At 36.0% G+C, this 72089-nt stretch overlaps 1 protein-coding gene across 2 annotated transcripts; it reads left to right on the forward strand.

Annotated features, from left to right (window-relative positions):
• Positions 1 to 1018: 1018 nt before the first annotated feature.
• LOC149802434 (uncharacterized) lies at positions 1019 to 37805 on the forward strand. 2 transcript variants are annotated; one of them, XM_089951653.1, is made up of 10 exons: positions 1019 to 1769; positions 10379 to 11028; positions 13058 to 13884; positions 16176 to 16388; positions 17184 to 17240; positions 19016 to 19207; positions 22716 to 23582; positions 27124 to 27244; positions 28628 to 28743; positions 31110 to 37805. In XM_089951653.1, exons 2-10 carry the CDS (start codon positions 10434 to 10436, stop codon positions 31272 to 31274), a joined length of 3153 nt encoding a protein of 1050 aa, XP_089807779.1. In that variant the 5' UTR covers positions 1019 to 1769; positions 10379 to 10433; the 3' UTR covers positions 31275 to 37805. The 2 variants fall into 2 exon arrangements, with proteins under 2 accessions (XP_089807779.1, XP_089807780.1); XM_089951654.1 differs by having other exon boundaries at positions 1021 to 1769; positions 22755 to 23582.
• The last annotated feature ends 34284 nt before the right edge of the window (positions 37806 to 72089 follow it).

Raw genomic sequence — 72089 nt, forward strand, 5'->3', positions numbered from 1 at the left:
CCAATAGTGTCATTATGGCATCATTTTTGTCATATGTCCGCATACCTTTATTTCTGCTAAGATTTTTTTTTTTTAGGCAAGTAAATGATGTCAGCAACACTGCTTGGCAAGGCGGCAACTGTCGACAATGTAGTACCAAAATCTTGTATCGCAAGCACACGTGTGAAGATAGAATGGTGGTAACTGGTGGCTCGCGCGATTTTAAAGGGGCTACTTGGGGAAAACAGCTAACAAAATGTATCGATCACATCGTTCTTTGTACACAGCTGACTTTTTGATGGTCGCAGGTGAATGTTAAAATATATTGTGTATACACAATTGACCCCAGCATGCCTGTCATCTGTTTCCGCTTTTCATACCTACATACTCTTTATGTATATATATATATATATATATATATATATATATATATATATATATATATATATATATATATATATATATATATATATATATATATATATATATATATATATATTAGTTTAGTTGCGCACATTAACACAAACGGGGGTGGTGAGCCGAACTACATTGGCGAATCATGGTTGTTCATTCTGGATACAAATAGTTCAATGGGGCAATAATGATAGTAAATATGTATCCATAAGATATGACCTTGGTTCAACCAAATTTGCATATTCTTGCATGAAACAACTGTAGGCTTTACACTTTCTGAAACTAGTCCGTACATAATCGTGGGTATATCCATGATTTGGATAGTCTGTTATGGGGCTGGGTTTATGTATTCCACCTCCTACTGATCATCCTTATTAGCCCATTCTTCCTATGGTAGCGCAAATGTGGACTTAATGTCTCTTACGTAGTCACTCAATCTACAGAAAGGACAGTTTGATTTTATCACTATCCCCTTTAAATCCCTTCACATGACCTATTTTATCAGAGGGCTCTGGTGATTTCAGCTGACTGGTTGCGGGCCCCCACAAAGGCATAAAGTTACCATTCATGGCGGATCCAAATGGTTGATATATCTAGCAGACTAGAGAGACGACAATAGCCTCGGTTGTCGATGGAGTCATTCAGAAGATCTAAGTAATTCTAAATGCAAGTGCGACCACCCCTTGATGACCATCGGATTGTACGTATTAAGCTAAGTGTGTGGCTCCATGTACACATAATAGTGTCTCAGGACAGGTCTAGACGACACACCTCATTATATATTAAGCGTAACACAGTAAATTGTAAGGTCAGGACGAGTGTCATCGCAAAACGTGTGTACAAAAATGATTTGACAGTTTTATTAAGTGTTCTGTGTGTATAGTCCTATCTAGTCGCTATCGTGTAGTATTATTCCGTCAGGAATACCCAACTGTACTTCCATTCGGCTTTTAAAAACATCCTAAGTATGCTTCACTATGTTGTCTTTGGTCACAATATATATTGATTCATGATTGCTTGTGTAAGTCCCCGGTGCGTCTAACATAGAACACCGAGCGAATATCTGGGTGTTCGGCCCCTATAAACATAGTATTTATAGTACACATTTCCCGCCTCTAACTTAGACTGGTGGAGTCACCTGGTACGAGGCCCTTTAAGGGAGCAATATGCAAATATTAAGCTATGGGGGCTTCTCTTTATATCCCACGCCTGACAAGGATTTGATCCCCAAATGAAGATGATTGGAAGACGGTGGCGCTGATTTGCATAAATTTTTGGCGCATGCGCAGTGATCTACAAGAGGCAGCCATGTTGTGGATAGCTCAGAGTGGATGATACGGTAACAACAGTGACTTGTACGAGAAGCACCGGACAGAGTGAGTATCTTTCATTTGATTAAAGCAGTTAATTTAAATATCAGTAAAGCCGAACGTGTATTTAAAGTTTTGTTTTTGTATGATTTTTAGTTACCGAAACCGAAAGCTAACACATTTGAAAATTTGGTGTTCGTTGGTTAGCATTGCATAACGACCGTCGCCGTATCTACCGTCGTTTCGTTAACGTGAACGGAATGTTACGCGACGTCAATTAAAGTGGATATTTATAACTATTGATAATGACTTTAATTATTTGCAATAAAATCAATGAAAAGAATTAGGCTTAACATAATTTAGGATTTATTGTATATTATCGTGATTTTATTGTTCCAACTTTTTAGTCTTTTTTTTCTTGTACCTGAGTGTTATTTACTGTTTGAGTCGACCCCTTCATTAGGTCACGTGACTACCAGTGGTACTCGGAGGCTCATGGGGGTTTTTAAGATTTATTCCTCGTCAAAAATGTTGTACAGATGAAACCAAATGTCAAATTATAATAGATTCAGTTGTTTTTGTTTTTTTGTTGGTGATATTAAACAAGTCGCGTGACATTTGCTACTGAATCAATGAGGTTATTGCATCTTATTTTTTTAAACGTTTTAATAATTAGTACTTATGCTATGTTTGGTAGTTATTTGACTGGCCCTAAATTGATCATAAAATTGTTTATTATTATTATTATTTGTTTTGTTTATTTTATTAAAATAGTATTTTGTTAAGATTCATGTATGTGAATTCCGCAATAATGGCCATGGATGAAAATTTGACTTCAAACAATTTCGTTGATAGTACATTTACGTTGTCTCGGCTTTACTAAAATTATATGGAATACGCACAGTATGTGAGTTGATAGTTATTAAATTGTGAGAGGAATTTTGTTTTTTTTCAGATTTATTGTCTGTACTGTCACTATGAAACCCGCGTAGCACACAAGGGTTTTTGTAGATAAAGTTTAAAAATAGAATACATCCAGGGGTGGTCTCCAAAGGTAATTAGCGAAACGATGGAGTAGAGGATTGGTAATTAATGTACCCAAAATAATAGACCTATAATTTGGCTAGTCCAGCTCAGCGGCAGCCTTAGAATAGCGATTATATTTTGGCGTATGTCCGCCAGTCCAAGCCCATAATATAGTCGTTTTTTCTTTCTTTCTTTCTTTCATTTTCAAGGATTAACCTGTTTGCTTTGGGGTGGGGGTTGGTGAGAGCATCAGTGTCAATTACAGAAAAAATATTTCTGTGCAGCAGTATTATTCAGAATTGAAGTAATACATTTTAATGCATGCTGTTTCTTTTAAGAACACAGGAGTATCTAGGTTTTTTTATGTTGACTGAATTGCATTGAGTTGATGTATCCAGTCTAACTTGAGTCCTACAAAAGTTGTGAATATAAATTTGTATGATGTGGTGTGACTGTTTTAAATATTGCTTACCACTTGTGTGTTCATTAGTACTTTCAAGACTGGACTATTGTAACTCAATTATGTGTGGTTCATCTCAATATCTACTCCAGAAACTTCAATAAGTTCAAAACACAGCTGCTCGGATCATGCTTTGCTCTGTACCATACACTGGCTATCCATTCGATCCAGAATCAAACACAAAATTTGTTCTCTGTGCTACATTTCACTGTCAGACTCTAGTCCAACATACCTATCCGATCTCACCCATGTGTACACACCAGCAAGATACTTAAGCTCCTCTTCTGACAATCGTATACTCATTATTCCCACTATGAAAACAAAGTCATATGGACAGCATTCTTTTGCATACCAAGGCCCAGCAACGTGGAATGAATTGCCCACTGAACTTAGACACAAAGACACAGTGATCACATTCAAGAGGGCTCTCAAAACTCACTTACTTCGACTGCAAGAACAAACTTAAAGACCTAATAATGTTTCCTACCTGAAATATTCTCAGCATAGTTTTTATTTTTTAATGTTTTTTCTAATTTCATGGTGTTTGTTTTTGTAATATTATTATCAAATGTTTTTTATCTTATAGGTGTTGTCTAATGTTGTAAAGCACTTAGAGCTTCTAAAGATTAGGCGCTATACAGTCTTCATTATTATTATTATTATTATTATTGAATGACTATGTATTCATTTGCTTCAGACATTTTTTTAATCGTAGTATTTGGTGCGTAAATTATTCTTTGGTGTGTTTAGATTTGTTGTCTAGTGGCAGAGAAATACACGTAGGGTATTTAATGTCAAGTCTGATGGAACGAAGTGCCTTTCCCAAGAATGAAACATTCTCGTCAAGCTGGACTCCTCAAATTGCAGGATTCAAACCTGCACCCTTATGGTCATAATGGCCAGTATTCTAATTGCTGTGACTTATAAGAAAGGCAGTGGGATATTTCACAATCTCTGGCAAATTAGATCACTAAGCAGTGCTTAAAGTGGTTATGCAAAAGATAACTGAAAAATATGATTGGCAAAAAATACAGGAGATACACCTGAAAGTACTGACAAATTTAATATTACATGGGACAAGTACTTGTGTAAATAATACAAATGCATACCACGTTTCATAAAAAATATATCTGATGCTGGAGATAACTGAACAAGTGGACACAACAGTCTGATTAAAATCAGATCTCCGCTGTCCTACATGAAATCTGATGATGACTGCTTAAAGGTCATGTTCTGGTGACCTTTGATTTAGCCAATGGAAATGCAGCTTTCAAAAATCCAAAAGTGAATCAAATCATTTGGTACACATTCACGCTTTTCATCCTCACTGCCCACTCTCTAAACACAAAGATACAAATCTTCATGTGACTGGTGATGAAATTAGCGATTATGATAATAACATAGGTTACCAGAGAATGACCCCTAAGTGGTCTCTATCAGATCTTCATGTAGGACAGCGGTGATCTGATTTTAATCAGTTTGGTGGACACAATATATAATAAAAAGGGAACGACTTAAAATGTTGAACAAACACAATTTTTAAAGAGAATAATGTCAAGATATACTAAGTGATATTAAGTGAACATAAGTGGGTTGGATGAATAGACAAGTTGACTCCATTATACACAGTCAGTAACATGTGTTGGTAAACTCATCAGTACACAGCAAGAAATTGTACCATAAACAAAATCTTGCAAGACTTGAAATGGCATTATTATACTTGCTGTCATTATCATATGTACTTGCATACATGTTGATTATAACTGCAAACTGCACCTACCCAGATATGCCATCGCATAATGTTCTGCAGATCTGGGTCGGGGCAGTTTGTTAGGAGTATTCACTTGAACAATCAACATAGACCATGATCTGCAGGCATATTGGGATCTTTGTTGCTTTCAGTTTGACTCAACTTGTAGTCAGTGTATGTGGTGTATAACCCACACTTGTGGCCAGTGAAAGCAGTGATCAACAGGTGGCTATACATTTTTACACCTTAAAAAATTGGTATTCTTTTGAGAGTTCAAACATTGTTTCTTAATTATCTTAGAGAACTGGTCTAGTACAAAAATAAAGGGAACATATCAAAATAAAGATCTATGTAGCTAAGGATTCTTGCCAACCTAACCATAAAGACTTGAACTTGTACAGTTATTGTCTCATTTTTCTCATGCATTCCGTTATTCCTTGTCATAACATGTGATTACTGATAACTAAGAAACCAATGTGTATTGCAGGCAGATACTCCTCCATTCCACCAGTTGACAACGTTTTAAGATGGCCCATGTATCATGCAACTTCAGTTTGTACAGCAACATTCACCTCATAAATTAAACTGTATTAAAATTTAAATAAAACAGAGAAACGACTTTGTTGTTATTGGTGAATGTGTGAGAGATACAGATGAATGAAACGAAAATATTGTGTGTGTAAACCATGTGTATAAAAGGTGCATTACTGTGTAGCTCTTAATTGTGTGTTGTGTTGGCAATGTGATTAAGAATGTTGAAGTTATGTGCCACTTTTTTTTTAGACGTGAGTAGTCCTCAAGTTCCACATCGTTCAGTTTTGTGCATTTTATGTAAAATTACACTAACTCAAATTTATTACTTGTTGAAATTTTGCCATGTGGCAACGAAATGACATAATAAAAATTATTGAAAAGCATAAAATTAGTTTTTTTCCATATTTGGAAATTTGGTACATTTAGATAGTATTTTAGCCCTGGCCAAGAAGTATTAGTTTCTCTGACCTGTCTTTTATAGACAACATTACAGGGATACCCATTTTGTATCGAAAACCTGACTGGGATACCCATTTTGGGAGGACCACCTGTCATTGGAATTCAGATTCCAAATGGGGATCATTTGCATTATGTAGACGTGATGACTTTGATTAAGAGACCACCCATCTTTGGGAGATTAATAGTAAGTTAACATGTTATCATGTCCCTCTTCAGTCACTAAGATAATTGAGGTTCATCAGTAAGTAGTACATTTCTGATAAATTATACTACCATCCTCATCTTGTAGATGATGGATGCAAAACAAGTCACACAAGCTGTTGGAGATGGTTCGAGTCTAGGATTTGGCCAATGTGGGTATGTGAGAAAGCTTGCCAGTAGCTTCTCATGGGTCGGTGGTTCTTCCCGGGGTTTTCCCGTGTTTTTCCTCCACCATTAATACTGGCACCATGCATAGCCTATCGTGTGCTAAAAATGGCGTTAAACCTCACAACAACAACAACAAGTGTTGGAGGTGAATGTTTTTGTGCCTTGATGAATACAATATACCTAACTATGTGATGTAATACCAAATGTACATTCATCAAGATTCACATTATTTTGTTGGAAATGAGTTAACTCTGTTTTAGAATTATCAGAAAACAACCCTTGCATGTTTTGTTTGGCATGACTATATTAGAGGAAAGAGTATATGAACACTGAAAGTGGTAAGCATCCAACATAAGCAAAGGGAGCTAACTCTTAATCCTTGAATAAGCTTGATATGCATGTTGTTTGTAACATCTTTGTGCTTACTATTGTAACATCATGGGTATTGCATCAAATACGGTACCTGTTTCCATTCCAAATAGTTAACCTGAGGTTGGTGATTTCAAAGTTTATGTCGATGAATTTATAGTGAACAATGAATTTTGTTTTTCATAGTTGCTCATAGACAACTTGCAGCAGATATTCATTATTGTCATCATTTTACTTGGCCCATTGCACTTCACTACACTACTTGTGCTGTTACTTGTTATTGGTTTATCTATATTGTGCATTTAACTTTTGTCCATGATTGTAGATTTAAAATAATTGTCATTTGTAAATAATATGTTTACCTGATGAACTTTGATTGTAAATTGTAAATATTTTGTCTTAACTTTTTTACTTCAGAACATTTTACAGACTTGTTTATATAACGAGTTCGTGGTCAGTCTTGTTTACAATAGCTTTTTACTCTGGAAAGTCTTCATATTATAGCTCAAGTGAAAATCTGTAAAGTCACTTGACAGTTGATTCCAGTATTATGTGCATCTGTGGGAATTCATGATCAGAATTTGCAGTTGTGTTCAGATATAATTCGAGAGCTAGTCAATTTTGGATTTAGACATTATTTTGGAATTATTGATAACTCGTTCAAAGATATTCTTGACTTATCATTGTGATAGGGCAGGGCAGTCAAGACAACTGGAATTCATTATGAACATTCTGTACTTTTGGACTTGTAATTGGGCATTTAGGATTACGTGGGATTTAATTTACAGCATTGTAAGTGTCTCATAAATTTTTGCTTGGCAATGTAGAGAAAGAAGTAAATTGTTGATTTTACTTAAAATTTGTGTTAAGTCCACAGATGCATGAGCTTGTTACTTGTACGGGTCAAAATTATGATAATGTTATATATGAGGTGAAGGCAGTGGGTTTGAAACCATTTAGATACATGGCCCTTACCAATATTTATATATGTAAAGATGAGATGTTTGTAACTTGAGATATTCTGTTGTGATGGCTTAAATTTTTCAGTAATATAGGTGTGGTTGAACTTCGATATTTGTTAAAGGTAGAATATACCTGCAGATTTTTCTCAATTTAAAAATCTGCATCTTCTCTACCCTGGTAATCGTCATCAACTAGGTGAATGAGTATTAGGTTGTAGGTTCAGTACCTGCCCAGGCCAGCCCTGATTGACCACTTCATCATGTCCAAAGACCCACTGCAGGATACAACAGATAATTTGTTTGAAGTGCTATTAAAAATTGACCAAAAAAAACCAACAAACTCCATTCGACCATTGGACTTACTTGGCAAAGCCACTTTTTATGGAGTGGTGATGAGGGGACCATTGATTTTCTTGACCGCTGCAAATGTCAATAAAAGATCTATTGTGATTGAGATGTAATATGTTGAGTGCATGACTTGAGAAGAGGTGGCAATCAACAGTTACATCTTTTATTTGCATTTTTTTAACCAAAAAAGTTTATAATTTTTGGTCTGAAATACAGAGCTTTCCTACTGTTTGACAACACTGCAGATATTTTATATTTTTGTACATGGTGGTTATTTTAATAGTGTGCATGGATTTGCAGCATATTTGGCAGTTTTGTCAATTTTTGTAGTGCTCAAAACAATGGGCTCGGTTGGAATCTGTGAATGATTTCCTTTGATTATTTTTGGAATAACTATATGAGCCTTAGAATTGGTAATTTTCATTAATTTCAAGTTTGGAAAACGTCATTTTGATCACATGTTTATATTTCTTGTGAAAGCAATTTCACAGTCCGTCCGTACTTATTGATTAGGAATACTTTTTTCATTCTTTTATAAAAGTTTTCTGTTCTTTCATATCGTCTCTTAATCATTCTGTAATTAATTAAACAAAAGCGAATAATTTTGAAAGCTAAATTTTATGATTAATATTCATAACTATATGCAGGGAGTTGTTTCTGTGATATTTTCCCAGAGTTAAATGGCTGATTAAAATTGTCATTATCTGGAGAATTACAAATATACTGTTTGATATGGCCAGGTTCATTCAAGTTATTTAAACTTGATGGTAAAGCCGGTATTTTTAATAAAAGTATAGAACTTTCACTAGACATGCTATTGCTTCATGGCTTGGATGATCGATATCTAAATATTATATATCCTGCAACCACTTGTTCACATAGAACCTCTCTATGAATCTTGGTTTGGTATTTTGTAGCACTGTCCTGCTACCACTTGCTCACATAGAACCTCATAGAATCTTGGTTTGGTATTTTACAGCACTGTCCTGCTACCACTTGCTTATGGATCTCAGTTTGGTGCTGTACATCACTGTCCTGCTACCACTTGCTTACGGATCTTAGTTTGGTGCTGTACATCACTGTCCTGCTACCACTTGCTTACGGATCTTAGTTTGGTGCTGTACCTCACTGTCCTGCTTCTACTTTTATACCTTGAACCTCTCACAGATTTTTGGTTTGGTATTGTACAGCACATCAACAATTTATTTACTGTCAAATGAAATACTTGTCATGGTAAACACCATGGTAACTGACTTGGGCTGTTCCTGTCCTGTGGTAGGATTCAAAGCTGTGCCTATCTGGTTGCAAGTTTGCATTGCTATTTGTCTGACCATTTATGGGTAGGGTACATTTTCTATCCAACCAGATACCATTTTTGCTTTCATATCTCCAATACAAAAAAAGCAGTTCACATGTTATGAAAATGTTTTGGTTTTCTTCCTGTCGTTCTAGAAAAAAGAGGACGAGGTTTTTTGTTGCTGAAGTTATTTCCCTGTAAAATCCGCCACCTTCCCTCCCCCATCCAGAATTATTAAATGGTTGGCCCAAAACATCAGAGGTACTGCAACTATTTACCTCTGACAAAAGAATCTCTGAAAGTAAGTAGTATGAAAATAGAGTGACTGGCATAGTTATTAATATTGTCATTAATTTTGCAACGTTAATTATTTGTGTCATGAGTCTTAAGTATTTTTTATACAGCCCAATTCACTATATTTGTACATTCTATTTAGTGTTTGATCCTTTTCTGTCTTACGGACCAAAACCATTTGCCTAATGCAACAATTTTTCACCAAATCAGTATTTTCTTCTCTGAGTGTGAATTTGGCAATCAACTTTTATCAAATCTAATGACAGATGAACTGGAAATGTAAAAATGCAATGACCTATAACAGCTAATTTCTCTGTTGTCAGCATTCTACTGAAGGAGAGTTTTGGACCCCCCCAGTATTGGAAAATGGGGAGAAAGCTTTGGAAAATGGGCATTTGACTTTTAAGTAACTGAAAGTCATGTTTTGGTGGTACTTTCCTCACACAGGAACTTGAATTTAGACATTGTGACCTTTCTTTATCTTCAAGGGATTTCAATCCATTGAAACTCTTTTTCTTACTTTTTACTCTTCTGTTACTAAAAACAATTTTTGTTTTTAATAATAGACTTTTTATGATATTTTTTGGTTTCTTTGTAGCCTCTTATATAGCAGATAAAGAGGCTACAATCCAGAAAAAAATTGCATAGCTTCATTGTTTTTAAAAACATGAATTTATCAGATCTTTTTTTGGTAGGCCATCTTGTGCATTAGTTTCATTTTCTTGATTTTATGTTCTCTACATTGACATTTAAGAAGAATTGTTTGTCATTTATTCATGCTACAATTCTATTTTGATGGCATTTCAGGTGGCTCAGTTTTATGTAGTCATCCCTTTGATGAACAGGACTTGGGACAAAAGCTATGACAAATGCTGCCCCTTCCGTTTCTGTTGTAATCCTTGAAAAGAACATGGAATGTGAGGCTGATGAGGGATTTGGCTCCAGTGAGAGCACAGAGGACATAAAAGAATTTAACTTTAATGTGAAAGAGGTCATCAACAACTTGAAATGTTTGAATGGTCAGTCAGCGTTGAAAATTAATGGTTCCTCTGGCAAAATTGAAAAGATGGATACAGGTGGTGATACTGAATCTGAGAAGGTGTCTTCACCTGCCAAAGAGACTGATGTTGTTAAAGACGACTGTACAAAGAAGCATCCCCTTCTTATTGGGGCCAAAGTGCGGAACTCCCTGAAAGAGCTTGTTTCAAGGATGCAGAACAGTGAGAAAAAGCCTGCATCTGGAGACAAGGGATCAAATGAAGATAAAATCATTAATGCAGCAATATCTAAAGAGGCTTCCAATATTACACCCAGGAGATCCATTGACTCTGGTAACTTATTTGAGAACTTTAAAATTAATGACATAAAAATGGTTAATGTACAAAAAGAAGCCATACAGAATAAAGAAGCCTTTACTGACAATGAACAAACAGCACACGATCCCGTGAAACCAATTGGTAAGTATATAATATTCTTACCTCTCTTGTAGTGTGGCAAGGCATACACTCATGTGTTTGTATTTAATGTATGCTTGACCATGGTCCTTTTTAGAGGTTTTTGTCATTCTTTTCTGATAAATCGTTTATCTTTTTCTTTTTTTTTTATAGCACTAGGACTAGTCTGTTTCATCCCATTTATTGATTTATCAACCAACACCATTAGGACTTGCAGCACAATGGGGAGGGGGGCATTATCATTAAATTAGTTTCCAAGAACAGTTCTTGACCAGTCAGTTCATGATTGTGGATATAGTGGACTAAATACAAGTATTAAAAAAAAACAAGGATTCGAAGATGTGACATTCCAAGACAAAATCAACAATTATTCTTCATATTTTTTAAGTATATACAGTTTAACTTTGTTTTGCTGAATCATTTAAATAATTTGTTGTGCCAAATTCAGCAAGAATATGAAACAGAATAAAAACTCGTTTACGTTTGTAATTATGGTCTGTTACTTCTGAAATTGCCAACTCCAGCTAAATAATTACAAGCAGCCAAGCAAGCTGTCTCATTGCCATACATACATTAGCAAAAATGTACCACATGAATAATAATAGACAGAACAATAAACTTGAAGAAATCGGTGAATGAAACTGTTTCCAACACATTTATGAACTAAAATCTTTACATTGAATTTTTGGAGTAGGAATTTTAATAATAATACTATTTGGTGCATGGCATTTGTGCAAGGGCCATGTTTAAAATGTGAACATGTGTTGAGAGATGACTTGCACATAAAGACCAGTTTTACTTTTTCCCATGGGATGGGTGCATAAAATAAAACTTGTTTACACATGATAACATCTACGTTGTGGCAAAAGTGTTTTCAGCAATAATGTTATGGGCCATGTAAAAGAAAGTGAATTTTAAATTTTCAGGAAAGTTTGGGGAAAATTGGGGATTTTAAATGGTATGTTGGGAAAAGCTGAAACTAGTCAAAAGTCAGGAAAGTTCTAATATGGACCAGCAATCAAGGAAATGTGTTGTGTAATGCCCATGGCTAATGCTCATATTCATGATTTCAGATTTTCTTAACTGAATTGTATTAAAACAGTCATTAAGCATGCTGCAAGATATATCTACTATCCCCATTATAAATAACATTTTAAATTTATTTCCTGTTGCTTCAGGGAAGCCATATGCAGCTGCAATATGCAAATAACCGATCTGCTTCCTGTACAGTCAATATAAGAAATATACTATATGAAATGTTGATATAGGGAATACTTGAAAATGATTTATAAATAAAACATTTGTTAACAGCATGTTTGAATGATGACTAAATCTTGGATAAGAAAAATAGCGGGGTATTCATGACCCTGAACACGTCACAAGTGCACTTTATATTTACAAGCAAAAGTACAATATGGCACAGATTTGAATTTGCTGGGTTTCTTCAGTACACATGAGAAACATACTTCCATCAAGATATTTAGGAAAAATGATGATTTTGTAAGATGCAAATTATTTGGACAGAGAATAGTAATATTTCTTTTTGTTTTCAGATGGTTTGATAGTTAACAATATTATAGATGTAAATGCCTCCCACTGATCACAAGTTACCTTGCCAGACATGAATAAATATATATATATAATTTTATCATTAATCAACATTTGCTTCTTACCACTCTGGAGGCCATTTTTTAAAATTAAATTTTGATCAAATTTGAAATATAGATTTATGTTATCAGGGGTTGAAAATGGTGGTCTGAGGTCAGGGACCATGTGATTTCCAGTGCAAACTTGCCAGTAGCTGGTCTATAGTCCATCAGATCTGCCAGTCTGTGACAATTCCTAGCACGAATACATCCAGTGCATCCCAGATCCAAGTGGTTATAGTTTAGATTTTCAGAGTTTCAGTGTGTACATTATGGCATGTTGCACAGTGAACTAGTTTCCTCATATTGGGAAACACTTGATCAAATCCTTCCATTGAGTTTTGCACAACCTTTTATCGCAGACTGATATTATCTTCTTCTTACAGTTGTCGAAGAGTTGTGTGAGAAGACTGAAAATGTGAAAGAGGAGAGTGTAAGTATGGAAGTGGTTGAGATAGATGACAAGGACCAAGAAACTGCTTCTCTTAATCCTGACTGTGATAAAAATGTGCAATCAAGTGACAATATAGACAAGGTCCAAAATGGCCATTTAGAACAGTTGGCTAGTGATATTAGTTTATCAAAGGAAATAGTAACGAAAGAAGAGGAAGAGTTGGATGATTCACTTTTACTGGACAATGATCATAACCAACCATCTCCTTTGGGAGAGGATGAGGATGATGCTCTTCTGTTGGACACTAATGATGAAAAGACTAAAGTGTCCACAGATACTGGAAAAAGTGAGGAGATACAATTTGAAGATAAAAGAAATGGGGAACAGCTGAATATGATGGACAGAAATGGCAAGGAAGATGTCAAAGATACTAAATTAGAAGGTGATCTCCAAGAGGAGGCTTGCTCTTCTGTTCAGGAAGAAGAGAATTCAAGTGAGTCCCAGACTTCCACAATTGATCGGAAAAGGCCAGCTGAGGATCATGACAGTTCAACCTCTCCCTCAAGCATCAAGCGTTCCAGGTTGGATGAAATGATTGGGAAACTTGGTAATGCTATTGGAATTTCTCCTGAAGCTGTTGCAGATAATGAAGTGTATGAGGAGGATGAAGAAGATTCCATTGCTACAACAGAGTCTGCTATCACAAAGGATGATGACACCACAACGGCCACAGAGGAGGAAGAAGAAGAGGAAACAAAAGGAGATGAAGGAGATGCAAATGAAAAGAAAGAAAAAAATTACATCAGAATGACAGAACAGGTAAGAATTTTGCTTACCGCTTCTGATGACAAAATTTGTGTTTGTACACAAATTGAATGAAGCTTTGACAGATAAAGAGCTCCAATACTTATGTATAAACTTGGGGCATTTATAACCTGACTCTGCATCATTTAACACTGTAAACTTTAATGCAAATTGTTGTCATGCTTAAATCATTTGTTGTTAGGTAGGGCTTGTTTATTCAGCTAGGGCCATATGACCAAACACTATTGTTTCAAGGTGTAAGATTATAGTGCAAGGTACAGGGCTTCCAATAATTTGCATCCCTGACACAATACAATTTAAAACCACAGCCTAAGAGTCACATATGATGCAATAAAAATTGCTGACTAAGTCAATTTCCAGCTTATAGAAAAGGTCGAGGTTTCTCAAAACGCAGGTCTCAAGGATTTTCTGTGCCATCTGTTGAGGTCATGCTCATTAATTATGCATTGTGTTCATTTGCAAGTGTAGCCAAAAAATATAGTGCATGTGATCTCGAAAGGATGATGCACTAAGGATTCAAATTAATTTAGAAGATAAACCCTGTGATAATCAATATTACTACCATTTGTTGCATTCACATCGAGACTTGGACAAATGCCATTTGCCTTTTTAGTATCATCTCTTTAATTCCACTCGTATAAATTTTAGAATCTGCTTTTAAAAACATCTAACAGAAAATGTTAGAGCAGATGGATCTTTCAAACTTCAAAACATGTCAGATCAGATAAAAGGACAAATCAATACCGTTTTACAAACTTTAAAAGTAGAATATGAGAGTAATGTAATACAGTTTACAGGATTGAGCACATGAATGCTCATTACAAAATTTGAAATTAAATTCATGATCATCCAGTTCTGTAATTAAGATGATGCCTCACCCAATATTTTTGTTTTGGAGGACGCGACATATTACTGTCTAAAATACAGCCTTGGGTAGCTTGTTCATAAGTTGACTGATGAGATATCAACTTTAATACATGAATATTTAAAGAATTACAAATAAGTAAAACTGACAATGTTTTGTGCCTGTTTATTCCTGGCATTATAATGGACATTTATCTACTTCATGTATGCCCAGCATGCTTTTGAGAGGGGACTGCAGCTTGTGCTAGTGGAACTTTTCACCAAAAAGATTCTAGAGAGACCTCTCACACACACACAGACATAAAATTTACTGTAGAAACTATAAATTGGGACCCTTTAACATCTTGTAAGGACCCTATAGAATTCAGATGTGGAAGTCCTTGGACTCCATAAAATATCATTTTAGCAGAAGCCCCGAAGGTAACTTTAAATCATATAGCTTGTTGAAAGGAAATTGTGTTTTGTATATTGCATGGATTAACATGACCTAGTTGTGCATTCATGCTGAAGAACAATGAGGTTCTTATTGGTGACAATTTACATGATTCTACATCATCTGAATAAAGATAGCCATTTGATGTTGTGTAATATACAAGATCTATCACTGAATTTTCTTTCTTTCTTTTTGTTCTTTCTTTCCCATTATTTATAAGTTAAACTGCAACCATGATGTTGAATACATGATATATAAACCTCTTTTGAAGTGTGAATATTACCAGGTATGATAAATTTCCAGATACAAATGGGATTCAGAGGATTTGGTTCATACATTAAGGTGACCAGAGGAAATACTGTAAGAGTCATTTCGCTTTCCATTATGTATAGCAATAATATGCTCATAATATTATCACCCAAATCTCTAGACCAATGGTTCCCAACCAGTTTAGGCTGCGGCCCTAAAAATAGTTTTTTCTAAGACTCGAAGACCCCATTTCCACATTTTTCTTTGTTTTGCCACTCTTAAAGATTTTTAGTGACCTTCTAGAATGGGGGTTGGGAAACACCGCTCAGCATCAGAGAGTGAACATGAGAGAGTTTTTGTCTCATTTTGCATTCAAGGACGCTACCAATCTAACTTGGAAAAGGTTTCCAGATTATTTATTTTGGAATATTCTTAGTCCCGCTTTACATAAAGACTGATTAGTTTAAAGTGGTTTCAAGGTATAAAGATGGTATGGTCCTTGACATGATTATTTAATGGGAATATTCACATTGAAGTCATGTGACTGTCCATGTGAAAAACAATTGCATGTATTCAAAGGAGTGAATCATAAAGATGGTGGAAACTTGTGCAGACAGGAGTTAAAATTACCCTCTTCTCCCTTTGGCCTGTTTATTTTTTTTTTAAGATAAAAAACTGGAAAGTTTCACAGGATGTAGTCAATTAGGTCTCACATAATAGAGGTTTTAATCTACAACAGGAGCTGGAAGACTTGATTCGGTTAAAGGTGGCACAGTATCTGAAGAGTCAGCGTGAAGGGCTGTTTGGTATGTTACAGCAGCGGATCAAGGACCTTAGTGCTACTAATGATCGCTGGAAAGCAGAGGTTAAGGAGATGCAGATAAAAATCAATGAGGTCACTGTTCTCCAGCAGAAACACGAGAAGAGGAAAGCTGCTACAGCAGCTCTGAGGGTAAATTGATCACCTGTTTAAAACTAAAAGATGGTTATTTTTCTATTTTGAATCAAATCATTTCAACAAATTTAATTGAATAAGACAATGCTGCTGCTGACCAATCATTTTTTGAAGAACCAGTTTGATTGGCTATCCCATCCCCCCTTCTCATTATGGGTGAAATGAGAATTTCCTGAGCAGTTTATATTAGATGCCATCAAAACTCCATTAATCTGAATCTGATGGGTAGTCTTCCAGTTTATCTACGAGTTTCCTGTAGGGCAGTGGGCTTCATCAGTCCTGAGTTTCCTGTAGGGCAGTGGGCTTCATCAGTCCTGAGTTTCCTGTAGGGCAGTGGGTTTAATCAGTCCCGAGTTTCCTGTTTGGCAGTGGGTTTAATCAGTCCTGAGTTTCCGGTAGGGCAGTAGGCTTCATCAGTCCTGAGTTTCTGAAGATGTGATTAATTCTGACCTCCAGAATGGGGATTGGTATTTAATTGATTGTTGTTATAAGTTTAAATTAACTTGAATAGTACAGTTTTGGAAAGTAGATGAATTCAGACTTGAATCAATTTTGTAAATGAGGCAAAGAAATAGTTTGGTTCCCTTGTTGGTGTCAACAAAATTTATCTTTGAACCACATGGTTAATCTGTGCAACATATATGAAAGAGCTAATAGATTCTTTTGAAGTCAATAACATTGCAAATTTTATGAATCATTTGTTCAGCTCTGTATGACTTGAAAACTTAGCATTTTTATACGCAGTACCCTAAAGTAACTTGTGTATCTAATATTACCTTCTTTTTTTAACAGCAAATTACAACAAGAAGTGTTGGGATCCAGGTGGATGAATCCAAAGTAAATAAACAGGTAAATGACAATGCATTTTTCTTCTTATTGGGTTACCATATTTCCTGTCGTCTTTTAATCCGTTTTATTTTGCAGGTAGACCAATAATTTTATGTAAAAGTGTTTACAATTTTCTGTTGATTTTCATGTACATAACCATTAAGCAAGCACCCTCTCTAGTTCTGTACTGTGTTAGTAGTCACATCTGACACAAGTTTTTATTGTCCTTTGATTGAATCCATTTCTATGTCTGGTCTTCAACTGTGTAACTTTGGTGATGGGTCATTCACCTGTTAGTTTCTACAGCTGTTGTACTGCTTCACTAAATATCGAGTGCAATAATACAAAAAACTACAGCTGTTGTACAGGAAAATATAATGACCAGGAACCAGTTGACTACTATATTAATGTGACCATTCCAATAGTTTGACTGTACTATTATGTCATTTGCATGTGGAATTTTCCAGTCTTCATAAACACTAGGCAATCCTGTTTTTACTCAGAATCTTACGTGTCCCCATTTGTTCTATGCTGAAAAGCCTCAGTTGAGTGCCTGACAAGTATAACGGTGTTGTCATCCATTGTCTGGTCCAAAAAGTTGTGGAAAATGTTTTATAAACCCACCAATGGTGGTTGCTGCAACATATATTCCTTGTTCAGAGCAATAAACTAGTTCACAAGTCAACAAGTCCATCAGAGATTCTACACAAAGCAATTTTCAAGGGATTCTAATCTTACCTCATTTCCTGTCAAAATGAGAAGAACACTATATATGACACCTCTTGCTTGGGGTCAGATATATATATGATGAACATTTGATATTAAAAATTCATAATGTAAGGAAACCAGTTTCCAACCATTTTACTAGCAGAAGTCACAAATAAGCAAAATTCCTGATAGATTTACCTCATACAATTGAGAAGCCACAACATATAATTTAGAAAACAACTAATATTATAATGAAAGACCGCATATGGCCTCCTTGTACTTTGCCTGTATGATCCGAGCTCGACTACTGACGTGTAATACTGGGGTATTGTAAGAACTGGCAATGAAACAAACAAAAAGGAATTAAATGTGTATTAATCTGTATTGATTGATTGACATGTTTTTACCAACCAGTTATTGATTGGTCATAGCAGCCATCATATCTCTGATCTTAGCAAATTGAAACATAATAAGGTTTCCTTGTGGTTTTTACCTTTTTGTACTGGTTGCTACATAGGAATTATTGATAGAGTTCATCTCATACTGTAACTAGCTTGCATGCACAGGGGTCACGGTCTTTGCAAATTGAACTGTTAAAAAATATATTCTTCTTTGCATTTTAACTTTTTTTGGTAAATTTGCATGACTTTTTCGAAGGTACTTTACCTATTTGTATAACATGATGACATATAGTTTTGGTCAACATTCACATTTGTATGTAGGGCAGACTTGACGTGTTGTTACTGTGTCATATATACCTTCAGAAATTAGCTGGCATAAAAACAGGTGTACCTATATCTGTTAATGCATCTAATACAATTGTTTTCAGTTTTGTCATTTTTTTGAAGTGTGAAAGTCCATTAGCCATGAATTGTGTTTTTGCTAAATTTTCATAAGGCTGTAAATTCAGCAGACTAAATGAAGGTAATTTATAATGGTTTAGTTGTTTGTCACCAGATCAGATAAAAATTTTTGTCTAAAAGTTGAGCGACATCAAAATTATTATGATTGATGTCATCTGCATTAACATTCTCTTGATGAGATTCACTGACGACACAAAGTCTTGTATTGAATTATTCATATTTCAGACAAGTGCATCAGTGGAAAGTCCTCAAACACCTGTAAAACAATCCAAGACACCACCTAGAACTGCTGCAGTTGCCACAACAGTCAACACAACACCCATTTTTACCACCCCAACAGGTTCCAATGGCACAATTCGGCTGCCAATTCCACAATCCTCTCTCCCTCCACCTATAATGCCACAAGTTCCACAACCAGTAAGTAGTATCATTCTAAGGATATTACGCAGTGCTCTTTCCCTTCACCTGTAATGCCATAAGTTCCACAACCAGTAGTAATATTCTTAGGATATTCCACAATTCTCTCTCTCCCTCCACCTATATTGCGACATGTTCCACAACCAGTAAGTTGTACGATTTTAAGGATATTCCAAACTCTATAATGCCACAAGTTCCACATCCATTAGTGTCATTCTGAGGATGTTAGTTCCTATTTTTATGCCCCTACTGCAGCATGTGTCAGCTTGATTTGGTTCTGTACATATGTCACGCTGTCATGAGAAGCTTCAGAGCAAGTTTGCAGAAAGCTCACACTACACAAATAAGACTTGACTACCATATCTGTATGCATATGTTAATTGTCTGATCCCATTTTTAGCCCATGTGAGCAGTTTTTATCAGGCATCTTAATTTGATCTTGTTTATCCATATGTACATGCATCTGTCTGTCCCTGGATGCTAGTTGGCAGGGATACACAAAAACCACTGTATATGAAATTTGGCTGACATCTTTGTAAATGACCAGATTAGAGTTTCAGATCATTGTCAGTTTTTGTTGAGCCCAAGTTTGTGGTAAGAGAGACTACAATATTTTGTCTGGTGGCATTGATCAACACTTTGTTAAATATTTTCATTTGTATTTATTTACTTAGTTCCTTCATAGATTTTTGGCATATTGTTTGGTTGCCCCTAAAATTGCTCAAATCAAAATTCATTGATGCCCACTGGACAACTAGACTGCATTAATCAAAATGCATTGATGCCCACTGGACAACCAGACTACACTAGACAACCAGACTGCACTAATCAAAATACATTGATGCCCACTGGACAACCAGACTGCAAAGTCTGGTTGCTAGTAATATAATAACATGGTTGTACACTGAAATTTCTCAACTCATTTCCATTTATAATAATCAGTTAACAGTGGATCAAATTTTGCTGTAAATGTCTAATCAAATTATAATGTTTTATTTCTCAGTAAACTATACCAAACATTTGTGATTTTGGTCAACATCGGGATTTAATATCCTGCATGTACGATTTAGTGTACATTAGGATTTAATATCATACATGTATGATTTAGTGTACATTAAAATTTAATATATTTGTATGATTTATTGTACTTTATTGTACATTATGATTTAGTATCTTACATGTTGATTTAGTCAACATCAGGATTTAATATCATACATGTATGATTCAGTCAAAATCAGGATTTAAAATCATGTATGATTTAGCCTACATCAGGATTTACTATCATATATGTATGATTTAGTCAAAATCAGGATTTAATATCATACATGTATGATGAAGTCTGCATCAGGATTTAAAATCATACATGTATGATTTAGCCTACATCAGGATTTACTGTCATATATGTATGATTTTGTCAAAATCAGGATTTAATATCATACATGTATGGTTTAGTCAAAATCAGGAAATTTTATCATACATGTATGATGAAGTCTGCATCAGGGTTTACTACCAAAAAATGATCTAATCGGTGTCTGAATTTTATTGTTTGATTCATATGCACTTGGAGCAAAAAGGAACTTTAATGTTGACATAAAATGACCAATTTCAAAGAGCTAAAATACAGATCAGTCTGGCTATCCATAAATTATAATAAATCATCTTTATTTATAAGTTCAGAATTACTCTTAATTTCACATGTTTACAAACTTTTTCTAGATATGAATATTGAACATATGCCAAGTAAATTTATTTGGTCTTCAAAATAGAGTTATTTGTTTCCACTTACTAAAGATTTTGCACTACCAAAAGAAAGAAATGTAAATATTTATCATTATAATGCATAGAACTATAAAAGAATAATTGTCTTTGAAATCGTCCAATAACTGAGCTCTAACATAATAGTGATGTTGTCCTTGAAGTTGTCCAATAACTGAGCTCTAACATAATAGTGATGTTGTCCTTGAAGTTGTCCAATAACTGAGCTCTAACATAATAGTGCTGTTGTCCTTGAAATTGTCCAATAACTGAGCTCTAACATAATAGTGCTGTTGTCTTTGAAGTTGTCCAATAACTGAGCTCTAACATAATAGTGCTGTTGTCTTTGAAGTTGTCCAATAACTGAGCTCTAACATAATAGTGCTGTTGTCTTTGAAGTTGTCCAATAACTGAGCTCTAACATATAGTGATGTTGTCCTTGAAATTGTCCAATAACTGAGCTCTAACATAATAGTGCTGTTGTCCTTGAAAATGTCCAATAACGGAGCTCTAACATAATAGTGCTGTTGTCTTTGAAGTTGTCCAATAACTGAGCTCTAACACAATAGTGCAGTTGTCCTTGAAGTTGTCCAATAATTGAGTTTTAACATAATAGTGCTGTACATGATGTGCAAGGAGTAAACTAGAGTCTCAAAATGATGGCTGTCCTCTATGCACATTGTATTCAAAATCCTAATCCGGTTAAAGGCTACTAGCGGCAATTTATTATGTGCATTTGTATTTGATCCAGATTAATTTATATTGGTACCTGCTATAATACTAGGATAAAAACATTTTATTTTAAATGTTGCTTTTAGGGCTGATTCTTTTTTGAAAGCTTTAAAAGCTACTGGTCTAGGGCACATGGGTAAAATCAAAGCATATTTATGGTGTAGAAATATAATATTAGACAAAAGATTTTTAAAAGAAATAATAAAAGACAATTATTGTCACAGGTATGCCTCTTCATCAGTAGAAATTTCCATTATCATAAAATCTAATGTGGAGTATGCAATTGTGGATCTTAAAGATGTTGACATTATTACGGATACCTGATCAAGATAGAAGTAAAATTGTACTAAGCAGTACTAAATTGTTATTATGCTCTAGATAATATCCTCATTAGTCGCCCTGGTCTGATTGAGTAATGTTCTGACAATATCAGCAGTACTGTCATATCAACCATTTAAAATCATAATCAAAAACCCATCAAGACCAGAAATATGAAGCCCTGCCCCGCTCCCGAAAATATAGTTAAACTACTGGTAGGATATCCATTCTTACCAGTTCAGAGTTATGTTGGTTTGATTGGTTTTGTATGATTTTCACTTTACCCAAGGAAATTATATTCTTTAACATAAGAAGTATTTTCTGTAACTTAGTCTCGTACTCCAGGTTACCTCTGAAAGAAAGAAATGCAGGTAAATAGGAACCTTGTTATACAAAGCTAACTACACAGAAATCATAACAAACTATTTTCATACATTGCTTAATTTTGCTGAGGTAGTTATGGTAAGAATTAAAATAGAATATCATAGTAGAAAACTTGAATTATTGTTATGAGTCAGATATTAAAGTGTTTGCTTATGTAGAAATAGTTTTTTAATCTAGATAAAATTTCAGCTGTTTCAAATCATTTCCAAGTATTTATGCAATTGCACTTAAACATTATGTATATGCCAGTAATGCAAATAGATGGAATTAATGTTTGTACATATCAGTCCATTAGCATTGCTGTTTTTGCCTCCTACAGATTAATCTGAGCCAGTCACCAACTTCTCCCATCTTTCAGAAGGTGTCACCAGGAAGTAATAACATCCCAACAACACTGACAGCTTCAGCAGTGCTTCAGAGGACAACTGTACGTAGTCTGTTGGACTCGACACGTCAGACTCCAACGGTCTCCACCATTCCACCAGCAGGAAATAATACACCCATGACGGTCATTGGCTTGCCTCAGGGAGGACTATTTACTCAGGGTACTCCAGGATTGATTGTAGTATCTACAGTGGCTCCACCTATGAACACAGCAAGCAAAAGTTTGTTGTCTAAAACCAGTGGTACTGCTACATCCACAGCGACAATAATAACTTCTGCTGTCCCTCAGCTTGTGCAGGCGCCAGCCATGGCAACTGTCAAAGTCATAGACTTGACAGTAGATGATGATGCAGCATCAAAACAAAATAGAACAACAGTTACAGTACAAGCTAGCAACCAAGTGCGCATGTCTGCACCAGTTACAAGACCAGTTGTGCCTACCCAGCAAACAATTATAACCCAACCACATCCACAGTCTCCACAAGGACTTATTTTAGGCCCCCCTATTAGTACACAGATAGTCAGAGCCCCATTCCCACAACCCACAACATATCAGATAGTCAGGTCAGGCAATGTTCTGACAGTTGTTTCACCCACCTCACAGAATTCTCCTCAAGTATTCCGTCCAGCTGCCCCAACTGTGTCTGGACAGCCTCGACTAGGTCAGCAAAATGTACCTGCTACAAATGTGATGTCATCAGTTCGACAGACAAACCTCCCAACAGTTGTACCCAGTCATGTGTCTGTATCTGTGCCAACAGCTATTCCTGTACAAGTACAAGCTCCAAAACTATCTCCTGTGGTATGTACTACCCAATTAAAGTTGCAGTGTGTGTGTATATATATATAGAGAGAGTGAGAGAGAGAGAGATATAATTAATTTTTTTCAGAATTTATGGTATGCTTCTTCAGGCAAATAATACTTTGAAAATGGGATGACATCTTTAATGTTAAATGATATGCATTATCATAACAATCTTGTATGTATAATGGAATCAGAAAGATACACTGGTTTCTAATGAAAACTGAATCAGTGAAATCAAAATGTGACAGTTACACATACCTTATCTTATATGTTCTAACATATTATAAAGAACTATTCAGATATAAATTTGTTTTTTAAAATTGTATACAAATTTATACTTTTTAATAAGGCATGGTGTAAAATTGTACAAAAATTGCTTTAATTTGGTCTTTTCTGTCCAATCCAAGAAGCTTATTAGCAAGATTTTACAAAACCACAAATTAAATTCGCTTGCTTATTTGTATCCATATGATCCAATTTAATTGTAAGGTCATTACTGCAATTCTTTAGTATTTTAGATATTTTTCAACTTTTTGGACAAAGTATCATTAGCACAGTTAAGCAAAGAGGTATTTGAGTGACTTGGTAGGCATATTTGTATTCATGTACAGATGACCTGATTAGAGTATCATTAGTACAGTTAAGTAAAGAAGTATTTGAGTGACTTGGTAGGCATATTTGTATTCATGTACAGATGACCCGATTAGAGTATCATTAGTACAGTTAAGTAAAGTATTTGAGTGACTTGGTAGGCATATTTGTATTCATGTACAGATGACCTGATTAGATTTTCAGGATATTCTAGCAATTTCACACATACCCGTCTTAAAATGGACCTGTTGTGTAATGATGTCTGTCCATTCAACAGTTGCATGTCATCATTTCCAGACTGCAGAGATTTTCATGAAACTTTGCTTGACATCTGCTTCACTACAGTTTACAACTTGATGGCCAATAATATCACACCAATGGAACATATATATTAACTGGGCAGAGCTAACATTTCACTGATGTCATGCTTACAGGCAACTGGATTAGGTTAGATCATACGACTGAAGTTTATGACAGAGGAGGAGGAAACAATCATGACATGAATGGATTGCCTTTTGATCAGATATTAGCATTTGTATTTTTGGATATCAAATTATAATCAACTGGTCAGAACTGGAACATATGGCGACTTGCAAAGCCAGTTGTCAAGGTAATTGGACCAACTTGAATTAATTAGCAATTAATTTGCTTCATTTGGCTGAATGTTTAAAACTTCAGAATTATTTATAACTTCACTGGATTAATTTCTGATAAAATATCCTTGTTTGTTTTTTATTGCTCTTTAAATGAATCATTTCAACCAAACAGAATACATGGCCTGGGATTTGTTTCATTGATGAATAATTTGCTTAAATAGGCAAAATGTTTAAAACCTTGAGTGTTTTAATTAATGGATCATCCAGAAAAAAATTGAATGGACATAACGCTTGGTGCACACATCTGAACATTAAAATCACAATGGTGCAAGGAAGTATATTTTCTTTTGTCTCTGTCATGGAAAAGACCTGCCACTGATGAATTTTCTGATCCTCAGACTCCGAAGAAACAGAAAGAAAAGGAGAAGTCAATTTCCAAGATTTGTTAGAAAATTTAAGGACGAGTGGAAAAGTGGAGCTGACAATTCTGTGATGTACATCCTTGATATTTTGAATAATATATAACGTTCATAGTTGTATGGGTGTATTTTTGCATAGAAAATTACTTGAGCAGTTGATAATAGAATATGTTGAGAAGTTGAAAATATAATATGTTTCATATACAAAATATACACATAGAAATAGAAACACTTTTACAAAAAAATCAAAATACTGTACAAGTATTTCTCATTCAGCACGAGACAAGAAATCTTAAACACAGTTTGTTTTCACCAATAACGATGAATCACATCTATGGGTTCATGACTGTCCAAAAGAATTGACTATTGAGATTTTCATTTTGACTCTTGGGGTGAAGATTTCAGTTTAGTAATCTATTGAGAATTCTGTATATACATAATATACACATATACACACACACACATACATACATACATATATATATATATATATATATATATATATATATATATATATATATATATATATATATACACTTACATACATACAGTGACAATGCCATATCACATACCATGCTGACCCCTGCCTTGTCAAAATCATGGAACGTGGAATTGTATGACTTGTTACTTTGTCCAGAGCATAACACATGTACCACGGAAGATATTGTAATATAGGTGTATCCAGTTATATAACATGAATAGAGATTGTGTTGCAAATAATAAAGCCATGGCCAAGGTCTTGACAATGGAAAATTTCATTCTGTCTCTTGTATCCTTATCATGGGTACAACTTTTGAACACATGACGTACTTTAAGAAAACATAATGTATAAACAGTATGGTGTAAACTATATATATGTGCCTAGCTTTCAGGTGGAGGCTGCAGTGGCAAAAAATGTAACTCTTTGACTTCTATTCTTCTTTGGAGTATAGCCTGTTGTCCATAAGTACAAGCTTGTTATCACCATTTATCTTGATCTACTTGACAAAGTCAACCCAAGATCCAACTGGTGCCACTTGGACAGCCAGTATTGCCACCATAGCAGTCAGTTTCATATTCATGCTACTCTTCCTGAATTGATATCTACATGGGATTTTCACTAAAAGACTTTTTGTAATGAAAAACATGTTCATCATAAATAGTTTAATGCCAGTCTGACATCCATCCAATATGGCTACCACAATAGCCATCCTAATTATCTTGTTATTGCTGGAAATTGAAGTCATATTGACATGGCTTTTTTACCAGAATGCTTCTTGTTATGTCTAGTTAGTGTTAAATGAAAAGCTGATGATCTTAGCTCCAATATAGTCACTGTTGTGGCCATTTGAAAATGTTATTGCTACTCCTGCCTGGATGGTCATAGTGATATGAGGTTTTTCAAAAAACTTTTGATGATGTCTGATTATTCCTAAATGAAGGGGTGCGGGTATTAATCCAGTATGGCAACCATTTTAGCCATCTTCAAAATCTTGTTATAGCTACTTTACCCCAAATGGATGTCCATACTATCATTATATGGATTTTTCACCTAATATATTGTGATGTCAATTTTGGCCCAAATGAAAACTTTGCTGATCTTACGTCCTTTGTGGCAGTCTCAGTGGCCATCTGGCCAATTTTTTTAGGAATAGCCGAATAATGTTGAATGTGGTCTTAATACTTGGGAGTTAAAATGGAGAGACTTTGTTGTCTTCGATTTGTGGAAATAAATTTTGGTCAGTAGAGCACCGATTCATTTAAGTGACTCTTGTTTATGGGTTTCCAGGAGCCAAGAGTGGTCCCAAACCAATGAAAAATGTATAAATTTTGTGCAAAAATGTTTGTCCCATAACCCATTCTTAATTTCTTTTAAAATGTCCTTAGATAATACATGTGTATACTTTTGCCTTTGGTGTCATGATTAGCTAATTGTATTTAATTCTGTTTCAGGTAACAACCTATGGTATCTCCCATCCAGCACCATTCCCTTCTGTTCCAACCAACCAGGTACAACCAGGACAAAAACCCCTACCTCCCAAACCTGGGCTGAAGATCTCTAGAGTGAGTCAAGGTAAATGGTTGGCAAATGCATCATCTAGTTAGCAACCATGATAAAAGATTGTCTTTTGTAACCATGATTGCTTTCGTTAATGTGCAGGTTTAAATGGGACTCATATGCACTCTCAGAGTTACCTAGTTTCTATGATCATCATTTCATTGTTTTTTGGTTCTGGCCTCAAGGTTTTACAAACAGTCATTTTCTGTATTAATAAATACCCATTTGATGGCATGGACAAATTGATTTATACTTTGTATTTCAGGATAGTTCTTACTCTATAAATAGAGTATTTCACAGCAACATGCCTACTTTCTTACTGTCAAGACCAGCACAGTAACAGGAATGTTTTCTAGTTGTCAAACCCATCACCTTAACAAGCATGTTTTCTAACTGATGGTCCATCACTGTAAACTGTAACAGGCATGTTTTCTTGTTGTCAAGGCCATCACTGTAACAGTCATGTTTTCTTGTTGTCAAACCCATCAGTGTAACAAGCATGTTTTCTAACTGATGGTCCATCACTGTAACAGGCATGTTTTCTAGTTGTCACACCCAGCACTGTAACAGGCATGTTTTCTTACTGATGGCCCATCACAATAACCTCCATGCTTTCTTGTTGTCACCGTAACAGGCATGCTTTCTTGTTGTCAGGCCCATCACCGTAACAGGCATGCTCTCTTGTTGTCAGGGCCAGCAGGCATGTTTTCTTCTTGTTAAGCCCATCACCATAACAGGCATGCTTTCTTGTTGTCAAGCCCATCGCCGTAACAGGCATCCTGAAGTGCAATACGGCCACCAGATAAAAAATCTTTTTAATCACTGGTATCACCAAATGGATAGCAATATTAAAACAGGGTTTTCACTATGAGACTTTGTTTTGCTTATTTTTTCAAGGACAAAAATTAAAAATAATGGTTTCTCAAAAATAAATCTTAATTCTCAATCAAGCTATACTAAGATAGAGTTATTGTTTGAATATAAGGATCTCTTTGATTGAGATCTGTGTTTTTTTGCAAAACTTATTGAGGGTTTTGATTTAATTGTCTCTTAGATGGGTAAAACAAATTGATCCAGTGATCAGCCATACTGGAATTGTATAGAGCTTAACAAGCAGTAAGGTTTATGGATGTCGAAATGGAAGATAACCAATTTCTTTACAGTAAGATCATCTGCTACAGTTGTTATTACAGAGCTAGAGGAAAGCTCTCATTTTATGACTTGAACTGAAGATGTCACACGAACCTATGACACGGAAATAGTCAACACATCATTCACAGAACCATAGGCTTGTCATAGGAGCATTGTTGTGCATCCATGGACAGTTCTTACACTGAGATGACACCACTTTCATGCTTTGTATGCAATTATTTATCTGGATAATATTTTTCTTTTTAGGTATTGTGTTGTCATGGAACATGACCATTAGTGACACCCATGCTGAGATTGCCAGCTATCAACTGTTTGCTTACCAGGAGGGGTTAGCTGCTCCTTCGTCTAACCTCTGGAAGAAGGTACTTGTATTCACTGTTTGTCTGCATAATCATGTCCTGTCCTCTTACCTTTTTAGTGCTAAAATATTATACTATGTGTCTCCCTAGATATGGTATAACATTTTAGTCCAGGCAACCTGCCTTGTTGGTGTTGAAATTTTATACCATAACTCTCCCTAGACAAGCCCAAAGGACCTACCTTATTAGTGCAAAAATGTTTGATCATTTCACCTTTTTTTTTTCCTTCTTCAAATAACCTAGATATTAATAAGTTATTAATGGGCTAATTTTCCTGAAACACAGTTGCTCACTTAGCTGACATCTGCCTTATAGCTATATTTCAAAAATTAAATGTGGAAAAGGCAGAATACAGAGCCTAAATAAAATGCAGGCAATTTAAAAGTAGAGTGCAATTTTCTTTGCTTTAAACAATTCAGCATTGGGGATCTTGTGTAACTGTAAGACTTCTTATGTCTAGCTGGTCCCAATCATATGTTTAATATCTCTGCTACAGGAGCCATCTTGAAAATCTTGTTATCACAACTCCTGAACAAACAGTTGTCTTGACATGGCAATTTACCATAAGACTTCTTACGATGTCAGGAAGGCCCTTTATGAAAATAGATCTCTTTGGATATCAGATACAGACACCTTTGTGGCCATCTTGAAAATCTTGTTGCTACTTTTTCTGAATGAATGGTTATATCAGAATGGGGATTTTGCTAAGACTTCTTCCAATGTCAGGTTGGTCCTAAGTGGCAGCCATCATGAAAATCATTTTATTGCTATTGAATGGAAAGTCATAATGATATGGGGTAGCAGATGACTTTCTATGGTGTCTAGATGGACCCAAATGAAAATGGTGCTGCCCATTCATCCAGTATAGCCACCACAGCAGCTGTCTTGAGAATCTTGTTGGTTTTTTTTTTTTGCTATTTCACCATGTCATATCAGCATTGTATTTCCACTAAAAGATTTATTGTGATCTTTAGTTTTCCTGAATGAAAATGGTGCCAGTCTGATATCTAATATGCCAACCACAGCAGCTATCTTGAAAATCTTTTTATTGCTACTTCAGAATGGAATAAGTGTTAGCATGGGGTTTTCTTTTGTTGTCTAGCTGGTCTTGTATAGAATTCTAAAAATATATACAACTCTGGTATCCATTATGAATGCCACAGTAGCCAACTTGAAAATCTTAAGGTTACTCCTCTTAGATGGAAAGTTCTATCAACATTAGGTTTTCATCACAATTCTAATGATCCTGTATGGCCACTATGGCAGCCATCTTGAAAATCTTCATGTTGTTATTTCTTCTAAATGGAAAGTCATATTGATGTGAAATTTTCACCAGAAGACTACATGTTACGTCTAGTTTGTCCTGAATGAAACTGGTGCTGATCTGGCCTCAAATATCACTGCCACAATAAACATTATTGTAAATCTTGTCTGTTATTCACGAGATTGTATGGTAAAATCAACATAGGGGTTCTCCATAAGGCTTTTAATGAGTTTGTCATGAATGAAAATGGTGCCGATTTGACATCCATTAGGACCACTATATTGGCTAATTTGATCTTAACAATCAAGATATCAAAATTCAACATTTTTTTTTAAAAAATGGTTCTTGAATTTCTAGAAATATTTTCGGCCATAGAGCATTAGTTCTGTCAAAAGACTTGTTCTGTTTTTAGTAATGGTAGCCATATTTGATGGTTAATCTGTATCGTTTATGCAAAACTATAAGCCCTTAGCCTATGGTGCTTGGTGTCAAATGGTAGCAATATCTGAGGGTCTAACATCGTCATAGTGAACAAATTTTGAAAGACCTTTATGCCAGGATGCACTGATTGGGTCTAATTCTGTTAAGCCATTTATAAAAGAAGGTTAAAACTTTTTCTGTTTCCAACAAATATGTCCATGTTTCCAACAAATATAGACATATAAGATGACTTTGATTTCCATTAAAAAAAATTGTAGGACCTTAATGCTGTATATGCTCCCTGTAAAATCATGTACAAGTTAGTACAAAAGCTAACTTGCATATACGGGTGGGTTACAATTTTAATTTTAGTTTTATATTTGTTGTGTGTTGAAATAATCCTTATATCTGCCCTTTTCTTTTCTTGTGGGCAGTATATGAAAATGTAGTTCAACTTTGTCCCAGACACCTCTGGAAAAATTGCCGCCTATGTGCAGCTGGTCTTTGGTTTCCCTCTTCATTTATTTTTTCTTTGTAATACACTTGCTTTATCCAGCACCAGTAATTTTAACAGCCCAAAATTGTTCCCTTGTGTAACTGAAACTCAAGGATAGTTTGCTTTATAAATGTTTTACCCCAACACTACAATATTCAGTAACATGGCATTTTTCCTTTTCTTTATTAGGTGGGAGAAGTGAAGGCACTTCCACTACCAATGGCATGTACCCTGACCCAGTTTCAGGAGGGTAACAAGTATCACTTTGCTGTTCGTGCAGTGGATGTCCACAACAGGGTGGGACATTTTAGTGACCCAAGTTCCATCCACCTTTTACCCATGACAGCCAAATGAAAGTTTGTATTCAAGTATCATTTTGACAGAACACCAGAGATATTGACAGAGGATTCAACAAAGCTTGGATTTTTCTTGGGCCTTAGAAAATCAGAAGGAAATGCCCTTGAATGTTGTAACAATAGCAGACCTGCCAACCCTTCCAGTATGCCCCTCTCAGTGAAATGATCCTTAAAATATGGGCTTATGATATAATTGCAAATATTACTGAAATGTGATTGTTTCCTGTAAAATTCTGATATTTGCTTGTCTGTGTTTCAGACTGACTTTGCAGGAGTACCTCAGACGCTGTAAACTGCATATATTTATTCATGCAAATCATCCACATGATCAAGGTGTTGCTTATGGAATTTTTTATAAAAATGGCAGCCAAACAAAAGATGCATTCAGAACAAAAGGGATAGTTGAATGCTTTAAACAACAAGGAATATTCAGCAATCTCAGGAAAAAAGAAATAAGGGCAACGATTAAGTTTATTGGACATCATATGTTGATTTGAGAATGTTGGCTGGAGAGAGGAAATTGAAGGGAGAAAAAAGACAAGAATTCCATCAAGCTGAGAGTGTAAGAAGCTGTTGAGCTCAATAGAGTTTGTGAAACTGTACTTGAGGTAATTGAGGCCTAAGTATAGGTTACAAACATTTTAGTTAAACATAATATTCACCATCACTGTATTTGTCGCTGATTATGCTTCTAAACTTTCTAAATGCATGCTTTCCAACTGTAAAATATCAGTACATGATATTTTATTGCACTTTACTGAAAATTTGTCTGACTTGCAGAAAAATATTGACTACCTTACAGAGATCTTGTTATGTTGGCAGGTCTGAGATAGACTTACAGAAATAAATGGAATACGCTTAGTCTCATGGTCTGCAAAATTCATGAAGATGCCCTTCATGATGATTGAAATGCACTGAATCTGAAGAATAACTTGGGAGGAGAATACAGTGGCTCAAGGTCCAAAATGACCTGTTTCAAGCCAGTCTTGGAAGCTTCATGTTTTCCTTACTACATGTTGAGACCATCAAAGTTGTCCTCAAAGCTGTAAATGAAGTCTTGAAACTGTTGTGGAATCCAGTTTGTGATAGAATGCTTCATACAGGTTGTAGAGGGATACAGTGGTCTTTAATATGACACAAGACTCTGGTACTTGAGCAGAAATGAGTAAAGTAAATAGGATGCAGTCAATGGAACAAGAAGCTTGCAAGAAAGATCCTGCAATGAATGAAGTCCATAGTGCCCATATCAGTTGCTCAGTTCTCATGTCTGCCATGACAGCATGGGGAGAGAATGATAGGGAAACAAAACAACTCTGTACTGACTGACGACAGACATGTAGGAATGGTGTGTTTATGTTCTGTACTTGTTTGATATCTTGTAGATGGTAGTTGTTTGGTATGTTCCAGTTTGTGACAACCCAGTTACATTAATACATGGACAACTGACATTGTCTTCATGATCCTTTAGCTGCCATTTAGACACACTGAAACATCAATGACTGTATTGCATTGTCAAATTTATAATGGGGATTTTATTTAAGTCATCCTTTAGCTGCCATTTAGTCACACTGTGAAACATCGATGACTGTATTGCATTGTCAGATTTATAATGGGGATTTTATTTAAGTCGTGTCAAAAAACTTTTTGTACTAAGGTCTTTCGGGCTTCCCATTACGACACAATCACCCATATGCATTTGAGTGGTGGTTTTTGCATTGGCAGCAGATGTGATGTGATGTAAAGTGATCATGCTTTTGGTGCCTAGGTTTTGCAGTTTGTGATGACATTCAGTAAGAAAATGAATGCAAAAAGTCTACATTTTATCAGTTCTGTACGACTAGAAAACAATTTTAAGGCAGCAGTTTTAGAAATGAAGGAGGTTAAATCAGATCTTTACATCTACACAATATTATTTGGTCAAGTAACAAATTACAAGATGGTGCAAGGTTCATTTTGTAATAAAATAAAGGTTTCTTTCATAACTTCATCCCACCTTGTCAAAGTTTTTATGCTGATTTAACATTTTATTTTCATGGAAATAATTTTGATATTAAACATAAAGATTTAACTTTGCTGAAGGACATAATTCACCTTTAGTTTTTAAAAAAAATAATCTAAATTTGTCAGCTTATTTCACATAATGAGTAAAATTTATTCTCCATTGTTCACTGAATCTTATTAAATTAATATTTGCTTTAAGGTAAATACGGACTTTCTGAAGATTAGTTGGTTGGGTTTTGTTTTAAATTTTAGGCCCAAAATATACTATCATTTATTGGGTGCTTCAGTTTGTGTTTGATGAAATCTACCTCACATTTCAACACTTGCAAGCCATATTTGACTTTCTGTACAGTTAGGATCCTGAAAGTAAACAATTCTTATTTACTTATGATCTTGCTGTGAGGTCACAAAATATGTTTTTGGTGATCATGAATGAGCATAATGGGCCATTATTTTCATTTATTCTTTGGATGATGTCGTGTAAGCATAATGGGCCATTATTTTCATTTATTCTTTGGATGATGTCGTGTAAGCATAATGGCCATTATTTTCATTTATTCTTTAGTTTAAGTTTTAAAAATTATCTATGAGGTATATGTCAATTTGAGATATCCAGTGTGATTAAATATTATAAAGATTGGTTACACGTATAACTGGTTTCTATGATTTTTGCCTTGCCTGCATAAGCATGGTAAAATATAGCAGTGACTTTATGGCAGCAACAGCTTCAACAATGTTGAGGTTTACATCATTGTTTTTCAAAGTTACATATCTTCTGCATTGTTGCTGAATTCAGGTGAGAATTTGTGATAATAACAGGCCTAAGTGTCACATGCTTTGAAGCATGTTAAAGTTTTGAAAGGCACACATCTATATCTGTGGTTTCATTAAACTGAAATGTTAGGACATTATTACATTGGGTCTGAAGGCCATATTCTAGGTAGTCCTTTCATGCTTGTTTATCATCTCCCCTGCATAAAAAGTATGAACAGCATTGCTGTTTTGTCCTACACTTTTGAAAGTCACATATTTTCTTCATTTATTGCTGCATTTAAGTACAACTTAAGTCTAATATTACAGTAGGTCTAAAGTTTGTACACAGATCTGTTAGGAGTGCTGTCTTGTCTGTCTCACCTGCTTTAGCAGAATGCATGTTTCATTGTTGTAAATAATGTTGGTTTTGTTGTCAAATTTTTAAAGTCCCACATTAGTATCAGACACTGGATTCAACTGGGAAATTCAGGATAATATTATAGGCTGAACATTTTTATGGTGACATGCACGGAGTTCCTGTCTTGCCTACCTAATCATTATGGTCAACAATGTTAATCTTCGGTGCAGAAAGTTAACAAAATTTAAATTTAGTGTTTATACCATCAACCATACAGACCACAGGCGGAACACCAAAATTTTGTAGAATGCTTGTTAAAATAACCATCTTACTCCCTGTTATAAAGATTATTGTGACATGATATTCTCATTAATTAAAATAGAACCCTACTGCCTCATTACGAGTAGTCAAAAGTTTCATGATACGAGTTTCTCATAATACATCAAGACTCCTTCAGTTCATCTTGGTTTTGTGGCTGATAGACAGGACTCGGAAATGAAAGGTTGTGAGATTCAGACATGATATCTGTGTTATTTTGTTAAAGAATCTTAATAAATAAGAGTTACTGGAAACCTGTGATGGACTTGTGCTCCGTCTGTATGGTTTCCTCAAATTTGCAAGTGCTTCTTCACGTAGTGGAAACAGATAGACTAGGATGTGTGGACTATTACTCAATCCATGGAGTTGTCTGCCGCTGTATGGGTGTTGTGGAGACTGGGATAAGCTATGAATTTTGGTGCCACTACATGCACCAGATCCATCAGGAGAAATGCATGTTGTCAAGATAACTGACCTCATGAGTAAAGGCAATTTTTAAGACATTCTTTTAGTTTACATTATTGGGGCCCTGGGGAGCCAAGTGGTCTAAAACACTCGCCTTTACCAGTCACTACCATCTGTCCACTTTGGTTCCTGTCTTGGGCTCAGCCACTATCGGTACGTTAGAAAGCTTGCCAGCAGCTTACTATGGGTAGGTGATTCTTGCATGGATTTTCAAGGATTCTTCTCCACCAGTTATACTAGCTGCCATGTATATCTTTTTTTGCACTGAGAAATGGCATTAAACCCAAAACAACAACAATAATTCCTGTTATAATAGTCTTGACTAGTGCCTTGAATTTTGACATTTATTGCACTAAGCAGGAGACAACTTGAATCTTGTCCCAACTATTCACAAAGAACTTCATTAGACCCATGAAAATAGTTAAATGTAAATGAAATACTCTTGTAAATGTCAAAAGAAATGAGAACAAAATGGAGCGGACCTAAAGGCATGTCCAAAAATTAAGTTTAACTGCTGCCAAGTTCGTTGTAGCGAGCTTGATCCAGTATCAGGGTTGTAATATTTCTTTTCAGATTTCCTTGCGTTTTTATGATTTTCATGGACAGTGACGCTTATTTACATGTCTGAACTTTTGGAGATTGTATGTGCATGACATGTAAGAATAGATAAACATGATATTTAATAGGTACCATTCACTCAAAATATTTACTGGAAGTTGCTCAACAAAGATGGTCTTCAAAAGCTTTCAAAAATAGCGACAAAACTGGTTCACAGAATTCTTTAAAATGCTCTGAGAAAGATAAAATCATTTCAATCTTCCTCTGTGCACAATCTTGTGCCCATTCTTTACAAGCATTATTTGTGCTCATTTTGCCCTTTTATCAGAAGACTTCAGTATTATGAACAATTGTCATTTGATCCAGTCTATGTTCCAGTATCTTTAGAAGAATGTGTAAGGTCAAGTTGACACAAAATCCTTGTACTTTGTGTGAAATTTCTCGATATGTGTCCTTGGGACAGACTTCAGGATGTGGATATATTCTGCTTTAAATTTGTGGTGCGTAAGTTCGGAAATTATTTACATAGCATCCTGGTCTTGGCAGAAAGAAGAGAGTTATGAAATACGTACCTCATTATTCAAAATACTTGTGAATTTCATCCTATTTATGATGTTTATATGTAATCACTAGTAAGCACTGTCAGGGTCTTAGTCTGTTACAAATGTTTTGTTCTTAAAATTGTCTGTGTAAGATATTTATATTGACAAATGAATTTTATTATTAGTCCATAAATATACTGATATATATGTATTTTGTTTGGATCTTTTTGATTAATAATATGAATCCGCTTGATTGAATGAGTGTACGTGATGATAGGGGCAGTCTACTTTTTTGTTCTCCATTTTAAAGGTCTTTTCTAGAATTTCACTTTATGCCTCATCAAACTTGAATCGTGATAATTATGGATTTGCATTTAGTTTATAGTAAGCTATCTCTCTTTTCCAGGAATTATTGAAAGACTGTATTTTTTAAAAAAATCATGATAATTGACACAAGATTGACTGCTTGAACTGGTCTCTTGTCAAGTTGGTGTAGCCTTCAAAAGTATAATAGTTAATTTACTAAACATTAAAATAATGGATACACATGGTTTATAAGTAAATATGATACACTTTGTTTTATTAATAACACAGAAGCTTGCCTGGTTGGAAAAATTATAATTCCTCTCACCTTACCTTTTGCAGATGAATTGGTATGCATTATTGATTTGCTCTTGTGTTTCTAGGCTAATCTTATCTGACGTCAATCAAATCATAAATTTTCCTGTTAAATATAAATTAGGAAATTAAAAGCTAATGGCAGTTTGAAATTAATTTAGAAAATCTGACACTATTCATCCCATATAATTTGAAAAGTTACAATTTGGCAATAGGAATAAAATTATTGTGCAAGTTTTATTAAAATTTTCTGTCAGTTGTAAAACTTAATTCATCTATTTATGAAATAGTGTTCATGTGTACAAAAAATTGTATGTCATGAATTAGTGGCCGTGTATGAAAAATTGAGACCAGACTAAATTTTGCCTTGTGAAAACCAAGAGATGAATAAAAATTCCTAAAAAAAAGTATCCATGTTCCTAATTATGTGGGGATGTGAAGACTTCAAGACCGTATTAAATTATAATTGGACTTCCTCAAAGTTCTTGCTTTACTGCAGTTAAAATGCTAATTTAGTAATGCTTTGATTGGGAATTGTGTAGTTTAATGTATCAAAGACATAACCAGGCATTTTAAAATGGAGGTGTGGTATTTTAATAATATTTTTTGATCAGTTTGAGCTCTTTATAAGCAGCATATTTACAAAAATATTAGTTCTAAATCAGGGAGTAAAATGGCCAATTTAAGAAATTCTTATCCAGAGCTCTACAGTGAAATACCTTTGATAAGAAGGGATGTTTAATGTAATAAAAGATTTTACATTATTTTCACTCTTTTATATTCATGTTAAAATATTTAATGTATGGATGTACACATGGGCCCTGAATTTGTCCAGTAAAGATTTGTATAAACTTGCCATGTATATGGATATCTCTCATTTGTTTAATCTTATTAAAACATGTATGCAAGGAAAAAACGTTGCTCTTTTTTGTGTTTGCTAAAGCGTGCGTAATCAAAACTTAGATCTGATAACTGCAAATTGAATGTTATCATATATACTCACTGTTGAGACAAGACCAGCTGCAAAACATAGAATAAACAACATAGCCCCTGATCTTTAGGCACATTATTTGATTATGTGCAGTGCAGTTATGATTAATCATTAGAACAAACAACATGGCCCCTGATCTTCAGGCACATTATTTGAATATGTGCAGTGCAGTTATGATTAATCATTAGAACAAACAACATAGCCCCTGATCTTCAGGCACATTATTTGAATCTGTGCAGTTTGTTATAAGACTGCTTGTATGGTGGTTTTGACACTGTTGCAAGTTGCTTTTCTTGGAGAGGTTGATGATCGGTGTTTAGGTCCATGGCGATGGCCATACTCTTGTTTGCCAGATCTTGTTGCAGATGTTTGTAAGGGTGCTAATCATTGCTTCTTCCCCATCATGGATCAGTTCTGCTTGGATGTTATCCACTCCTGCTGACTTCCTCTTTTTCAGTGATCTCACTTTGGCTTTTACTTCTTTGCGTAGGATAGGGCAGTTATTGTCGTTAGTTGCTGGAGGGACGTTCAGTACCTCTGGATCTATTGCGGCTCGGTGGTTGTAAAGTTCTGCGCAGGTCTCTGTCCATCTTTTCAGAATATCTTTTCTTCTGTGAGGCAGTTTCCGGCTTTGTCCTTTAAGGAGGTAGCCCGCCGTTGTTTTGTGCTTGCTAGAACTTGGATCAGTTGGCATGGTGTCCTGCTGTTCCTTTTTAAGTTTCCTTCATGTCTTTGGACTGTTCTATCCAGTTCTTTTGCTTTTTTCATGCTTTTCTTGACTGCCTTGTGTGCTTTGCTTCCTTCTGTATCGTTCTTTTTCGTATTTAATTCCATCCTCTTGTCACACCAATTCAGGACCTCAGCTGTGACCCAGGGCTTCTTGACTGGACGATGTCTACCACCGTACAATCAGTCTTATAAGTCGTCCAAGCAAAGTTATGTAAGGATACTGCTGAACAGTATAAAGCCACAGGCTGAAAAGATCATTGTTGAGGAGCAGGCGAGTTTCAGAGCAGTGTGCAGAACAACAGAGCAGATCTTCAACCTCAGGATATTGTGTGAGAAGTACCTCCAACAGCAGCAAGATCTGTACCACGTTTTCATGGATTTCAAGAAGGCATTCGACAGGGTAGGGCATGCAGTCTTGTGGGCAACAATAAGACTGTCCAACATCAATGCAAACCACATCACAGTAAAGAGTACCTCAATGACAAGGCCACCACTGTATCATACTTCAACAGCAGCATAGGAGACTGGTTCAGAACAACAGAGTCAGACAAGGTTGTCTGCTCTCTCCCACACTATTCAACATCTTTCTGGAGAGAAGCATGGCTGACGGGCTTGAAAAGCCTGAAGGGACAGTCAGCATCTGAGGCAGAACAGTCACCAACTTACGTTTTGCCGACGACATTGAGGGACTTGCAGGAAATGAGCAAGAATTAGCTAGCTTAGTAGAGAGACTCGACAAAATCACTGCAGCCTACGGCATGGAAATCATGTCAGAGAAGACCAAAATGATGACCAACAACACCAAGGGCATCAGCATGACATCGGGGTTCAAGGTACGAAGCTAGAAAAGGTCCACAGCTTCAAGTATTTGGGGACAACTGTAACAGATGATGGATCGACGCCTGAAGTACTCTTCAGGATTGCAGAAAACAGCACCGCTGCCAAAACTGAAACCCATCTGGAACGACAAGAGCATCGCACTCAGTTCAAAGGTCAGACTGATGCACTCACTTGTGATCTCCATATTTCTCTACGCCTGCAAATTATGGACCATAACAGCTGACTTAGATAAAAGGATACAGGCCACAGAAATTAGATGTTTCCGAAAGAACCCCACTTACAAAGACCGTATCACCAGTGAAGAAATACGGCAAAGGATAAGACAAGCCATTGGGCTTCACAAAGACCTCACGAAAAATCCTCGGCGTCGCTTATATAGACCGGATCACCAAGGAAGAAGAAAGAGAGGCACGCAAAGAAAGAGGTGAGAAGAGAACATTCGAGAGTGGACAGGCTTGACATTGAGCGACTCACTGAGAGACAGAAAATCGATTGGAATGGAGCAAGCTAGTTGTTTGGTCTTGTGCGGTGCCCCAACGGTCTACGGATCATGGAACTGATGATGATGAGTTTGTTATGATTAATCATTAGAACAAACAACATAGCCCCTGATCTTCAGGCACATTTTTTGAATCTGTGCAGTTTGTTATGATTAATCAGTAGAACAAACAACATAGCCCCTGGCCTTCAGCAGTGCCGGATTACCAAATAGGCAGAGTAGGCACCGGCCTAGGGGCCCCGCGACAACGGATCAAAATAGTATTGATAGAACGTATTAGAAGATAATTTGCGAGTGGGGACCCAAGATTATAACTGCATTAGGGCCTCCACAGGGTTTAATCTGGACCTGATCTTCAGGCACAATTTGCTACATCAGATCAGGATCCTTGTTGTTTGACTCTACTTACAGGCAAGAATATTCGGTACACAAGGTTCAATGGTAATTTGGCCCAGTCACAAACTTATGTTTTATATTAGTATTAATAGGGGTTCTAAGAAAGTTTACAACAAATTATACTTGAGGGAAAGATGAAGTTACATCAGGCCACATTTTGGAACAAATGTAGAGGAGAGGCTCAAACACAGTTTATATCTTTTGGGATTTTTATCTTCTCGTGAGCCTACCTTGGCTAGATATAGGAAGCATTTTCTCAACTCTCTGTGTGAGATTGGTCTGTATGCCCATCTACAACCTTTGATCAATTTCAGTGTTAAAGTTTTCTTTTATTTAAATTTTCCCATCCTTTCAGAGTTGGAATGTAGCTATGGGGTAGGTGTGGCATGCAGGTCATTGCCAACTTCTTTGTTTGTTTCTCTTTCTTTTTTTAATTTTTGGTCTTTTTTTGTTTGTTTTTTGTTCTGCTTCTTGTAGATGGGGAACATCAGTTTGGGCCTGTTGATCCACATGTCTTTGCTTTCATTTTAATACAGCAAGTCCAGTAATTAGCATTGAATGTAAACCACATGTATAATGCAGCTGAATATTAATTACATCTTAGAGGAGTTAGATGGTCATCATTTGGTTATAGCCTCTGATTGTTGCACTGTCAATTTCCGGCAGTATTGATACCAATACTCAACCCATGAAAGCAAAATCCGACCCTTACAGATATCGTCTCATATCATTAACAAACGGTATATGCTGAACCATGGAATGCTGCAAGATAAATTTTGACCACTGTGGTATCTTGTATCTAACAAACTACTGTCCGAAATTCAGTGTAGGTTAGACGTAAAACAAAAAAAAAATTTACCATCTTGTAAAACTTGAAGCATTTACTAAACAAACTCGTTTTAAAATATTCTACATAATAGTTTCTGTCTATGTTTCGACTTGAAACACTTTGACATCGCATCGAAGTACGGTATAATGAATGACCTGTTGAACCTAGATAGGAATGCCTGCTTAACTTGTCTCCAACTGATGGGAAAATATAAACTTTATAGTGACAGTAGGCATAACCCATTCTTAAACGATAACCACAGGAGATGGATGTGCCCCAGTACAGCGTGTTGTCAGTCACCCTATTTAGAATGAAAATGAGTTAATCCATCAACTGACTGCTCGTTGGACGTTGAAGCCTTCTTGACCTGCTCTAGATCAAGAGTGTACAAAACGTCAACTTCAGATGAGCTTAAACGGATCAAAAATGGGTGGAAGAAAATGGGTTCAAATTGTCAAACTCCAAAACTATGTTCTTCAGTTACATGACAACACAGAGCTCTAAATCGACGATTGTTTTGTTCCTGTTATAGACAATACTATTTTTAAAAGAGCTTATTTTCAACCGTAAACTAGTTTTTCCTTCCACAAAGGTATCTCGTAGACAAATGTCCCAAAGCTCTGGATCTAATACGAACCGTAGCCATCACAGATAGGGGTGCAGATTGGAAGGTCTTGGATATACACAGCATTCGTAACATCGTAAACGATCTATGACTCGAGTGCGTACGAATCTGCTAGTAAATATTAATTCCAGATGTTTGATGAGATACAGTAAGGGACTAACCAGATTCGTTCTGTTGGTGGATTTAAAGCCTACCCGTCAAAAAATATTCTATGTTGATGCAAGTCAACCATCAATTTACCTCTGAAGAACGAAACTGTTCTTCAGTATGCTACAGATTTATGGCGCGCGGCTTTACCGGTTTACCACGGTATTTTGTTTTTCGGTGGAACATTGCTAGGTACTTTTTCACCGTACCGGTACAATGGGAGTTTCTGTCAGTAAGGAATTGACAGAAATTCCCGAGGAATCAAGTTACATTAATGATATTAACAGCATGGTTTCATTATTCATGACAAAATAGTTCAAAATGTATCTTTTATTATACAAAATGGTTGTCTGTCACAAATTAATGCTGAATATTGCAAATGTAATTATATGTATTTGCCTTTAATCACATGTTTGACACGTGTCACATATGTCAGCGCTGTGCTAAATGGAATGTTGTGAAACGTATTAGGGCCAAATCAAACTTTGGGGAAAATTTCGAATTAAAAAAATGTAATCTTTATTTACTAGCGTATATGAATGTTTTAAGTATATGTATACCTTGGTAGGTGATTGTCATTAGCGCACTTGTTTTCTGTCTGAATTTTACGTACTTTCTCCCGACTAGTGATTACGTTCTGGTTTGTTGAGTGTTTCTTGTTTAGATAATACATAAATGTCTCTCCCGGGCATTGGCGTCCCACTCAAAGCTTCCCTGCCTATTAAACTGTGTGTAGGTTTCATTATCAACTCTTTGAATTTTTATCAATAGGTTTTCTAATGCCAGCACGATGTCTTTCAAAGTATCAGCTATAATGTAGGCAGCTTTTAGATCTCGGCTTGTCCTACAATTAACATACAGATAACAGACTCATCCACCATAAGGTAATGGCCATTTAATGAGATGGGGTCTACGAGTTTCTTTTGAGCTGACATTTTTTTCTTTTCTTTTATCTCAAAATAATATTTTTTTCCAGACAGTATTATGGATATAATATAGTATTATTTTGCTATAATCAGAGCAAGATATTTTTCCAGCTACAGACAGAAGGATATTAAAAACGTGTCAGGCCCCTGCCTCAGAGCATGAAAGTGTTGGTCTATAATATGATTGCGGTAGACCATGGTACGTAACGCTATACGTTTGGAAATACCGCTATAAAAATAAAAAAAACACGTGATACTCAGCTTTCCTACCAAACTATCCTCTAATCCAGCTATCCCCGCATTAGAGGTGGTTTTGAGGCCCAAGTGCCAAACCTTGTACGTTTGGTATACTAATGCGACCTCATAAACGGGACAAATTAATCTTGGAAATACCGCAAACTTCTGTGTTCGAAAGACACAACCTTAGTTAAAACACCCCTAAAATTATATTTGATCTTTGCCTGTTCAAAGAGTCCTTAACAGATTAACTCCTTTCTCAGAGTAAATTTAATGAAATCAGCGCCTCTTCCTATCATGGCCATTCGTCCCTCCGAGGGTTCGAGAGATGGCAAATGTGGGATCTACAGTTGCAAAACCCCCATGATATTATCACGAGTCAGTTACCGGATAAGGCCTAAATTTTACTGCAGAAATTACAGCCGTACTAAAGTTTTGAAATACATCGAAACCTCTCCAAAAAAATATATATATATTTTCAGATTTCCTTTCCCCCAATGAAAGCTCTGCAAAACCTTAAATCTGACAATCCGTTAATATCCCAGATGTTACGTGTAATGTTGTCTACCTGTCACATTGGAATAAATGGTAAAGGAACGATAAAAGAGCAAAGGTTGCCCTACATTTACCCGTTTCATAATGGAAGAATTGAAACTCCACATAAACTTAAGAAACATCAGACTTACTGTTGACGTTTGGAAACCATCATATAGGGCTAGTCGCTGAGATATGGCATTGTGCAGACCGCACATCGGGCACGCGTATCCGAGTCTGCCATACCTCTTGAAGGCTAAACCTCACTTAGAATATATACTGTGCCAGTGTCGACCATCAGTGGAAAATATTCTTGTCGGGACCTCCATCCTTTGAGACAGAGTCATTTTAATATCAACTGTATTATGTACCACACAACAAAGTCCTGATTTTTTTTCATTGAATGGGGATATTAATACATATAGACGGTATCTTGTACAGATTTTAAATGTGTTACTTTATATAGTATGTACACTTTACAACACATTTACGTTTCTACGTTTCATATTTTATCTTCGTGAACTTTATATTTGCATTTATTTGAAGAGTTTTTCTCCTAAAGTTGTTGTACTTTTCATTTATTTACCTTTCTGGCCCTGTTTTGCTGAGCTGTTGTAAAATGCTACATTCATACATGCATACATACAAACATACATGCACGCACGCACACACACACACACACACACACACACACACACATACAAAAATACATATAACAAACCACTTCTATTCCGCATAAAGCTGTCTAGATTATTATTAGATTTTACCTAAATACGGTTTGCAGCTGTATATTGGTGAAACTTGGCCGAATTCAATTATCAACAGTCTGCGTCATTGTTTAGTGGATTTGTAAGCCCAGATTATTAGATACAACCCCTGATGTATTTACACAATAACGCCTTGACTGTTTTTGGATTTCAGCCAAAAGTGGCATACAACTTTAATAAGACCATGGCCGAAGTTATTTATTAGCATTTAGCTTCATCTTTTAGAGAGTTTATAGTCATTCTCTTCTGTACAACTCATTGAAATATTATTGGATTTAATACAAATTTAGAATGCAACTCGAGACCTTGGACAGTTTTGATTTTAAGCCGTCTGTGGTTTCGCCAGTACCAACCCTTTTCATTTGAACTCTTTAAATGAATCCTTTGAATGTCAGACAAGAACTTGCCAGTTCTGCATACTATATGCCTTAAATGTTATTGAAATAAACCCATGGCCTATAATAATAATGGTTGCACACACATATTTTTGACAATCCTTACAAACTTTCACAAAAACAAAGAACCCCTCTCCTCCAACACCACTCACTGTGATTATTTAATTCTGTCTGTAATTTATAACAAAGTTTATCACCCGTATCTGAGTATGGTGGATTTTACATTCGAGATGCAAAAAGATATTGCTTACAGTGTGTGACGAACTATATGGCTGGGATGGTCTACTCCCAATATTTTATTTAAACTATTACAGAAGTCCCACCCAGGCTCTATTTTGTTGGAAGTTAAATTTAGTGAAAGACTGATGTCAAGCTCCGAGCCCCCAGTCAGCAATTCCGACGGTTAGATGGTTAAATATTCAAAAAAGGTTGAAATTCAACGAATAACAATTTACTTACAATTCAATAATCAAATGACTCAATTTTCCAATTACACTCCTTCCGCTCGACTCTTTAATAAGCCTATTGCATCACTTGATTAACAGTGTGAGATTGATTTCCACCTGTCCTTGTATTTCTACTTATCTGTTGATATCCTTTCTCTCTCCTATTTATCCCAATTTCTTCTTCTCCTCCTCATCCTCCTCGACCTCCTCTAGGCTCCTCCTCCTCAACTTTTTCTCCCACGTCTTTACTCCTGTCGATTTCGACTCTCTCGGCTACAGTCTCAAGCATGTCTCCAACTTTTGAAGACTTGGGACCCAATGGAACTTGACGTTCTCTGTCCCCTAAAAAGCTTTCTTTTCGAAGCTTTGTCTTTCCTTAAAAGCTACCTCTACGTTCTGCCGCCATATTACCAGTGGCTTTTATCCTCGGAGTAAACCCTATTGATCTGTAATCTTACGAGTTCGGAATGTATCATTCAGGTCTGAATTGTAATCACGCCCTCTGTCAGTTTTCGATATGGCTGTGGACCGATCCAATAAAACATTGCGGATAATGTCCCTCTCGCTGTCTGTCAACGCGGGGACGGATAAGAACAAGCCTCGTTCACAACGTGGACTTTCTTTTGATCCTTGAATAATACTTTAACATATAGGTGTGATAACGGCAAGCCTTTGTTAAGTGACGCAACCGATCGCCTTCGCCAACTCAAGTTTCCGGTCTCTGGCTAGTCATGGTAACCTTTCGTAAGAGTTCAACACTAACTCCGCGGAAATGTTTTGAGATCAAACACAAGGCCGCGGTAATATTCCCAAGGCAGGTATATTGTAGCTTATACATGACTTTATAGCTTGGGCTTAGCAAACGTGGCACAGTTCATCCAGTAATATGGGAAAATCAACATGGTTCCACGTAAAAACGGGAGTCACAGTTGTGGTGTGATTTCGCTGTCTTATTCGTCGTTCTAATAGACTGGATTATGACAATTACAAGGCTGGATAATCATTTACTTTTGTGGGATTTAATGTCATTTTCCAGCACTTCATAAACTATACATGACCGCCAGTGTATATTTGGTGAAAGAAAAACCAATGGAAAACCACCACTGGATATCTAGGCAACATCATTTTCATCTAGGACTAACTAGTAAGATAAAAAGTCTGCTTGTAAAAAGAATACATGTCAATACGACTTTCATTTCACAGGAGAGCAGCGAGAACAAAGTTTTTAGTATTTCAACGTTTTTTGGCTCACAAACTAAACCATACAACATAAGAAGTCTTCTCGTGAAACCTCCATGTCAATATGACTGTCCGTTTAAAACGAAAAGCGATTACAAAGTGTTCAAGATGGCTGCCGTGGCGGCCATACTGGATGTCAGATGGTACCTTTTGCATTTAGAACCAAGCAGACATTATAAGAATTTTTTTTTTTTACGAAAACCCTGTGTTGATTTGACCATCCATTCTGGGGCGGCCATGATAATATATTCAAGATAGATGTTGTGGCTACCATATTTGATGTCAGAGTGACACCATTTTGGTCAAAGGACACCAACCAGACCATGATGTGAATGCTTGTATAAAGTTTGATGGTAATCCTCTTGCTAATGTAGGACTAGCGATAATGAACTTGACTTAACGGATAGACGGAAGGCGGACAACTGACCATAAGCCCTTCTGATGTATTGTCTATGACCAGTAGAGCTAAAACAGATAATGCAGACGGTTGTGATCTTTAGATATCTTAATAAAATTGTTCACGGAAAAGAATGTGTTATTTTCATTAAAGTGCATAGCAGGGGCGGATCGAAAGGATATGGGTAGTTGAAACCGGCGCACCTAAAATGTTTTTCTTATGATGTCTAGTTGGTCCAAAATGAAAATGGTTCTACTACTTCAGCCATCTTTAATTTGTTTTATCACTACTCTTTCTGAATGGATGATCATAACAACCAAACGTTTTCTTTAGTACGTTTTCTTAGTCATGCATGAAGATGGTTATGATGTTAAGTTAATAAAAACGGTTATGCCACAACCGCCGTTTTAAAAATCTTATCACTACTTGCAAATAGACTTCTTATGATGTCCTTTTGGTCCTAAACGAAAATGATTCTGAAATCACATTTAATATGGCCACCATTGCATCAATCTTGAAAGCTTGATAATGCTACTCCCCCTGAACAGAAAGTCCTATCGGTATGGGATTTTCACCGTTAGATTCTTATCGTGTCTCTCAATTCTCGTAGTGCCCACAGGTGGCACACGAGGCACCGACGAGTCTTTTTCGACCCCGCGTGTCTGATGCTTGGAGGCCTGTTGTTGACCATGTAAAATTAATCTGTCTGATCATCATTTTCATGGAGCGTATCAAGGTCTCTTTCGGAAGTCCTCTCCCCTGCTACCTCTGTGGAGTCAATTCTAGCGCCATGTTGGGCAGGCTCTCTGGATTCATCCTTGTCCCAGCCAACTGTATCCGTCTTTTATTACCTCCCCTGATAAAGTCCTTGCTCTGCATGTTGTCGTCAGTTCAGGATTCCGTATCTATCTAGGCCAAATAATTCTTGTTATTCTTCTAATGCTCTTTATATGGCCCGAGTCCAGTTTCTTGCTGATGGCTTGGGTTGTTTTCCAGCATTTGGATCCATATAGGACAATAATAAGTATATTCTTCGTACCTCTGATTCCCATATTCCATGTAGCATGGCAAAGGATTGGTCAGCATTGGTCAATCTATATGAAACCCCTGCCGCACTGTCACCATCTACTTAACTTTGCTGCCAAGGTAAGTAAACTCAGCGATCTCCTTTACTTTCCGCTTGTTGATTATGGTGATAAGTTTAATTGTGTTGATTATTCAAAAGCTTATTTTCCTGTGTGTTTTTTTTTTTCTTCACTTACACTGTGTCCGTTATTGCTGCCAACCTATCAGGCTTTTGTTGAATGTCTTGATGGCAACTAAATAAAAGGTCGACAACACCTTCAAAATCCAAACCTACCATGAAAGAGGTTAGTGACCACTGAATTCCTTTGATTTTTGTCCATGATTGTCTCCTCCATCAACCAGAGCATTGCAAGTGTGAAAAGAAAGGGAGATGATTCAGTTTTCCATTCTTCGGATGCTTTTTCTTCTTTTCAACTTCTTGGTGGCATTGGTTGCTTCCTCCTTGTGTATGCGGTCCATGCAGATGTCCAGATCTTTTTCGGCCATTTGATATATTGGCTGTCTCAGAATATTCTGGACTGTTGAGGACGATATCAAAACGTTCTTTCTATCTTTTTATTTTATCTTTTTCTGATGAGATTATCTTTCCATCTTTTGGTGTCTAGTTTGTCTTTTTTTAAAAAAAAACTGGTGCCGATCTGATATCCATAATGGCCAATAAATCTGCCGTCTTGAAAATCTCAGCGCTACTCCTCCTTCTGATAAGAAGTCATGCTGTAAAACCCCTATTTAGTAATGACTCTCCATCTATGCGGAGCAGCGATAAGATTTCGAAGATGGCCTCTGTGGCGACCATATTGGACGTTATTGGCACAAATTTCACTTAGGACCAATTTGACTTCATCTTTCTGCGAAATTAATATCCTGATACAACCATCAGTTCAGGTGGCCACTGTGGTGGTCATATTTTATAATCGGGGTCAAATACAAACATACATCATGTTATGTATATCTATATTTTGCGTGTAACTTTTGTCCAAGATTGTAGATTGTAGATGTCATTTGTAAACAACATATTACATAGATAAGTTTTGTCAATGATTGTAGATTATACTTTAATATAATGATCTTTTGTAAACAACATGCTTACTTGGATTGTTTTTAATACCTTGTTTTTTTATCTTTAAAAATATACTGTCTACCTGATTTTTGTCATGATGTTTACTTTAAGTTCAACGCCTGACTTTCTTTACCAATTTGATGGTTTATGGAAGCAAACTTGTGTACAATTTGATGCGAAGAATACACATAACCTGGTCATCTTATTGTTCTTGGGTTGTTATGTAAGGTTCTAATAAACAACATCATTCCCTTCATATCAAAATATCAGTCTTTATGAATCTATGATCAGAGTTCTTTAGTTCAGTCATAGCTTGAGAGGAATTACTTGTTTAAATTATTCATTGGAATTAGAAAGTGGACATTAACGTATGGACTAAAATATTGCTTTATGATTATTGATGACTCATTCAAAGACATTTTGGATTACATCACTGTAATACAGAATCCATATTTCCGAATAGTAACATATATTCATATGGAGATAAAGGAGTATACGTCCTAGCAAATGATCGGTACAAATAGTGTGATAAATGATATAGCCTAACTATATCGCTAGCCTTAAGTGAGACAATGTTTTCAAAGCTTGGTTGTATATAATATTTGTTTTTCGTTACTGCCTTCCAGTAATATCATATTCTGGACAAATATAAATATTTCTTCTCCTGCACAGTTCACAAAATCTGAATTCTAAATCAGTTTGTCCATTCTTATTGTTTCAATCATTATTTCAAGTCTTGAACACTTTATATATTGCCTGGAGTAACAAAAAATTGATTAATTGACTATTTACCTATAGTTTTTAATCGCTGTCACAATGTTTTGAATTATTTGTATTCTTCAAACTATTGGGGATTTACCATTGCATTTTCAGGTCGGGGGAGGGACTGGAATTGTCCTTCGAACCAGAATTTATTCTCTCTTTCCTTCATGATGTTTTATTTATTCAACAATGGATATAACTATCAGGTGGTGGTGGCGCTGGTTGGAAGGTCCCTAAAAATCAGAGCAAGAAGATTATTTTGAAAGTATCTGGGGTCGGCATTTTAAATATTTTTTATATAAAGACTCACCCTACCCCACCACACCACACCCCAAATGTAATTCAATAGAGTAGTGTAAAAATAGGCGGTTTAGATTTCGGTAGCAGAGATGGGTCACTGCTTTACGATTTTGAAATTTTTTACCCTCGTGTCAAACACGTGTATTATTTACGCGTGAGTCATGACTGTACGTGACAACGCCAAAACGCTGCCACAGCAGGTGCAGACAATTTTTTCCTTGTGTATGTGGTATCATTGTGGATACTCTTTATCAGTGTACTGGATAATAATTTCTCGCGCGAACGATTTTGCACAAGAAAATCTGCCAGTGTATTCACTGATATACACAACCTCCCTGTAAATTAGTTATATGCTTTGGGTCTCTAACGGCTCTATTCCATATCTGTGGACTAAGTCGTCGGTGGTTTTCCATTTCTGCCAGCACGGTCTCGATCTCTGCCATGCTAATTGTTTTATCCTGAATAGGGTACAGTTTACTAATGATATTGAGACTACTTTGTGTCCAAATAGACAGTTATTGGCGAATGCACCCTTAGTGAAATTATTTTGCCAGCACCTCCCGCACCATCGATTACTATTAATATGGGTCCAAAAACAAATTCGATAGGTGTGCCTAAAATAGTGCCAGTGAATGCGATTCCCGCCACACCCATAACAATGGTGGTTGTCGCGGAGATTCCTCAAATAGAGTCTAAAACCACATACACTCGTTTGTATTTCACAAGTAGTAAGGTGCTCTTGATGAATTCTTCTCGCAGTTGATCAGATACGATTTTTTCACGTCGGTAAGTGTACGTACATCCATGTACTCGCGAAAAAGTTCCAGTCATCGGTCAGTAGCCTCTGCTGTTGAATTTCATCATTATATACGACGTCGGTCATCTGCCGTGCTTGCGGCTTTCCTAATTGTATCATGGTTCTTAACTGTTTTATCTAAGTCGGTTAGATATTTTCACTGGATGCGAGATGGTTCATCGCACAAATAGTCAAGTCAATAGTAAGAAAAGTATACGGGACACATGTGACTTACGCAAGCATATTAAGAAACTCGTCACGAGTGATTGTTAGCACATCAAATCCAATGAATGTTTATGTAACGCCCACTTCTTTGTAAAGGGTGTGGGTTGATTGACGGATTGCACCTTCATTCAAGGTGTCCGCTTTATTCGGTTCTCGTTATCTAGGAGATGGTCGCCCTCGGTGTTATTGCCCGGATCGAGAAAACTTATAGGTAGAATAGAGATCCGAGCAGCTATATAGAACAGAACGACTCGAGCCCCCGTACATTAAAATAAAAATTTAATCAATTAAATAAACGATGGTGATAATACAATAGATCAGGAAGATACGCTTCTTTTGGAATAAATCTTTCACCGAATTCAAACACAAATATATTTATAAAAATAGCCGGTCTGTTTAACTGATAGAATTAGTTCATCATACGATCAAGTGAACAATCGAAATCGTTGCCTTGTACAATTGCATTACCTGCTTAGCTCTGGTTCACTCCAATTTCACTGTAGTTGTTCTCTGTCCTTTCGCCTTTTTCCTTTCTTTCCCTCTTTTCTTCAATTTTCCTACTGTTTCGCCTCTCTTCAGCCCTCAAGCTTTTTGTGGGTAGGTGGATATGTAAGCATGTAGATACACGGATACTTGGATACGTCATTGCGTAGGTACATCTGAGGATACGTCTGAAGAGCTATTTTCCCCTTTTATGATTTCAAGCGTTGTTCGTTTATACTGCCAAAATTGTGCCCGTCGACCTTCCAGACATCCGGTCCCTTGGACAAATGTTTTACGAGAGAATGTCTTCCAAATTTACTTTCGGAGTCCCCTGTACCTTTACTCTTGCAGCAAAGCTTAGACTAATTAGATTTTTCCATGAGGGGAATATTTGCATCTAGGAAATTTCGTTTGGGAAACACACCCCTATTTAGCGTAACCAGTCAGGATGAAATATATTTACAGTCTTTTATAACTAGGCGCCAAAATTGGGGTCAACTTGCCCTAGGTCTTTGAATAACTGTTTCTGGATTTTTCAAGTTTGACAATTCCACTATGAAACCTAACTTAGCTGTGTCTCCAATAGACCGTCTCGCGGTTAAGTAAACGAATGCTTAATTTAAAAATCTCTACCTCTACCGACCAGACTTCATTGCATTATAGCGATTTAACAAGCGCCCGTCCCCATAGATCTAACTAATTGTTCTATGGCCACAACTAATGTGCTTTTCGTAGATCGACAGAAATTTGCCCCCTCACAGCTTACAAGGCGATGCACGTCATTACCACAAAATATATTAAATATGCTACAGCTGTCTCAGATCACCTTAAGCATGTATGCGCATCGCTGAGTCACATAGATCACGTCTGCGTTTTTGTCTTGACCTCGGTAATATATTTTTTATGGGTTTGTCTTTGTGTTCAACCATCACATCGTCGTACACGACAAGATTATTCACGTTTGGATCAAGATCGTCAATGGTATGAGATTCATCAATAGTAGAAAAGAAATCAATGGTGGAAAATGATGAAGTTTTTGACGACTGAAGCACGTTCGTAAAATCCTTGAATATATCGTAATACGGCTAATCGTTCGCCTACACTGAATCACGTCCAAGCAATCCGACATTAACCAACTTATGAAGATCAGCAACAATTGGGTTTTAAAGGATCGAGCCGGGCCAATGATTTGCGAGCAAACTGGGTCTAGACCGGTTCGATATTTCCCCAAGGAGACATTACACACAACAACAAAGGCTTGACAAACATAACTTTCACTGTTGTGGAATTAGTGAAAATCCGCAGCATACAATCATGCCAGAACATGGCAAAACATTTCGAACATTTTCGAAGAGTATGTGGAACTGCCCCCAAAATGTACTCCATTATGGCCTGTGTCTCCAAAAATATCAAGAAGATGAAAGGAGTCAAAAAAGATCGTGTCTGCGGGAGAAGCAAGAAGTTGCCGGATCGATTTTGCGGTAACCTCGACTCGACCTAGTCCCGACCACGATGCAAACTAGTGCTTAACAGGCTTATCTAACAATAGTGTATGAAAACCTGCATACAAATTTGTACAGCAACTGGGACTGTGCTATAGCTTTCATTTTCTTTGCACCGCTGTACATTTTAAAACGTTTTTGTCAGATTCTGGCATGATTGTACGCTAAGACTTAATTACACCACGGTAATGGTCATGCTTGTCAAGTTCCTGTTGTGTGCAAAACATGCAAGCAACGTCTGCATGGAAATGTTTAATCCAGGTTCATGCAATGTAAACTTCAAAGGATCCTTTATCCGCGCATAATGAGACCGCAAATCAGAAACATTCACGTAGCTCAGCAACATCAGATCAATCTGGCTCCACCCATGCGAAGTTGTGTTTTGTATATGTGGTGATTGCTTCAAGATTCATGATAGAAGAATTTTTATTATTAATCTATGACACATGTGAAGTTGTGTTTTGTGTATGTAGTGATTGCTTCAAGATACATGACAGAAGAATTTTTACTATTAATCTATGTCATACAATGAAGTCATCATCGTTTCTTGTGTTCCTGTTGTAATCCTGCAGACGTGTTATATGCTGTACTTAGATATTATTCGAGAGAAAAAACGTTTGTTCGGACTGTTGAGTGGAGAGGAAAGTGTTCATTATTTGGACTATGCTATTATTCCGGAACTTTTGTGAATTATTCGAAGTAGTTCTGGACGACGCCATCTTGACAACGTCACGATTCTTGGCTGACTAGAGCATTTTCGGTTTCGAAATTTATCCGGAGCTTTTCAATCATTTGGACTTTCAAAGAACTTTATCAGGACTATTATGGATTTGCTTTATAATACTGCCAGTTCCTCTCACATTTTCATTTATAACTTTAATAATTAAATTATTTTTTAAGTTTTACAAAGCTTGTTGGTTTTGATTCTTTCTATTACTTAGTTTGTGACCATAGAGTCGTAACAGTAAATTCATTCAAAGACGTTCAACATGATGCCATTGTGATACATCAAGACTGTTTGGATTGTAACACATTACAGGTTATTGGTACATCAGCACATTTAATACCTGGACTTCATTTAGAACACTCCATTATTTTGGACTTATGATAGAACGTTAGGGATTATTTTCATTGTATAACTTAGAAAATAAAATTATTTATTTAATTTTTACAAAATCTGTTGGTTTCCCTTCTTTCTCTTACTACGTTTAAGACCATATATTTGTGAAAAGGACCTGGGATTTCATCCGATATACGAATTTATTTAAAATATGTCAGAGACAATAAATTTGTTTTTTAAATTTAAATTCACTATGTTTTGGAATTTCTCAGTCCCCTGGTAAAGACTTTAATTATTTCAAATATTTGAGAAATTTTAGTGAAGCTAGCTAGCTCTCACAATGTCACCTTTGGATGGGTTCGAATCTTTGAAAAGGGGCAAGTTGCTTGGGCTTGCAAGAAATTATTCCATATCGGAAGTAAAGCAGGTAGTAAAAATAATTTGCTCGAGTATCTGGTGAAAACGAATTTTTGTATAAAAGTTCCGTGGATTAATTGGTAAGCTTGAAATGATATTAAAAGAATTGCAGTAAAAAAAACCCAGATGGAAATAGAGTTAGAAAGGTTTCAGCTTCATAAAGAAATGGTGGAAATCTCATGAGAGAGAGAGAGAGAGAGAGAGAGAGAGAGAGAGTTGCAGAAAACAGGATGAGAAAGAAAAGAGAGACTATGCAAAGCATACGAGGAAAGAAGAGCGAGAAATACAAATTCAGAGATAGAAAAGGGAGGGGCAGAGAGAAAACTAAGAGAGGGAAATACATCTGCAGGGAGAAAAAGAAGAAAACTAAATTCAAATCAAAAAGAAGAAAGAGAAATGCAGTTTAGACAAACTTAATATGTTTTTGATGTTACCAGAAAAATTGGTTTGGTTACTACCTCCTTTTAAACTTTTAAAGAAAAAAAGTGGCTCAATATTTTTCTCATTTTTAGCAAATTGTTGAAAGTTTTAAATGGCCAAGAGGGCACTTGACCTTTTAATAATTAAAAGTGTACCTATTAGCAAAGCTAGGAAAGTCCACACTTCACTGTTAGTATAACAAAGTGCTAATTATGATGTGTTTAAGGAATGTGTCTTGATAGGTTTGGAGCTGATATCTGAGGCATATTGACAAATACTTAGGAACGTAGGCCAATTTCAAAATTGCAAACGAAACAGATCAAATATTTGATAGGAGATACTCAGTCAAAAAGGTTACGATAGCCTCAGACAGCTCGTATTATTTAAAGAGTTTAAGAATTGAATTCACAGTGACGTCAAGACTTACCTTGATGAGTAAATGGTCGAAACTTTAGAAAATGCTGCTCGTACAGCTGATGATTATTCCTTGACTCACAAAGTTTCATTTGTCAATTACTCTTCCTCACAACATTTTAAAAAACAAGCGATCTCTGTCTCGTTCGAGTACACCCAAATCTCAACCTGGCACAACTTTTAGGAAGCAAACTGATGAAAAGACTGATCAGAAATCATTATTTCATCATATGTGACCTCATTGTAAGAAAAAACAGCATGTTATTGTTTATTACAACATGTTGAAAAATAAGCAACAGAATAAATACAGAGGTATTCCAAATTCTTTTAGGTGGTCAAGGTCACAGTCTTGTGTTTAAAGCATTATACTGCTTGGGTGAACACACCTCAGTCTGAGAATTATGAACCATTTATGTAGAAAGTTTTATATCACTTATTAGTGATTCTGACAAGTTAATCCCTATTAAAATAATAACGGACACATGAGCTTCTCATAATCTTTCTTAGTAGGTACTTTGCCTTTGCCTAAAAATTCTCCTTCTTGTGAAAGTGCTCTTATTCAGGGAGTAGATGGCGGCTTTGTTCCTCTCCATTATGTAAATGTGTCATCAAACTTAATCTAAGGACTCGTGACGGTCGAAACAGTCACAACCATCGACGGCATTCATTTATTGCTAGGAGATTACCTAGCTGGAGATAAGGTTGTGGTTAATCTACTTGTAACTGACAAACCAAATAAGATAAGAATGTCCTACTTAATTTTACTACTCATTCTCTTTATTTTAATCGAGAACCGCTCCGATGGCACAGAGCGTCCGCATCGGAAGCGGGAGGTCGTGGGTTCGAACCCCGGCCGAGTCATACTAAAGACTTACAAAAATGGTACAAACATCTACCTCGCTCAGCGTTAAGAGGTTAGTGTTAGGACTGGTCGGCCTGGTGTCAGGATAATGTGACTGGGTGAGACATCATGCCACGTGTCTGTGGCAGACGTCACAATAAACTGCCACACTGCAGACATCGTAGCGAAATGACCGATTTTTTTTTTAAAAGTTACGTTAATAAATCCTAATCCTAATTCTAATTATTTTAATCGGGCTGACAAAAGACAATCACTTGTTGTCGAATAGGAACTATATTATGGGACTTCCTGTTTGTTTAAGAGGGCTCGTAGGGGAACGGAAGTCACACAAGTGCCAGTTTGTTATTTTGTTAAAAATGGGGTCCTTGTGAGGAAATGGAGACCACTTGAGGAACACAGGGCCGCGGAAAGGTTAAGACAACTAGGACAAATTTCCGGGGACCCACAACGGTCAGGGGGCCTACCGCCGAAGAGACGATTTTTTTTTGTGGTTGTAATTCATAGAGGTCTACTGGAAAACTTTTTCTAGGGCCCACAAATTCTGTCCGCGGACCTGGAGGTACCCGCATGTAATGAGTGGTCAGTGATCCATCAAGTCATTGTTCCTCAGTCATATCTATCGACAGGAAATAGTTAGTCTAGCTCATGAAACTCTCTCTCTGCTGGTCATTTTGGACTCACCATTTCTTGTGACAACATAATGATTCACTTTTTTCGCCGAAAATTGAAAGAGATGCTGCTATATACTACAGATCTCGTCACCAATTTGTCAAATTGATGGAAAACCTAATCAGAAGATGCTTAAAGTTCATCTGCAACCTATTACTGCATTGGACTGGCAGAATAATCGTATACTTTGTTGGTCCCTCACCCAAGTCCAAGTCAGGAAACCAATACATGTTCACTACTGTTAGTATAAGCGCTTAAACTATGTACCAAGACAAGGTAAAACCCAACAAGCACTCAATTTTTTAAACTATAATTTTATTTCCATTAAAAATCAAACAAAGTGAAAGAATTAAAAATAAATTGCACTGTACGAATTCTTAGGCTACTGTCCTAAATGTATTACCAATTTCACAGTGATCAGGAAACTATCCAAAAGTATTTCGAATGAAAGTTCTAATGAGCTTAGTTGCTATGCTAGCACCACTGAAGAACCAAGGTTCTAATAATCCAAAGGTATACTTCAATGTAAATTCCATGAAAGTAGAAGATCACTTAAGTCCTCAAGTTCAATTATCTAAATATCCATGACGTTAAATAATTTTGCTATATAATTCATCAAGGTATGGTCTATTTAGAATGAAAGTTTTACAATCTGCAATTTCAACGAACAAAATTATAATAAATCACATTTCCTTTTATCTCTTGCTGGAATATAACTTGAAGAGTAAGACGTTGCGTACATAATTCGTTTATGTAGTCACTATGTACGCATCGAATCAACAAATCCGAATCACTAGAGAAAGATTCAGGGTATTTCAATTATTTTATTCTTAAGTATGTCAAAGGTCATGGTCTGACCTTTTAATTATTGAGCCAATCAACAGCTATGGCGCTCATGATATTTCTAGAGTACAAATGCTCTCCTAGGATCACGTAATGTTTTCGTGACCTTCATTCAAACTAATGCGTGCGTATTTTGACCGAAATAATTGTTGACATGATCTTGACAATCGGACTTGATTTATGGGTGAAAATTCCACAACGTATTTTACATATACTTTTATTATAGTTTAAGCCAGCCATTGAATTAAAGAATTAAAATATAAAAGTCATAAACCGAAATGACTTAAATAAAACTGCATTATAAACTAATATATGATGCAGATTCCTTTAAGGAATATTGAAACTAAAACCATATTAACAGCTTTGATAAAGGTTTTTTTCATTTAAAAAACAGTCTGATCAATGTTAAAATTAAATTAGACAGCCAACAGTTTAACTATTTTGCTGTCACCCTTAACGCCAAGATTTCATTAAAGTGTGAAATAATATGATTCTGTCATATTGCTTTGATACAGGAATAGATTGGGATGAGGGTGTTCGTTTGTTGTTGCTTCATGTTAGGTACTCAGTCCAAGAATCATTAGGTTTTAATCCTTTTGAACTAGTTTTTGGACATACTGTCCGAGAACCACTGAAGTTATTATAAATGAAACTTCTTTCAACATAACATTCAGGAATTAATCTTATTGACTCTTCATGCTACGTATTACTGATAACATTAAAAAGAATGCAAGTGACTTAAATTATATCACTAACACTCAAAGGAGGACAAAACAGAAGCATTTTGCCATATACATATGTTAAAGGAGTATGTTGATAGAGACAGCCAGGTTAATCATTCAATCAATTTAGTTGTGCCTGACCCACACAGTGAGGGTTTAAAAGATGCTATGCAATCAAACTGTAATGACGTTTGTTTAACCAATGCTTGGAATTCAAAAATATGAAACTTTCTGGACCAGAAGCTTTCACATCCACACCCACAAGAAAAAAGTGAACTATAACAGCTGTTATGTGACTATGAGCACTTGTTTCCTGATATTCCAACACAAACAAATAAAATCTGACGACGTTGAAATTGTAGATTTAAAGCAGAAATATTTCAAAAAGAAATTCAGTACTTGTTCGAGAATAATTTTATTGAACCAAGTAAAAGAAACTGAAGTTCAACATGTATTCTTGTGCCGAAACCAGGTAATACTTTCCGCATGTGCACTGATTGCAGAAAAGTGAACAGTTTAAGAAAATAGACTCATTTCCAATATCAATAGTCAATGACTGCATTGACAAAATTGGAAATGCAAAGTATGTCAGAAAGTTTTGAAAGGATTTTGACAAATTCCTATCGCAGAAAGAACATAAGAAATTTCGTAATTTTAAATTCCTTATTGACTTCATCAGTGTAAAGTCATGCCATTTGGTATGAAAAGTACTCCGTAAACATTCCAGCGTTTAATGAACACGAAAACATCTGGTCTACATAATTGTAACGCTTACATCGATGACACCATGATCTACAACGATACATGGAAGCCATTTGGAAATTCTTGCTCAGACTCAGAGATGAAAATTTGACAATTAATTTATCTAAAAGTGGATTTTGCCGTGCTTGTGTTAAATTGTTTGGACATGTTGTGTGAATATCCAAATTAAGGTCAAAATGAAACTGATGCGATTTTGGGGTATGGCTGGATATTATCGAAAATTTTGCTCCATAATTGCGGCCAATTATTGTAGTATGAAAACCAACTTGTATTGGTCTGAAATATGTCAGAAGCATAAATTGAAGGCCATACTTAATATCGCACCAGTTCTTTCCGCTCCAAATTTGAACCTATTATTTAAAATGTTTGTTGATGTTGGGGTTGGTGGAGTATTGATTCGTGATGACAAAAATGGTATAGATTATCCAGTGTGTCATTTTCCTACAAATTAAACAAGCACAAGAGAAACTAGTTCACAATACAGAAGGAATATTGGGCTTTAATATTGGCTTTCCAACAATTTGAAGTGTATGTTAATTCTGCCCCTTATCCGATTGTTGTGTTCAGCGATCACAGTCTGCTTAATTTCATTCACAGAAAGAAGAATACAAATCAAACATTGTTGTGGTGGAGTTTGATTTTTATATTTCATTTTATTTTTAGTCTGCACAAGTATTAATGTTGTGTTTAGATTTAATTTGAGAGAAATCATTTGCTTAAATTATTTATTGGAATCAAAAACTGTTCATGTTTGGACTAAGAAAGTAGTTTTGGATTAATGTAAATTCATTCAAAGACGTTATGGACAACGCCACTGTGATATATCAAAACTGTTGTCACTTCAGCACATTCAAGGCTATTGGTGCATCCGCTCATTCAAGACCTGAACTTCATTTGGAACGCACTATTCTGTTGGATTCGTTATAGAACTTTATGATTATTTTCTATTTAATTCGCAATACTGTAAATTGTCTTAACTTTTCAATGTATAACCTAGAGGATTAAATTATTTGTTAAGTTTAACAATATTGTTGTTGGTTTGTTTCTTTCTGTTACAAAATTTAAAACCATAAAGTTGTGACACTATCCATATATAACAATTTACACCTATATTTAACACACATAAAGTATATGTAACACACAAAGATACTCTGCCACATTCTCCAAGGGCAACATAATTATTCACATTACCTGAGATACATATATATTGTTTGCAGAAACGGCTTTGAACACTTTCAAAACATGTCCCAAAATTTTAGAACTATAATATACTATAAGGTTTACAAGAATATCAAACGTTTTAAAAGCATCTACACAGCTAAAATACATAAATTCCCTTCAGACAACCATAACACTGTAAGCTAGCAGCAGAGAGGGTGAACAGACCACTTAGGGGAATGGTCACCCTTGTGTTTTACCAAAAAAAATAGTGACCACTCATAGAGGTCAATTACCACGTCTACGATTATTGTTTGTCCCAAACAGAATTGTAGACGCCCCTCTCTGCTGCTATCAATATTGGGAATCATCATCTGAATCATGGGAATCTTCATCTGTTTCATCTTCATCTGAATCTTCGGAATTTGTTCTATGTTTCAAGTAATATTCAAGTTCTGATGGTGGTTTTTCTATTTTTGGATTTATGTTCTTTCTGTGTTTATAATATATCATCAAACTTCTGTATCGATCTCCACCGCAATTTTTACAAATCTGATATAATCCTCTAACGCCGTTGTTACATCCAACACAACCTCGTGGACCAGCATGAGGATTTTTCTTTATAAGATAATTATGTTTCTTGCAATATTCTCCGCGACATTTTTTATTACAATTGTTAGTGGTTCCTTGACGTAACCACGCACAGTTGTTCATTATATTAATGATATCTGTTTAATTCAATTTAATTTTATCATCACCCCTGTTACCCAAATATTTTGTCAATACCCACACGATATCTTGTTCTTGGATCATGTAAATTTATTGTTATAAATCCATGCGGGGTAGCTTGCGCTCGTGAGAAGAAATTTTTGAATTTAATTATATCCATGTCACCACCACACCAGGTTTGATGAATATTTCGCAACGTGTGTGTGTCTACGCCATTAAACACAACTAAAATGTTGCAGTTGTCTCTGATCACCTTTGGAATTTGTGTATATCGTTGAGTAACATAGATCACGTCTGTATTTTTGTGTCTCCCTCGGGAAAATATTCTGGCTGGATTTGATTGTTTATCTAGCATCACATCGTCGTATACAACTAAATTATTAATAAATCCGTCTATGGAATCTACGGATGGTGCTTCATCAATATCGGTTATAAACTCTATAACATCATTATCCTCATCCAGTAATCGCGCGTTTTCATTGAAATCTTTAAGTACATCATAACATCGCTGATCATCAACGGATGGTGCTACTAAATACAACTTATCCCATTTCAACCATCTCATTATCAGATTAAGTAATAATTGCGTCTTACCCGATCCAGATGGTCCTATGATAATCATTCTGATGGAGTTCGGTAGCGCAGGATGATGCTTAACTGGCTCTCGTTGCCGAGTTGCTGAGAAATCAATTATATCCATATATATTATAACATGAATTTATATTGTTTACGCTGTAGAGTTAAAACTCCAACTACTGATTTAGCCACGGTTATAACAAAAAATAAAAAAATCGCGTACGGTGGAAAATGTTCTGTTTGCGGTAGAAAGAAATTTTCGTTTTTACCTAATAAGCGCGGTGGTGATATTGCTAATTTGATGTCAAAGTTTCCAGGTGCTCCATGGGCTAAATATAGTGGAGAAAAACATCTACCAGGATATAATTATTGCGGTCCTGGTACCAGACTTGATATCAGGCTCGATGATCAAGATCAACCAAAACCAGGCGAGGAACCAATAAATGCTATTGATCGAGCTTGTCATGCTCATGATGTAGCTTATAAAAGTCAAAATGTACAAGATAGGCATATTGCAGATGTAAAATTAATTCATTCATTAAATTCTATAAAAAATAAAAATATTAGAGAATCATTAGCTAATTGGTTAGTAAGATCCTCGATGAAAGGTAAATTAGCGATTGGGGCTGGTAATTAATAATGGAATCAATTTATTATTCGCCGAGAGGATACTGGAGAGGCAAAGCAGCAATTGGTAAACTCGTTGATGCAGCAGCGGTTAAACATTCTACTGCTAGCGCGTGGTTGTCCAAACAAGCAATATGGCAAATTTATCTACCACGGCCTAAACAAATTCAGTACGCGTATTTCGATGTCAGTGTTCCTAATGAAGTTCATCAAGCTGATATTCTGTTTTTACCGCATGATACTGTGCGTGGAAAAACGTACAAGTACGCGCTAACCGTAGTTGATGTTGCAAGTAGATATAAAGAAGCAGAGCCGCTATCAGCGAAAACATCATCTGAAGTAGCCGATGCGTTTGAACGAATTTATCAACGAGGTGGTGGACCACAAGGTGGTCTGCGATGGCCACAGCTACTACAGGTTGATCCTGGCAAGGAATTTCTTGGTCCAGTATCATCGCTGATGAAACAACATAATACCAAAATACGACGAGGTCATACTGCAATTCACCGTGATCAAGCAATTGTTGAGCGATTTAATCGAACACTTGCTGAACGGTTATTTGGATATCAATACGCGAGGGAATTTATTCAGGATAAAATATCTCGCGAATGGGTTGCAAGATTACCAGGCGTGATAGCTGCATTAAATAATGAGATCACACGAACAACCAACATGAAACCCATTAGCGCGGTCACAAAAAAAAATATACCAACACAACGGAAAGATGCTGGAAAACAAAAAATATTAGGTGATGTTACAGTCAGATATTTATATGAGCCTGGTGAACTTGAAGGTGGTAAAGCGAGAGCAACTGATCCTATTTGGAATGTTACCACACACAAAATATCTACCGTGACAAGATCCACCGGGAGAAACGTAGGCGTTTCCAGACCTGCAATCTACAGATTAGATTCGGCCGCTCCTCAACGTGGATTTACACGTGAACAACTACAAATAATTCCCGCGGATACACAACTACCACCAAAATCACTCCGGTGATTTCGATCACTTAACTAGCACCCAAGGCGCTAGCGCCTGTACGTCGATTACACTCAAGACAGGTTAACATGGTATTTTCTCGTGTATGACCGCGACTATTATCTTTTCTATCTACGGTAAATTGTCTTGAATCATTACTCGAATACCGCCATAACATTATACAATTACAACTGGTGCAATGATTGTTCTGCTGCTGTTTTAACTCAATAATAAATTCAACATCAAGATCAAAGTCACGTTTATTTTTTTTGTCAGATTGTTTGTATCCGATTAATTTTTTTCTTATTATATCATCATCGATGATGTTAAATTTATCAACGATTTCAGGAATTATGATTCTACGTAATTGAGATATATTTCTGACCCTCGATACCGCCAAATAAACTAAATTTGACCACTCGATGCGATCGTCTACAATCCAGACTCGTGTATCAGAAATAGTTAATCCCTGAGACGAGTGGATCGTCATAGCGTATCCCAACACCCATGGAGATTTGTCAGCGCGTAATGCATCTTCGACCACACTGATATCAACGGCGACAATATCATTTAATACGAGATTCTGTTTCCTTGACTCTGTCAAGGGTCCTGGAATATCAACATTAATATTCTGTTTTCGTGTATCTGATGGTCTATAACATAACGGAACGGGTAGTTCTGAATATTTTTCTTTATGTAGCTGAAATAACTGTTGTTGTAAAGCGTCTCTGATTATTTTTCTGCTTGCTACGATCAAATCGGTGGGTCTCCATGAGTTCAAAAAATCACTCATTGATGTCTCTGAGATCACTCCACGTATTATTTCACACTGAATTTTGTTTGATTGTAATCTGATTAATTTTTTAAACTCCTTCAAATTTGCATCAAGAGCTCTATGATCATCATCTATTTCTTCGTAATAATCAACGAAATTTTTTAACCAATCATGTGGAGATGGTCCAACAAAGGGCGGCGGTTGACCATGATCGCCACACATTATTATGGCGGTATTTTTCGTCAACAACCAATCAAGAAACATTTTTAATGTATCCAATGACACCGTGCATATCTCATCCCAAATAATTATTTTAGGTATATATTTTTCTCCCATTCGCTCAGGAGTCCATGTATCTCCGCGCCACCGAAAGAAACTATGATACGTACACGATTGTACTTGCCGCTGTTTCATCTCACGTGCAAGTCTATGTGTGGGTGTCAGCACGATTATATCTGAATTTCTAAAAACATTAATCGTTCGAGTTGTTTTGCCGCATCCACCAGGTCCATTGAGATATACTGTCTTATATCTAGTTATTGGATCACTCAACGATGGTGCTTTTGACATTTCTGATATTTTATTACCCTCACGATAAAAATCTCTCACTGGAACATCTGCTGATTCTACATAATTGTGTAATAGTTCCTTTTTTATTCTCCACGAACCCCATCGTTCATCATTACTTGTAAATTTCATAACAGGTTCTAAATATTTACTTGAAATATAAAACGAGTCTGTTGCGACTCTGACTGCGGTCTCAGGAAATCTATTAATCATCGATAATAAATTTATAGAAACATAAGCCAACATGGAAGATCTTAGATGAGTATATTGCGGGGATACGTCATTTATGTAACTAACGATCGTACCTAATTTTGTTCCGTCGGATAAATAAACACTCTCTCGATTTACAAACGTATTTTTCGCCGTTGTATCAGCGATTATAAAATCGTACTCGGCATCATCTAGAATTAATCGTGCGTGATGTCTTTTATAATCATATGCACCACCTTGAGTAAATTTACCTATAATTTTTCTACCGAGATCTTTTGCGGTTTTGAGTCTATTAGGAATATCATCTTCGGAAATATCCTTAAACTCGCTAATAACTTCAGAATCTGATATGGGCAACCAAACTTTGGTCTGTGCATGATATGATATAATTGCCTCACTGACCACCAACGATGTCAGTATCGCACAATCTAGCATATATCGCAACAAAACTATAGGTGCCCAACGTTTTTCACAAAAATGTCTGCCAAACCAAACATAACAAATCTTGTGAAGATTTTCGTTAAACTCGAATGATTCAATACAGGCGAATCCAGTCAGATCAAAATCAGGTAATGGTCCATTAATTGCCACTCGCGTCATCTCGTTTGTAGGGTGACCAAATCTTTCAAAGTACGTAGAACAATCTCCGTATCCCAGAAAACTTCCTGGATAACATGCAACCATATCAACCGAAATAACATCATTGTAATTGTATTTGGTATTCCATAATCCGCCATGTCCACATTCGACGCAACTTGCGCGTACGTCTTCGAGTAAATCAAATCGTGTTGGTTTCCATGAATTTCGTTCTCTGGAGAAATGAGCCGCAACAGATGGAACGGTAAAACAATTAGTTAGTAATTTGTCAGTATTTTCCGCGTGCTTGCACTGTAAAAACGTCGCAAGATTTTTCATCTCGTCATGGACGGATTCTGTGCGATATATTTCACCGTTCGGTTTGACAAACTGATCAAATTCACCCTCCTCATTACTTTTAAATAACCATACCGATACAGGATCGGTTTTACTTATTTCGTTGATAAAATCAAACATACTATCTGCCCCAGAATTATCTGCCCCAGAATTATCTGCCACAGAATTATCTGCCCCAGAATTGTCTGGGGGGTAAAATCTAACAGTTCGATCACGTGGAAATATTGTTACTGCGTTAGTCCATGCGTGCGCGTTATGATCGATAATATTTATTGGAGCTCCCTTCGATTTATATTTCGACTGGTACAGTACTTCTCCCGTTATTGTCGCCACAGTTATTGGAAATTTTAATATTTTTCCTAACTCAGCAACATCTTTTATTGTAGCACCGGTATCCTTAACTGAATCAGCCCACGAGTTTATTTTTTCACGCCTTAAATCAGTTAATCCATTTCCACGCATCGCGTTTGTAAAGTGTTCTATTACTCGTTCAGCCACACAATTTAACCTTGAAAATTTCATCGGCGCTAGTTTATCAACGTTGGGTTTTTTATTTATCTCATAGATTCCATAAATAACTGCTGTTACAGGATACGCTCGTTCATAATACGGTTTGTCAATACCAGTCAATAGACCCGGTCTGGAATTTTTACTTAATATGATAGTTTTATTATTGCCAAGGACAGGATCATATTTGTCACGGATAATCCAACTACCTGTTTCTGTTAATACAATACATTTTACTCTGAAGAAATATTTTTGATTGCCCTCGTATTCAGCGATGTAGTTAATGATAGTTGCCGCTCGCTTGTCGTTCATTGTGGCATCCGTGACTTTATCGACACTGACTTTGCCAGTGTTGCGTATAATCTTGAACGTTGACCATGTATGAGATGCACCATCCGTGTAAAATTCTTTCTTGGCGTCGTGAATTTTCGAGATCAAACTTTTATTTTTCGGATCAACCAAATCTCGCACTGGCAAGTCAGAAGATAATCTGTCAAGGTTGAATTTATATTTAACAGGCCTAGTTTGGGATAATCTCTCAAACTCGTTCATATAATTAAAACAAATATTTAAATAAAGAAAATTATATATATATATATACAATGTCCCAATGCAGATGGTTGATGATCGGCTCGGTAAATCGATGCAACAAATCCTGTAGAAAGGAATTTTGTTGGATGCACTCACAAAACATACGACGAGGAAGTCTAGGACCAATACCATGTCTACGGTGTGGTATTGGAGTGCGAGGAAAGACAGAATTATGTGGGAAGTGCGGCGGGAAACGGTTCAGAGAACTCAAAAGATATTATGACAAAAAAAATAATAGCGGTGAAAACGCTATAAAATCCGTGAGGGATTATATATCAAGATTTCAGACAAACAATGATTTAAACATATAATATTATTATAATGGAGCAAAATATATTTGTCCCACATCCTGTCATAACAAACTATGAATCAAATATTAATGGTATCATCAGACACTGCAAGTTGAAGAAACAAGTTGGTTATATTACTAATGTTGGTTATCTAATGTTCACATGCGGGGGGGAAAAGAAACATTATCTGTGTCATAGATTTACGTATGAATGTTTCTTCGGAGTGATCAATGACGGTCTTGTTATTGATCATATTGACGGGGACACTCAAAACAATAATTTATCCAATTTACAAGCTATCTCTCACAGCGAGAATAATACACGCGGTAATACAGGAAGATGTAAGACAATCGGAAAGAGGGCGGTAATTTCCACAAGCATAGAAACTGGCAAAGTAATTATGTTTCAGTCTATGAACGCGGCTGCGAAATATTTTGATATTCACTCGCAATCAGTACAAAAAGTAGCAGAAAATATATATAAAACCACCTTCTCGAAAAAATATAAGCAGAAAATTATCTTTAAGTATCAATAACTATCATCACCACATTATTAACTATCATCACCACATTATTAACTATCATCACCACATTGAATTAATTTTTTTAATTTATGTCACAGTAGGTCCTCCATACACTACTGAATTTTTGATTATATAAGGGGAGATTACTTTGTAATATATAGTTTTCTTCGTAGATGGTTGGTTTTTTATGATCGTAATTAGTCAGTTTAACTAATTACATCGTAACTAATTACTCGTAGAAGTATTATTTATGTTTTTTAAATATTTCCCCATCATACAACATTACGAGAGATCATGATAATGTTATTGATCCGTAGGAAGCTGTGTGTGAAACAGAAACCGTTTGTCATTGTAATCGACCTGCAGTTGTGTGTTCATGCCACTGTTATTATTGATTCTCAGTCTGCTTAGGAAAACTGCTACAAATACAGAAACTGTTGTTATTGATTCTCAGTCTACTTGGGAAACCCGCTGTTATGAATACAGAAACTGTTGTTATTGATTCTCAGTCTGCTTAGGAAACCTGCTGTTATGAATACAGAAACTATTATTCAGAAACTGTTATAAATACAGAAACTGTTATTATTCAGAAACCGCTACAAATACAGAAACCGCTACAAATACAGAAACTGTTATTATTCAGAAACTGTTATAAATACAGAAACTGTTATTATTCAGAAACCGCTACAAATACAGAAACTGTTATTATTCAGAAACCACTACAAATACAGAAACTGTTACTATTCAGAAACCACTACAAATACAGAAACTGTTAAATACAGAAACTGTTATTATTCAGAAACCGCTGTTTAGTGTAAATATTGGTTCCTTAGCTATATAGCTAGCTATATATTAACTTCCGAAACATATGTTCGTAACAATGTTTGATAGCTCGATCAGTATGGTATTGGACTGTGACGCTCGCGGTCCAGGATCGAATCCCCATGGCTGACAATTTGTCGGTGGTGCGCATAATTGCGATTTTTATAATAGTGGGGGGAACCGCAAAAACACCCCCGCTCAGCAAAATTCCCAACCACAATATTGACTTGTGGTTGATACATATTTTCGTATCACCCACTGGATTAATTATTGTGGGTGGGATTTTGCTGAGCGTACATGTTTGTACTGTCCTTAGTGCCGTTTCATTCATAATCTGAGCTCGCTAATACACTCGATAGGGGCTCTTCATTCATTGTATATAACCATTTCATTGTATATATGTTATATGTATATCCGATAAACTTGGTAGATTGCGGTGGCAAGCTACGAGTTTAATGAGGATTGTGCTGTCCTTGTGCTGTCCTTAGTTAGTTATATGTTATGTGTATATCCTCTAAACTTGGTAGATTGCGGTGGCAAGCTACGAGTTTAATGAGGACTGTGCTGTCCTTGTGCCGTCCTTAGTTAGTTATATGTATATCCTCTAAACTTGGTAGATTGCGGTGGCAAGCTACGAGTTTAATGAGGATTGTGCTGTCCTTAGTTAGTTATATGTTATATGTATATCCTGTAAACTTGGTAGATTGCGGTGGCAAGCTACGAGTTTAATGAGGATTGTGCTGTCCTTAGTTAGTTATATGTTATATGTATATCCTATAAACTTGGTAGATTGCGGTGGCAAGCTACGAGTTTAATGAGGATTGTGCTGTCCTCCCTCTTGGGCCTCTAGACCGTTGTTTGGCGGGTTAGGGGCTCTCGTAGAGGGAATATTTGCCTAATGAACTTGGTAGATTGCGGTGGCAAGCTACGAGTTCTTGGTTGTGCTGTCCCTGAAACATCCCGACGAACTCGCTAATACACTCGATAGGTGTTCTGGGATATTTTTTTTTTATTTTAAAGATTTATATATTATATAATGAACCATGAAAATATCAATGATGTAATTGTCGCTATTAAAAAATTGAAAAAAAGATGGAATTAATATATCTGATGAACTTAATCCTGAAAAAATAGTTTCTGACTTTGAGATTTTACAAGAACGTAAAACCATGGGTACACACACACTATCATCTGAATACAGGCTCATGAAACGGATTCAATCGGCAATGTTTCAGTCGCTAGCTACCGTAGAAGATGATCATGTGAAGGAGTTCGTTCCTCTTTCTACCGCCGTAGAAAGAATTAAGTCGTTATTATCCCACGAGTATGAGGCAAAGAAAACGATTAGTACTCGCATAAGACTATTAAGAAAAATAATGTTAGATCGTGAAACGATCCAAGGTAACCTCGTTACTGGTGAAACGATCCAGAGTAACCTCGTTACTGGTGAAACGATCCAGAGTAACCTCATTACTGGTGATAATGAAAATGAAAGTTTTGGTAACTGGGGTCCATGTCAACGCTGACCACGTGTATTGGTAGTCAAAATCAAGAAAGTTCTAACCTTGTCAAATTGTTCCTAATAAATTTTATTTATTATAAATTTTATTTATTATAAATTAATTTTATTTATTAATAATATTATTTTTACTGAGGATTTATTTTTTTTTACTAAAATCAAGAAAAATGCACGAATTACTTGATTCTGACGGGGTAGTTGGTAGTCAAAATCAAAGAAAAATGCACGAATTACTTGATTTCTGACGGGGTAGTTGGTAGTCAAAATCAGGAAAATTGAGCAATTTCGTTGTATTTTAGTAAAAAAAAATAAAAATCTCAGTAAAAATAATATTATTAATAAATAAAATTAATTTATAATAAATAAAATGTGTTAGGAACAATTTGACAAGGTTAGAATTTCTTATTTCTGACGGGGTAGTTGGTAGTCAAAATCAAGTAATTCGTGCATTTTTATGTTTCTGAGGGGGTAGTTGGTAGTCAAAATCAAGTAATTCGTGCATTTTTATGTTTCTGAGGGGGTAGTTGGTAGTCAAAATCAAGTAATTTGTACAATTTCAGTAAAAATCAGGAAAATTAATAAATATTATTTTTTTTGGTGATAGAAATTTTAATTTTACTTTCATCGACCAGCTTTTTTAGTTGCCTGGGCCGATTAATTTGTACCAAACACAAATTTGTGCTAGTAATAATAAAATATTTTTTTATTTATTTTTTTAAGTTGATCGAATTTGATTCTGATCTCTGTTACAAATGTTCTTCTAACTGTTAAGAAATCCTCGCGTGTAAAACCCTCCATTACATGAAGATCTACGACAAAAGTCCTTACGACGGAAGTCTTACGACAAAAGTCCTTAGGACAGAAATCCTTACGACGGAAGTCTTACGACTTTACATGCAGATTTATTACAAGCTCTTCTTCACGTATGTCAATTAAGCGATTAAGGTGGTCTGTGAGTTTAAAATTGATTCGTGTTAACATATTATTGTGACACCGTAAATACACAGGATTAGTTGGTTCTTGCACGATTAAACTTCCAGGGGGAACTTGTGGTGTGAACGTGTACAGGATGTATCCTTGTTGAGCTTGATTTGATCTTCCGAGATCTATTTGATAGCTGCCATCGATTACGTCACAAACCAGATTGACCGCGACCGTCGATGTGATATTAACGATCCGCGGGGATACGTGTCTTCCGCCGCCATGTGGATCGTTATCATATCTGAGAACAGTTGGAGGTGGTGCTAGTTTTTTCCATGCATCGAGTATTTTAGGGAAGTTTTCGTCGATAAGATCGTTTAATAATTTTACTAGTTCTCCAGCATCAATCCCCGGTATTACAAATGTTGGTAATTGTTGTTCAGTTATTTTGTAATGATTGAGAAACCATGGTTTAGCTTTATAATTATCAATAATTTCATCACCGTATTTAACCATGTTCACAATGATAGTTTTATTAGCGTATCTAATATCTGATATGACCTGATTTAGATGTTTTATCGTCTCAATGATTTTTTGTTTTACGTCATCGCTGTAGCTATCAGTAAAGAAATTTCGTAGTTTGTTGATTGATTGTTTAAATTCAAAAATAACAGGATCAGAATATGATTTAATAAATTCTTCATCAACGAGTGGATATGCTCTAGTACCTGAATGAACATTACGTGTATTACTTATTATTCTAAGAATGTTTTCACCATCAGGAGCACTTGTAAAAATGGAAAGAGGCCTCCCAGCCCACGGATATTTACCTCTATATTCAGGAACTGTCATATATTTTCTTTCATCTGTGATAAAATCAGCCCGAGTTGGTTCTGGTGGTATCGGTGTTATCGGTGGTGATATTTCAGGCCATCCTAGCTCGGATCTGATTGAAGATTGATAAATATCAACGGCATAATCAGGCGAGTTTATTTCAATCGTCGAGGACAACGTCGGCTCATGAACATTAATTGATATTTTTGATTCTTTTCCCGTTATTGATTTTATTCTACGCGCAAATTCCTCACTGATCT

The sequence above is a fragment of the Sinohyriopsis cumingii genome, chromosome 3, assembly GCF_028554795.1.
Source record: "Sinohyriopsis cumingii isolate HCF-2022 chromosome 3, ASM2855479v2, whole genome shotgun sequence".
Lineage (NCBI taxonomy): Eukaryota > Metazoa > Mollusca > Bivalvia > Unionida > Unionidae > Sinohyriopsis > Sinohyriopsis cumingii.

Coding starts and splice junctions, on each gene's coding strand:
- LOC149802434 (XM_089951653.1), top strand. CDS start 10,434: ATGACAAATGCTGCCCCTTCCGTTTCTGTTGTAATCCTTGAAAAGAAC. Junction 11,029..13,057: donor CGATCCCGTGAAACCAATTG/GTAAGTATATAA, acceptor TTCTTCTTACAG/TTGTCGAAGAGTTGTGTGAG. Junction 17,241..19,015: donor AATCCAAAGTAAATAAACAG/GTAAATGACAAT, acceptor TTCATATTTCAG/ACAAGTGCATCAGTGGAAAG.